The sequence below is a fragment of the Sebastes fasciatus genome, chromosome 10 (assembly GCF_043250625.1).
Source record: "Sebastes fasciatus isolate fSebFas1 chromosome 10, fSebFas1.pri, whole genome shotgun sequence".
Lineage (NCBI taxonomy): Eukaryota > Metazoa > Chordata > Actinopteri > Perciformes > Sebastidae > Sebastes > Sebastes fasciatus.
Genome location: NC_133804.1, coordinates 4,706,424 through 4,778,512, shown reverse-complemented (window position 1 = coordinate 4,778,512; position 72,089 = coordinate 4,706,424). Strand labels below are relative to the sequence as shown.

At 40.1% G+C, this 72,089-nt stretch overlaps 2 protein-coding genes and 1 non-coding gene across 3 annotated transcripts; all 3 read left to right on the top strand.

Moving 5' to 3' along the window:
• The first annotated feature begins 4,146 nt into the window (after positions 1–4,146).
• Positions 4,147–4,220, top strand: trnat-agu (transfer RNA threonine (anticodon AGU)). Its single transcript has one exon. It is a non-coding gene; the product is annotated as a tRNA-Thr (tRNA).
• A 34,305-nt stretch (positions 4,221–38,525) lies between these two features.
• On the top strand, positions 38,526–42,614 carry LOC141774794 (galactose-specific lectin nattectin-like). The gene is made up of 5 exons (XM_074647616.1): positions 38,526–38,895; positions 38,982–39,124; positions 39,782–39,916; positions 41,684–41,804; positions 42,419–42,614. Exons 1-5 carry the CDS (start codon positions 38,871–38,873, stop codon positions 42,484–42,486), a joined length of 492 nt encoding a protein of 163 aa, XP_074503717.1. The 5' UTR covers positions 38,526–38,870; the 3' UTR covers positions 42,487–42,614.
• Positions 42,615–48,389: 5,775 nt separating this feature from the next.
• Positions 48,390–57,776, top strand: LOC141774793 (C-type isolectin Sp-CL4-like). Its single transcript, XM_074647615.1, has 6 exons — positions 48,390–48,450; positions 52,252–52,369; positions 52,456–52,598; positions 54,201–54,332; positions 55,938–56,058; positions 57,616–57,776. The coding sequence occupies exons 2-6, from the start codon at positions 52,300–52,302 to the stop codon at positions 57,681–57,683; spliced, it is 534 nt and encodes a 177-aa protein (XP_074503716.1). The 5' UTR covers positions 48,390–48,450; positions 52,252–52,299; the 3' UTR covers positions 57,684–57,776.
• The last annotated feature ends 14,313 nt before the right edge of the window (positions 57,777–72,089 follow it).

Here is a 72,089-nt window from a genome sequence, read left to right as displayed (position 1 = left end):
GTTTGTGTTCAAAACGTGTTGCTTTTAAGTTTCACTTTCACTTTTACAACGTAGTAGGCCCTCCTGACCCACATCTATGGTGCTTATAGCGACTGATAACGCCTATTTAATGGCCTGATAACAGTCGAATTGGGTGGCTTGTCTGCCTCGCGGCATGGAAACTGCTTCTGTGCTCTTCTGTATCCTGTCGGTACAACTGAATTTTATTAAAATGTGTCTTCTTTATAGGCTGCATATCGTCAGACTATCAGACTAAGCAAGCAGAGTGCCTTTTTATCATACTGTTGGAGATGTGTGTTTTTGTTCTGGTGCTTAGCACAGAGCTGGCCCACCCGGCCGTCCGCTCTCATCTCCGGCTCTGAAGCTCTGTTGCCTGTGTCAGCAGCATGGAGGTCGCAGAAGGACCGCCAGACCTTTTATTCTGATTTTGAATTTACCCAAATTCATGAATATGTAGGATATTTCTTCTGACATTCATGGGGTTGTTTAGTCGAATATGTTAGTCTAGTCTGCCTGACTCATTGATCCTTTATCTTACTGAGGTTTGTGCAAGTGGAATCTATGGTCCCGACCACGGCTCTGAAATATCAGCAGCCTAATTGTGCTGTCTGAGCTGTGGGGGTTGCGGGTGAAGGACACCAACTGGGTCCATGCCCCCCTGTTAAAAAGGAACAAATAGTCTATTGTGTGTAACTAAGCAATTGTTTGATGTTAGCCATTATGGGCTTAGCAAGATGCTAATATATCAGGGCTTTAAATGTCTGTCAGGTTGTTTTCAAGTTGATTAACACAGTTTTAAAATAGCTAGTTACCTCCTTTACAACAGTTTCAGAGCTTACAATCATAAATTCACGACATGTGACCAAAAAGTATGAGCTCAGTGAATATCCTAAAGGTTGTGAAGAAACTTTAGCACGCCATTAGCATATTTTACAGAATGCATTGTTTGGGTTACCCTTACAGAAAAAGAAGTATACTTCAAGTTTATTTTGTGAAGTAAACTCAAATATAGTTCAAGTACAATCCCAAAAATACTTTATGTAATGAGTATACTTGTCAGTGTACTTACTTGGATACTCCTTCCCAACTTTTTATAAAAGTATACTTTTAAGTATACTTTAATTGTAAGAGTAGTAAACTCTTCACAAATAGTTTACATCCAAGTTGTATTTTGTACTGCAAATATAATATGAACTATACTACAAGTAAACTTATAGGTATACTGTTAGTTTACTAGTTATATGCTCGTAGCCCACTTTTTAGTTTATGAAAGTACACTTTAAAGTATACTCTCCGTAAACTGCTAGTTTAATAGTATTTACTGCAAGTATACATGTAAGTCTTCTTTAAGCAAAATATAGTACTTAGCCAAATATACTTTTCCGTAAACTTTTCAGTATAAGCCAAGCATACTTGGACTTTTCTGTATACTTATTGGTATAAGCCAAGTATACTTAAGTATAATTTTGTTAAGTCTATCTCTGATAAGTACATAAAAAGTAAACTGAAAGCATACTCTCTTATTGTAAGTTTAAATAAGTAAACTAATAGCACACTTGAAGAAACGTATTTGTTGTAAGGTTAGCTGTCCAGAAACTTGTATTGTTCCTTTGACATCTTGTTTAGATGAGTCATGCGTCTTCACTCTGATGAAAGAGGAAAACTTACAAGATGATAATTAAAACTTTCAGTACATAATGGGCCTAATCATAACACTTATAAATATGGCTGCTGATTGAATTATTGCTTTAAGTTGGTCAAACTTATCAAGCTGATTTAAACCGGGGAATTTTCCATCTAATGAACAAACTATTTGACTCACAAGCTTTAAAGGCAGCAGGGAAACTTCCAGTAAGAAACTTTTGAGTCGAGAAAGCTTAATGAGCGTCTCCTTTGATTTTTCAGCGTGATGTAATCGCCAGACGAAACCTGCCTTGCTTCATTGACAGTGATGGAGTCTGACTACATGGACTCATTAGTTGAAGGGTTTTTAATATCGTCTCTGTAATTGCATTATTTAAGGTGCTTCAAAATGTATAAAGCATCAGTGTCTCTTTTGAATCATCTGGCATGATATTTCTGCCTGTAATCTATAATCAGCCATTCGCTGCTGATAGACAGCAATGTGGAATTGAGTAAAGGAGTCTGAGGAGAAACGTTTTACCTAATATAGTCTGTACTTTACTCACTCTGAATTCACATTTAGGCTGGATTTTTTTGCCTCTTTTATTCAAGAGGCAACATTAACAGTCTGACTTATCACCGACATTAATATGCTGCTGAGATGACGTTATTGAGATGCCCTCAGCGCACACACACACACTTGTAATGGGAGCGCGAGAGCCACAATTAGAAAGTCGGGCAATTCCACGTTTTCAATTAAAACTTGAAAGGCAAAAACCATTTGACATTAATAACTGAGACACATGCGGCCTCAGCTATGTCAAATCGTCCTTAATTAATTGTAACTATATGAGTTTAAAGGGTCAAAAATGTCCTCCAGTTAGAAGGGTATAATTGTCGATACTTAATTCAAATGAAGAGATGCGTATCGTGTATTTGCATGTTAATTGAACCCTCTTTTCCTTGTGACATTAGTGTTTATGCCGAGTTCAAATGAGAATGCTTTATATGAAGCTCTCTCGGCTTAATGGCTTTCACGTGCTTTCGGTCGTGTGTTTACTACATTGACGAGGTTGAAGACACAGTATGTGAAACAGTGAAAAGTCAGCGGTGACTAAGTGTACACACAGGCTGGTAATCCATTAATAGGACTGGTTTAGCACTCCTCCAGATGGAACAGCTTGACTCAGACTCAAATAATCCAATCAGCCCCTCAGCTGTGTTGAAATTTCAGCATTAATGGGATCATTTTTTTTGTGTGAATGGATGATCTCATCCAACAACTGCAAAGCTGGATAAAAGAATGATGCCTGCCATATGGAAGAAGGGAAAAAAACACATCACTAGTCCAAATCTGCTTACAAAACAGTACAAAAGAATTGTGTGCTTAGGCTGTTTTGAGTCCTGCTCAAGACATGCTCATGACATTGTCACTACATATCATAGTTATGCATGCCATTGTTATTTTCAGGATGAGTCTACATAGAAAGGCTATCACTAGCCATATGAGTGCTAATATATACATTTAAGAACAGCTTTTACGAAAAAAAAAAAAACTTGGTGTTTTAAAGCCCCCTGTCGAGCCAGTTTTACTTCCTGTTTTTTGGTTAACGTTCTTTCTCAAACAGAGAATGGGGGTGTGGTTAATAGTCAGACGTAATTCATTACTGTGGCAACCAGATTGCATCGTTTTTCAACCCAGTTTAGATGAATTTAATGTTTATCAGACCACAAATGAGACAAGAATTAGCGCAACACACCGACACTCTCTCGCTCGCTCACTTCTTCACCGTCTCCTCCTGGCGAGGCGGCCGTCTGGCTGCTGCTGCTGCACCGAGGAGCCGCACGCCGCCCACAGCGCACCGCAGGACAGATAGACATGTTGCTGAGGTCCGTCGTTTTGAAATGCAGTTTTGGGACATTTTGAAGTTTTACTGTCTACCGCACCGAGCAGCACTGTGATTAGTTTATTTCTCTAACAGGACTTTTCTCTTGTTTTTTTTTTCGGGCTGAAAGTTGTGCGCTCCCTGTCGTTGGAACCTGTAAGAGGCCGGCAAATCTCAGGTTTCGGCTGCTTTCCGTTAATTTATCTCCAGGAGGAGACGGTAAAGAAGAGAGCGAGTGAGAGATAGACAATCAGAGTGTTGTATTAATTCTACCGGTGGGGTGCGTTCATTTTAAGTTTTCAGCACACTGCAAATGCATATGAATGGATACAGGAGAGTGTCAATGTTCCACGGATACAGCACCATGATTGTTGCGTTGATAGCGGATTGTGGGCTTTGGTACTGTCAAAAAATGTTTCATAGTGTAAAACCCAAAAAACTAATTTTCACAGATTTTCATTCCCATTTTTTTTTTTTTTGGCAACTGAGCAAAGTTTACTTAATCACTACTGATTGTGATATTATCAAACCAGAAACTGAATGAACCTTGTTCTGTTTCCAAGGTCAAATAGAACTACTGTCAAAATGCAAAAGTAAGAAATCACTCACTCATTAACTTCCTTCTTTGCTAATAGGAGGTGCTGTGGCTTAGTTGGTTAAAGCGCCTGTCTAGTGAACAGGAGATCCTGGGTTCAAATCCCAGCAGCGCCTCCTTATAAAGATCATCCCTCTCTTTAAACTAAATGCATTTCATTGGCATACAAACCACCCAGTTCAAGTTTATTTCACATCTTACCGCAGTCAGCATCACATTAACCTGAAACCGTATCTGACACTGATGTCACCATCATATCTTAAACAGCTCATAGTACCCTATCACCCCACTAGAACACTTCTACAGTCTTTGTGCTTTCTCGTCTCGCAGGTATCCACGGATTGGGGGTTACACCTGGATCGTGGTTGCGTCTGCTGCCTGCTTGACACCCACTACTACTAGCATTATTGTCAGCCTTTTTATTATAAGAAGTTGTTATATTTCTATTACTGATAATTCTATTATCACTTTATTCTCTCTCTCTCTCTCTCTCTCTCTCTCTCTCTCTCTCTCTCTCTCCCTTTCAAAACCCAACCGGTTAGGGTTCTTTTCATGTGAATTGTATTTTACTGTCTTTTTATGTGTTTAACAGATAAACAAATACCCTTTAAAGGGGATTTTTTTTCTTGTCACTGTCGCACCAAGTGCATGCTCATGGGGGATCTCTTGTTGAGTACGGTCTAGACCTGCTCTATATGAAAAGCTGTACAAAAATAAATTGAATAGAATTGATAATGCTGATATTGAGGCAAGATATAAAGTTAGATGTAGCACATTTTAAATTTGAACAATAGAAAAAATTGTTCATGAAAAAGTAAGTCACATTCCTGTGATTCCAGCAGTGTGTGTTCTGTTTTAACTGAGCTACGATTCAGAGAAAGAAGAGGAGAAAGAATCTGTGTGATTTTCAATTTTTTGGACCAAAAAAAAAGTCAATTGGGTGCCAAGATTTAACTTAACTATTGACGTGACAATTTGCTATGTGTGGCATGATTCTAAAATGTTACCATGTGGAGTGTAAAGTGTGTTTTTGGGTCGGCAGTTAGATTGAAAAAGTAAGAGGTTAGAAATACACCAGAGTGCGGTCCAATTAGATGATTATATGCTGTGGATGTACAAAGTCTTGTTGTAAAAGGGGGCTGCAACCCAGTTCCACTCAATCCTCCATTATATGTACTCTCAGTGTATCAGCTTTCAAGTTAGACAGAAAGAGATAGGAAAACATAGCAGAAGAATTGTACTTGACAGTTTTTGTAGCCAATTTTCCTCAATTTCAGCTCTTCATGTTTTCCTTTATTCCGTAGATGGACATCCACTGTCTCTCTGTGCCAGCCTTTCACTTGGTGCTGCTACCTTATATAACAGGTTAGCAGGTCTTCCCTTTTTGATCCACAGAGGAAACGAGGAGGCCATTTTTTTTATAAGTGTGGCTATCCCTGACTGCTCACCCCGGGCTACTGTCAAATTGTCACATTTTCTAAAGCTCCGTTTTCACAAATCAAACCATCTCCATAGTGAGATTACCAGCACAACTGTGGCATCCCACTGTTCATTTTTCTCAGTCTTTTTCTCATCTGTCTGTCTGAATATCTGTCTCTCCCTTTCACAAGATTCCCTCTTTTATAAGCATTGTTTTCCATGGCCTCTTCTCTCACCCATATTTTCTCTTGCCTTTTCTTCCACTTCTTCGCTGGCTTCTTCTCCACTCTTTCTCACCTCAAAAAGGCTATTTAGGGCCCGAGCACGAAAGTGCCAGAGGCCCAGCGGTGTCCCTGGCATGAAGTGTGAGAAAACCTATTGTTTTTGTAAAGAAAACTGGCACACATTTCAGAACTGGCGAAAATTGCATAGTTCTGCAGTGACTGTGTTGGGGCGTGGCCAGCGAGCTCCAATGCGCCCCCAAACGCAAGCCAGAGTTGCGAAAAGTTCCTTTGATTTTCATGAAATTTGGTGGAATCATTGTTCTCATCTATAAGAACATATCGACATTTTTCACCCAACAGGATGTCAGCCATTTTGGATTTTGTGCATTCATTTTCATTTTACGAACCAATGTTGGAGGACTTTAGCGTGCACAAAAACTCACAAAATTGTGCACCCTTGTTCAAACTAGTAATTATTTTTAGTTGATGTCGCAATTGGGCTTGAGTGTAGCATGTTGACTCTATAGCGCCCCCTAATTACTTTTAGCCTTTGAACATATTTTTTACGCCCTTGGTATACTCGGAACACTCACAAAACGGTTTGGGTTAGGTTTGTTTAGTGGGCTCCATAGCGCCCCCTAATTCGTGGAAGTCCTAAGTTGGAACATAGTTGCACCAATGTTCACGAAATTTGGTACCCACATTGGCTTTCATTAGCGACGCACAACTGGAAGTCGACCATTTTGAATATTGTGCGTTTTTCATGCAAATGTTTTCGAACTCCTCCTCGAGGGTTTATCGGATCTGTTTCAAATTTGTCGGTAATACCCTACGGCTAATTTGACGCTAAATTGTGAAGGGATAGTCGATACCTCGAATGAAGATGTCACAGATCAAGTGACAATACGCCATTTTAGGCACTTTACAGGTATGGAACCTTTTGAAAGTCCTCCTAGAGGATTCAACAGATCGATCTCAAATGTTGTCAGCTGACTCTCACGACCTTCATGATGGTAAATTGCGAAGCTTTTGAGTTTTCGTGGAACGGCGTTGCTGCGGTGAGGCGGGCAATTTGCATGTTTTACCATGACACAGGAATCTGTTGTAACTGGACTTTACATTGTCCAGTCTGCCCCATATCTCACATGCTGGATAAGAGTCCAATCCTGAAGACATCTACATGCCAATATTGAGTTTTAGTAAAAGCGCCACCTACTGACAACACAAAGTCAGCCTTATGTGACAAAGATCATCCAATTTACTGAGATTTACATGGTGTGATCAACACATGATATACAGCAACACGGTGTAAAATTATTGTGTGTGCTCTCTACCGCCACATTTTGGGCACAGGAAATTATACAAAATGTTCAATACATAATTTCCAGCGCCACGCAAGAAATACCATCTAACTTGTGAACGACGTGTCAGACGGTCACAGCAATGTACAGCCACATCAACTGGCTTCCCGCCAGTACCCCCCGCGTTGCGCAAGGGGTGAGTGCCCGTTCATTGCTGCTTTCAGATTAAATTTTGTCTTCCTCTGCTGACTCTCACCAGTTTCTGTCTTTCCCTCCATTTTATTGTCTTCATATGTTTCCCTGCTTCCCCCTCCTTTGCCTCCTGTAGAGCTTGTCCAGTTGCTCCGCACATGTCCAGAGGGCAAAAGTGTCGGCTGATGGTGAATGAAACATTAAACAGCGTCGAGCCCGACATTCTTGCTGCTCCTCTCGGCTGCCAGGAGAAGGCTGGGGAAAGCACTTGGTTGCATCGCAGTCGTCCTGGCCTTCGTAAAAAAAGCCTGCTCGACTTTCAACAGAATGTTTCTGTATGGCATTATGACAGACAGCAGCCACACATGGTCTGAAGTGAGAGAGCGTTAGGCCTCCGCGACATGTTGGGAACTCCTTTGTGTGAATAACACCACACATAAAGTATGGAAGATCATATATACTGTATGTGTGTCTTATGTTCCCTCTGTGTTCTACAGATCCCCACAACACTTGCAAACATGTCCTTATGTGGTTTTGTATTCAGTGAAAGACATCCAATGCCAATTCAGTGAGGTAATTCCACTTCTCTCTTGAAGCTAAACAAAATAAGATTACAGCAGTATGAATAAAAGACAGATCAGTTTACTTTAAGGTTATTTAAATTTAATTTGAAACTGACAGTAAGTGAAAATAGCTCTACAGATTTATTCATTAGTTCATTAGAAAATATGATTAAGACTTAGAGTGAGGCTATGTAAGACTTGAAATAAGAAATAACACAGTCTTCCTTTTACAGATAGATTTGCATATTTTATTATCTCGCTGGGCTGCACGCCTCACAGCTAGAGGGTCGCTGGTTTGAAGCCGACTTGGGGTGGGTTTTCTCCAAGTTCTCCGGTTTCCTCCCATAGTCAAAAGGCATGCAGGTTAGGGTAATTGTTGACTAAATTTTCCGTAGGTGTGAATGTGAGCGTGAATGGTTTTCTGTCTCTATGTGTCACCAAATGGATGGATGGATATCATCTTTTATCCCAACCTTCCAACTGTTAGAGACTAGCTGGTGAACATAGTGGAGCATTTAGCAGTTTAAGAGTCAGATATTTCCCTCAGGAGTTGGTGGAGACCAAAACAGCTAAAAGAGAGTGAATATTACATTAATCACGTGGACACGAACTCCACTGGGAATGAATGATCATGTTGCTATGTTACTGCTGTATGTGTAAATAATGAACTGTTTGCTAACAAGCTCACCACTTCAACTTGTGTTTATATGTTAATGTTAAAAATATGAATTACAATCTCTTATTTTACGGGTTTTTTGAGACATTTTTAGTTAAATACCTGCAGCAATCCTACGGTGCGTCTACCCATTAAGAGAGACACTGCACATTTACGCATGGAGGCACAACAGTGTACCTTTATTGATTATTTGAGTCTTGTTTTTTTTCTTGGCTTTTCAACAATGACATGTAGCATAGCTGTATTGATTTATCTTTCATGACACAACTGTCAATGTATCCCAAAATACGTGGACAACCCTTATAAATGCGCTTCAGTTACAACCAACTCTCTGAAGACGCTAATTACTCCACTTTAACTGTGTTTTACTATAAGCGCTGACCTTTATGAATTGGACTGTTTTTGCAATGAGGCTCATTTGCATAGAAAAGGGGACAATTTTCGCTAAATATATGCAAATAGCACAGGAGGACGGAGGCGCTATTTGCGCGGCAGCGCAGTTAGGGGTGCATTTTGGTTTAGCCAAGCAATCCTTTTGTAAATTTGCCCCTAAGTCTACAAAAATGATTTACTGCACTTAGAACCCATAGACTGTATAAAAAGATGGACGACATGACAGCTCCCCAAAAGTGAAGCCAAACATCTCGATCGCCCCCCTGGTGGATGGCTGCAGTATAGGTCATAAATCCCGCCCCCTCCATGTTAGTGGATGGGACCGTATGCCAAACTAAAAAGTCAAAGTACAAGCCAAATATTTTTTTTTCCCAAAGATGGTTTCTGTCATTTTAAGTAGTTTACATCACGCTGATGTATGTTTAAGTGTTCATTTTTCTGATAAGTTTGGTGTTAATTAGTTATTTGATGCTATAATAAGGGGGTATGATGTCATGACTGACAGCTGTGATTGACAACTGCTCTGAATGAAGTGGTCACGTAGCCGGAGGCTCGGGAGTCGTACGAGAGAGGAGCTGTAACTTTTACTTTCCATAACCGTCATGAGTCTGTGTAATAGAACATGTGTCAATTTGATCATAAATGTATTTATAGAGATATTATGGTTAGTTGTTGTGTCTTTCTAGCCAAAGAGCTACCGTGGTGCTAACGTGGCAGCTAGGTGGCTCTCACGCTAACAAGCTGAGGCTGTACTCAGCTCGTGATTGGCTCGGGCGGGTCCACACCCCCAATCACTACTGCGCAAATGCTCCAAATGACGTCAAATTCTCAAGATGGCAGCTCCCGTAACCGGGAAATTTTGGCTTCACTTTTGTACAGTGGGAGGAAGTGGACATTATATAATTGCAAATAAAAAAATGTAATTCCAGCTTTCTTGCGGGCTGTTTTGGGTATTCCCCCAATAACTGACTGCTGACAATGAGTATTGGGTAGCAAAGAAATAAATAGTGACGAAATATGGAGAACAATAAAATGTGTGTGTGTGTGTGTGTGTTCGCACTGTACATGCACATGTAAGAGAAAAATAAATCTTCACTCTAAAAACTAGGTTGAGAGGGCCACATGTGCGTCGAAGTTTTTTTTGATGGATGTGGTTCTCAGGTCGATTAATCTCCCAACTTGACCACCCTAATAGGGCCAAGGATAGCTGGAGAAGAGAGAGAGTAATAACTGACACAAAGAGAGATGAGGAAGACGACTGGGGAGGAGAAGGAGGCTCTGAAAGACATGACGGGGCGCAGAAGGGCAGAAATAGACACAAGGAACGAAAAAGGAGACGAGAAGTTACAGAAACAGCTGCCCAAGTGAGAGACAACATGGCACAGTCAGAGAGAGCAGCCTAATAGGCCACCGCTACCTTGAGAAGTGTAAAAGTAGGTCTGGACAGTGCAGGCTATTTGCAGACTGAGCGGTATTACACATTGTTAATAGGTTCAGCCGGGGCTTTGCTCATTAATCAGTGCGAGAACAGACACCAGGAGCAGAAGAAGAGACAAGAAGAGGAGGAGGAAGAGAGTGATGGATGGAGGCGAACATCAGAGAAGGAAAATGAGGTTTCTTCGAGCAGAGGTGAACGCCTTGTAGCGAGGGCTCTTCTCTTTCTCTCACCTCTTCCTCTCTCTGGTTCACTGTGCTCTCTGGTTCTCACCTCATCTTTACTACACTCATCTTCTGCTTTCTCTCTGTCTTGCTATCTTTGAAGCATCTTCTAATCCTTTAGTCATTTTGAGATATTAGCATTTAAAAATACGCTTATTTGCTTTCTTGCAGAGAGTAAGATGAGAAGTTTGACACCATGTCTATACTGTCTGATATATTGAGCTGCCACCAGCAGTCCGTTAGCTTAGTATAGCACAAAGACTGGGAACAGGTGAAGACAGGTAGCCTGGCTGCGGCTATCATTTTTCAAACCCACTTCCACATGACGATGCTTTGACGCAGCATATACGGCCATGTTCCCATGGAAACCGTGCTCACGCGGGTCCCTTGAAATATGACAGCAGCTTATATAGCGATATGAGCAGTGATTTTGATGAATTTACTGTCTATCAGACCACAAATGAGACAATAATTAGCCAGCACACCTTGCTGACCCTCCGCCTCACTAACCAGTGAGGCAGCGAGGGTACTTCGCCGGGAGGAGAGTGGGTGGAAGCTCCGGAAACGGACCTCTCTGGCTTCAGCCAGCGCCGCGGGGGTCTGATCTCGGACTGGCCGAACTTCCTGCCGGATAGGCAAACTTTGTGCTGCTGCCGTTACACAGGTTAACCCTCTGCTGCTGCCCCCCGATGCCATCTCGGGAGCTGCCGACCGCTCTCCTCCCGGCGAACTAGTCTCCTGGTGGTTGGGAGTGAGGCGGAGATGCGGGATGCGCTAACTAGCTTGTCTCATTTGCGGTCCGATCAACAGTAAATAAATCAAATTCAGTGCCCCATATCGCTATTTTCCGAGCTACTTTGTCAGCCCAGTGATAGTCTGGTGACCTGTCCAGGGTGTACCCTGCCTTCGCCCAATGTCAGCTGGGATCGGCTCCAGCACCCCTCCGCGACCCTGAATGGGATAAACGGTTACGGATAATGGATGGATAGGTGACAAATGGGTGGTAAACTCTAAGAAAAGTCCGTAAAAATACGGGCCAATGTACTGTGTTAATATGAAGGAATTTTCTGTATCGATTTTTCCCCATATTTTTAAATACGCATTGCATTGTGGAAAAAGAACCTCAGCTAGTGCGAAAGCTGGAAGAGGCAGAGACCATCACACGCGGCAAAGTTTAGTTCACATTTTTCAATTTGGAAAAACCTTTCTCTCACTTCTGTGGTAAAAAATTCAACAATTAATGTGAAACAAAATGATTTGAATGGAAATGACAACGTTAGCTCAGTATCGTTTTAGTTGGAAAGCTGTTTTGTTGTTTAGTTCAGCTGTTGTCGATCGTTAACGTTACCAGATACGCAGGAGCATTTTGCTGACTCATTTTGAAACTAACGCAAGTTTGGTATTGTAATTTACGTTTTACCAATGCTTATATATTAGACTTCAGTGGACGTCAGGTAGAGTTAGCCCCAGTTTTAGCCTCAGGCGGTCCGTAGAGACCGATAGGTAACGTACAAATGCTAGCGTGAGCGTCTGTTTTCCCTCCAGAATGTAAAGGTTGGGCCAGCTATTTGGCTAGGTACGGAGGACATCCTGTAAATCTACAGAATTTCCATTTTAGGGTTGAAGAAAATGTCCGTAAACTTAAGGGAAAATGTCCTAGTAATTTTCTGCTAGGACATTGTCTGTTTTTCTACAGATTATTTCTTAGATTGTAGGAAGTTTTGTCCTCAGCAATAACTGCAAGTCATTTCCATGATGGTTATCATTGTTTGGTATCATATTTAATATGAGAATGATATATGGATGTTTGAAGAATGCTGTATGCAACAAACTGTCAAAGTCTGTCCATAATCCCTCTCCGTTTGCTGCTGAGTGCACCTACTCACCATCCACCATTTCACTTGATAGTCTGAATTCAAAGTGGGACATCTTAAATCCCTATAATGCAATGCGCTGTTTTTAATAGAGGTGCAAATTACAATACTTGTCAGTGATGACACAAAATGATAATTCAGAAATGTCTGAAATCTCAGTCATACTGCTCACTAGAGAGTATGGAGTATTTACTGTGCAGTGAATAGTGAATGGGGGGGGGGGTTGTGAGGGAGTGATTTCAGACACAGCTGTGGATTGTTTACAGGCAGGTTCCAAATGGCCTTCAGATGTCCCCGGGGACCTCCTGCTGGCCTGTCCTGCTTGTTGACCTCAGTGGCCAGGTCAGTGCAAACAGCCCAAAATGAAATAAGCAATCTAGAGCAAAAGCAGCAAGGTGCAGCCACATTTAGTCTCCCCTTCTGCACCCCTAACCTACAAGTATTTCCTTCCTGATATGGTGAATGGCAAGTCGCCCTACTTTTTACTCAAGTGTTCTATTAGTATACTTCTTTAAACTTAAAATAAGAGAGTATACTGTCAGTTTACTTTTTATGTACTTATCAGAGATACACTAAACAAAATTATACTCATACTGACAAGTATACAGAAAAGTCTAAGTATACTGGGCTTATACTGATAAGTATACAAGTATATTTGGCTTATTGGCCTACTTGCACTTTATCTTTTGATCGAGATGTACTTAAGAGAAGTATAATTAAGTATTCTTGCCTTATCAGCGCAGAATACCGAAAGGTATACTTGGCTTGTAGTTGTGGTTACTTTTAGATAGAGTAGACTATTAAAGTGTGTGAGAGTTTGTAAAATGATGTTTTGATATAAATTTACTTAAATTCATCAATAATTCTTTGGGTTATCCATTCACGATAATAATATAATAATAATGACACTAATAATTAATAATAAGATGAGTCTCAATTCAAGTCTCAAGTCACTGCACGTGCGACTCGAGTCCCCATCTCTGCTAAAAAGTGGGCTACAATATGTCTAAGTATACTTGCAGTATAAAAACAATTAAACTAGCTGTTTACTGAGAGTATACTTTAAAGTGTACTTTCATAAAGTAAAAGGTGGGTTACAAGTATCAAACTAGTAAACTATCAGTTTACTTGTAGTATAGTTATAGTACAAAATAAAACTTGGGTGTAAACTAGTTGTGAACTCAAAGTTTACTATTCTTACACTAAAGTATAGTTGAAAGTATACTTTTATAAACAAAAAATTGGGCTACTTCAGTCCCAAGAAGTATAAGCAAGTACACTTACAAGTATACTACTAGAACACTGATATTAGTATACTTACTACATTAAGTATACTTGGGAAATATATACTTGCACTTTACTTAAAGGGACTGTTTGTAACTTCTTACACGTATAAATCATTGCTGGTCGGTGTCCCATGCGTGCTCGCGTGTGGCTATGCTGTTCAGACTCAGACTCCAACACAAACTATATGGAAGCACCAAAACCGCAAAGTTCTATCTAGTGAAGCCCGTCTGTTAAACAGTGTTGGCCGCGGTCAAAGGACACAGGAGAGACCGTAGCTTTGGTCTCCAGGGCAGGAGTCTCTGCTGTACTCTGCTCCTCTGCTCCTCTGCCTGCTTGCCTTCACTCACACACCGCACTCGTTCTCACTCGCTCTCTCGCTCGCTCCACCTCACGTGCATGTGCGCACACTTCACACTGCAGAAGAGTTAGTTTAGCTCTGAGAATATCTAGTGAATGTACAGTGGACGTTTGTGCAGAAATAACTGCTGCAGCTCCTCCAGACCAACAGACGTTTCCCGTGTCTTGTGAAGTGACGAGGCTCCGCAGAGAGAAACGTTATCGTCTCCAACCAAAACTCCGGTGTCTCCCCTGTTCCCTACGGCCGCGGTCGGGAGGCTGAGGCAGGAAAAGCCAACACTAGGATCAGCATTGATTCATGGAGAGACCTTCGTCTGGTCAGCTAACATTACTGCCAAGCAGCTGAAATATAGAGTGATATTGTGCTTTTAGCTGACGTGTGTCGCCTCACTGTTTTGAACGATGCTCGTTCATGTCTATGTAGAGCGAGCACAAGCGCGAGCAACAGGACGCTGACTTTCGTTGACTTAACGGCCACAGGTGTCGCTGTTAACAAGACATTTCTGATTCTTACATTGAGCCTCTTTAAGTATACTTCATAAAATACACTTTAAGTATCTAGCTACAATATTGCTGATAATCATGACAAAATTAAGAAAGCTAACACTTTTGCACTGGATTGCATTGAAAACATTTTATATACTACAATACAAGGAGAGACAGGTAAAAAGAAAAAGATAAAAGAAGGTTGTCCATGCATCCAGCCAGTCTCTGTACTCATTATGCTGTTCAGGTTGGCGGTGGGCTGGAGCCTATCCCAGCATATATTGGGCATTGGAGGGAGGTTATCTGGACAGTCCACCAGTCTATCACATAGCCCAAATCTGACTCAAATCTCTTCAAAATGAAATGGCATAATGGAACCGTCAACACTCGTTCATGCCAATGAGGAAAGTGTAGGAGTCGTCATCTGGCATGTTTACCATCTTACATCAATGAAATCTGGTGTGTCTTTCATAACGCTACAGATTTGGGCATATTTCTTTATGAAAAAAAATAAATAATAATAATTTGTTAACATTTTCTGTGGTTTGTTAAAAGCATAGCTCTTATTACTGAGCTTTAAAACCTAATGCCTCATTGAATGGAAGACTGCTTTGATGCTTGTTTCCTTTATCTGTGTGTCTTAACAAGAAAAAAATACATGCCAGTTTTAGATGAAAGCTAAGCTGAGTGTTGTACTAAAATGCTTTTGTCAGTTATACATATTTGTCATGATGTTGCACGTTGTTTGTCTTGCTGTGTGGTGCTTGTAAACACAGGACAAGTGTGTGGGATTTACTTTATTGTTGTCTTGAACAATGTTAATTTTGGCAGCTATTTTGGATTTAGTTTTAGTTTTAGAACGAAAATGCGTATTAGTTTTAGTTACATTTTAGTTTAATCTCATTTTTATCCGTCATAGTTACCTCCGCCAAGGCCGGAGGCCTAGTATAGGGAGGAGGTTATGTTTTCACCTGCGTTGGTTTGTTTGTTGGTTTGTTGTTGTTATGCTAAGCTAAGCTAATTGTCTCCTGGTTCTAGCTTCAAACATAAGAGTGGTATCAATCTTCACATCCAACTCTCGGCAGAAAAAGCAGACAATTGTACATCACAAAATGTCAAACTATTTCTTTACTGGCAACTTAGCCTGGGCTTAGCCTGTATGGAAACAGTTAATCATATGGCTTCTACATGGTCCCCGAAGGGCCCTAAAGGGAAGTGATGGATCCGTTTTAATTGAGCTGACAAGATCATTTCAGGGGTGTCTTAGTTAAGACATCATTATCCTTCACTCTTAATAAAGTCAACCCTTATATATGCTGATGCACACCAGCAAATGTACAAACATAATGTGAGTGGTGCCATCAAAAGAAGAGTAAAGCTAGCTAACAAAAAGAGGCTTCTCAGAACCCAACAGAATTTTGGAGGAAAGTTCCATGTCGCTTCATTCAAGTGGGTGCCATTTTCCTTCAGCTGGCCTGTGGAGGTTTTGGCCAGTTTTACTTCTACTTCCAGGAAAGGAAAGGCAATGTTTTCTAATGAGTCTCTTTGTGCCGTTCCCCAACCCAAAAGAGTGAACAAAGATTTGGAATATGCACAACATTTAGCATATTTTACAAAAAAGATCTTCACTACGCTGAGGCTGTTTGCCCTTGTAACTCAGTGCCAGGTGCTGCTGCGTGCACAGTATCGTGCCAACCCTCCCACACACTTGCATGCACACACATGCATGCTAGAACTCACACACACTATCTTCAAATGGCAATTTTTACCTCCCACGGAAAGTTTGTCTCCTTCACTCTCTTAGTTATAAAATGAAAAGTCACGCTTGATTTGGATGGTCCATTACAAGTTCAGTGCATTTCCATTGTCAGTAATTCATCCATCCATTCATCCATCCATCCATCCATTCATCCATCCATCCATTTTCATCCTCTTACCCGGGGCCTGGTCTCAGGGGCAGCAGGCTAAGCTAGGTATTCCAGAAGTCCCTCTCCCCAGCAACTTTTTCCAGCTCTTCCTGAGGAACCTGGAGGCGTTCCCAGCCCAGATATATAATCTGTCCAGCGTGGTTCTGGGTCTACCTCAGGGTCCTCTTACCAGTCGGACATGCCCAGAAAACCTTTCTAACACCAGGCGCCAAGGAGGCATCCTGATAAGATGCTTGAACCACCTCGACTGGCCCTTTTCTACGCAAAGGAACATCGGCTCTACTCTGAGCTCCCTCCGGATGTCTCCGGAGCCCCTCAACCGATCTCATGGGAAGGCGTATAAATAGCACAATATTACAAGGACATGCCGCATGTCGTGAGATTGCATTTTAGCCTTTTTGGTTGTCATTTTTATGCCACGCAACAAAACTAAGGTGACAGCCGCAGTTAGGTTTAGGCAACAAAACCACTCACTTAGGCAACAAAAGTTGGTTGGTTAATTAGGTTTAGGAAAAACATTTTACAGCGTGGGGAGAGGGATGTCTGGAATTCCCTGCTAAGCCTGCTGTCCTCGCGACCTGGCCGCCGGATAAGCTGGAGAATGGATGGATGGATTCCACAGCGTCAATGCCGACAGCTGGTGCTAAAGGGAACCTTTAGCACTGCATGAGATGCACTGGGCTTTACATTAACTACAATGTAAACACATACAGAATACATGGCATACAAATGACACTCTAAAAATGACATACCATTTAGTGCGACTGGGCTAGAGCTCCTCATCCTATCTAGCCTAGGCCGAGCCCAGCCACCCAATGGAGGAAACTCATAGCCACGTTCTCATTCTTTCGGCCAGTACCAAAAGCTCATGAACATAGGTGACAGTCTGAACATATGGACTGGGGAAATCGAGAGCTTGGCCTTCCGGCTCAGCTCCCTCCTCACCACTACAATACTTGCATCACTACTGATGCCACACCAGACCACCTGTCCATCTCATGCTCCATTTCACCCTCACTCATGAACAAGACCCTGAGATAGTTGGACTCCTTCGCTTGACTCACTCCCAACATGGAGGGTGCAATCCACCATTTTCCAGCAGAGAAACAGCCTCAGACTGGGAGGTACTGACTCTCATCCTGACCGCGTCACACTAGGCCACGGACTGCCCCACTGCGTGCTGGAGGTCACGGTCTGACTCAGGTCAATTGATAGAAAATGAAGCGTCAACAATTTTGCTAAACAATTTATTGACTAATTTATCCAGCAACAACACTAAGGGCAGAAACATGGTCCACGCAGTATGGTAGGTAAGAGAGTTTACGGAAATACCGTCATGATGCAAATCAGTGTATTTCTGCTGAGGTGAAAAGGGTAGTTATGTATAAATTGGACTCAGGTGGCTACGGGATTTTGTTTCCGTGCCAGTAGATGGAGATGAGATTCTCTCATTTACCTTAACTAAATTCAGCAGGGGGAAAAGACATAGTCACAAATGCAAGGAGACATGCAAAAACAAACTGTAACTCTGCCTCATCATAAATGAGGGATCGTTTGGATGTGCAGTAAATCAAAACCCTTCTGTTTCACTTGACTTGTTATTTCACTCTTTCTCTCTATTTCCTCTACGACTTACGGGAAGTAAGATGATCTAAACCAAAGATGATTTACGGAGTGTTTTTCGGAAGTTAACAAGTGGTTTACAGTGTGTGTGAGACATAGAACAATCCCATCATAACAACACAGAGAAATCCTTATAGTTTTTAAAATATATAGCGGTATCGTCTTCATCAGCACCAACATGATTGCTACATCTCATTTAAATAAATGAATAAGCAAAAGCCTCAAAATTAAAATAATTCTATTTTTTTTTTAAACAGTCGAGGTACTGACTGTTTTGTGACAAACATACATTTACAAGCATTTATAATTCACACCGTCTCATGAATCAGAGGTACCATTGACACGCGCCTGCAAATTTGCTTTGTGTTTATAAAAAACAATCATTGAGGTGTAAATGTTTTCACTGCCCTCTGCCTGATGACTAACAGCGACGTCTACAATAAACTACTGCAGCATATCAAATGGCACTTTTATGAACACAATGTGGGCTGAGCTCATGATAATGATCACCTGTGTGGCAAAGTGGCAGTCTGGCTGGAATGATAACATGCAAAACAAACACGACGAGATTGACACAAGGAAACAAACACTTGAAAAAATTTTTTTTTCAGTAGTGCTCAGCATGCAGTGGTATAATGTTTACCTGTCAATCAAAGTGAAGCTAGACCCCATGGTTTAGCAGAGTTGGTCACACTACACATCACAGCCCTGTATGTTATCTCCTGGAGGTCGGACGTTTCTGTCACTGAGCAGCTCATAGCATTTCTTAATGGAAGAATATTAAAAACTTAAACTTAACTCACTGGCAGTTAGGCAATCTCCTGAGCAACCCATAACAGATTAACAAAAAGAACAACGTGATCTCACAGAAATACGTGAAATGACTACGACCTCTTAACAGCACATTACGTTGTGGTGGCACAAAATGTGTTAAAATGACACGGTGCACCACGGAAACAATTTAACGTTAAAAAAACAACGTCTTTAGATTAAACAATTTAAAGTTATATTTGGGCTATAAAACTACATCGTTAGGTTAAACAATTTACCGTTAGATTTAGGCAACAAAACTATGTCTTTATATTAAACAACTTAAAGTTAGGTTTAAGTAACAACACTATGTTGTTAGGTTAAACAATTTAACATTAAATTTAGGCAACAAAATACATCGTTAGGTTAAACAATTTACCGTTAGATTTAGGCAACAAAACTAAGTCCTTAGGTTAAACAATTTAATGTCAGGTTTATGCAACAAAACTAGGTCATTAGGTTAAACAATTTAACATTAGATTTAGACAAAAAAACGATGTCGTTAGGTTAAACGATTTAACGTTAGATTTAGGCAACAAAACTACGTCGTTAGGTTAAACAACATAACGTTAGGTTTAGGCAACAAAACTACGTCGTTAGGTTAAACAATTTAACGCTTGATTTTTGTCAACAAAACTATGTCGTTAGGTTAAATAATTTAACGTTAGATTTAGGCAGCAAAACTACGTTGTTATGTTAAACAAAACAACAAATTTTAGAAGCTAATCAGTGTCTGGAAAAATTGTGGTAGCTGGCAATGCAGGACCATAATATCTCATACATATTAGAATACAAATTCAGAGGTGATGTAACTACATATACTGTGTAGGCAATGGAAATGGATCTCAACAGACTTGAGTGAAAACTTAATGCTCATCTCTATGCTGAGTTGCTCTAGGCGTGCTTCATAAATGACCAGAAACAAGAGAGAAAATGATAGAAACTGGAAGAAAACAAGAAAGAACTGGACTTCCCTGTGACTTTTGAATCTGACCTGTCACACAAACACACATGGTCATTGCTAGCTAACAGCTCTAGCAAACATCTGTACAGTCAGTACATTGGCTCATTGGGGGAATAAAGACAGACTGCACAAACACTGAAGCTTTTAAATTATTCCGTATTCAGCACCTTGAGAGGAAATATCCGCCGCAGAGATTTACTTTTCAGTAAGAATATAACAGAAGAGATACAGTAATTAACTGGTCACAGATTAAATCTCTGTGTTTTCCCAGCAGGCCACAGAGTGCAGACTCACTACTTTTAAGCTAATTCAAGTCAAGCCAAGTCAACTTTATTGTTAGAATACATCAAACACTCTCAAAGTGCTCTGATTTAAAATAAAAGGGACAACATAGCAACTAATACTATTAAAGAAAAATAATTTATTATTTAAGAAAACTAAAAGAGACCAAAAAAGCACATGCAATTGAAAAAAAAGTGTTTATTTGAACCATGAAAAACAAAAATTGCCTGGTCAGGTAAATGCTGTTCATATAGGAAATGGCAGATTAGAGAAGAGAAGAGGTGCATCACCCTGGGAAAGTAGGGCCTTCAGTCATGATGAGGCCAGTGTCGTCCGATGGGAGATGCTCCCTAACCTCATCATGAGCCGCTAAGGAAATCCTTCCAACTTATTTGCTTTAACTGAAATAGATCTACTGGGAGCTTGGAAGCATCTATTTATATCACGCCATAATTGGTTCAACTTTTTATACGGCTCTGACATCATATGAGTCCAGCCTTGTATTGGTCAAATGTGGTTTTAATTCTCATTCACATATTGAATAGTTTTTTTTCGGCCTTCATTTTGATCTCAACTACACACCTTTAAAGTTTTGTGACTGCATCTTGCACGGTTTTGATGCTATCACATTGACAACATTTTTCAACAGACAGACAGACATAACCACCTGGCAAAGTACCCGGACAATTGCCATGATAACACACACACACACAGACTCAGGTTGAAAACAATACCAGCGTCGCTGTCGCGGCTGGCACAATTGACAAAATTTAACTAAACAAGACGACAAAAGTCGGACAAATTTAACACAAATGTACGGCAGCCCTGAAAGGCAAGCAAGATTTTTTTTTCTTTTCCTGTCTGAAAACAAATTCCTCCTATGGAAAACAGGTGAAAAAATTGTTTTTAGGCTGGAAGATAAAAAACGTTTTTGTTTGTTGTTGTAATACTTATATCGACCACCAGAGTGCACCGATATTACATTCTAATTAGGACTAAGCATTCAGGTTTTCTTCCGGGTGAGATTTAATTTTTCCATGTTTCCCCTGAGAGGCAAAGAAAAAAAAAGAGGAACTAAGGAAAAACAGGTGAAACAATTTTTGTTTGGCTGATTTTTCCAAGAGGCAAAAAAAAGTAACTTGTTTTCAGACAGGAAAAAACAATAACTTAGAAAGATCAGCCTAATTCTTTATTTTTTATTTTACCTGTTTCACAGACAAAAAAAGGAACTTAAAGGTCACATATTATACTCCATTTAAACTAGTTATTATAGGTCTCAGACACCTCCAAACCATGTCTCTGAAGTTTTTTTTTCAAAAAAACAATCAGATCATGCATTCCAGCATGTCTCTATAACCTCTGTTTCAGCCCATTTCCAAAAGTGCTGATTTCTGTGTCTGTAGCTCTGTAGGTCTCATATTATGCTCATTTCCAGGTTCATAGATGTATTTTAATGTTGCACTAGAACATGTTTACATGCTGCAATGTTCAAAAAACCCTTTATTCTTCTCATACTGCAGCCTGAGTCTGCCTGCCTCAGAGCCTAATTCAGCCTCTGTCTGAAAACCCCTGATTCACAGCCTGTCTCCTCCCACTCTGCTCTGATTGGTCAGCGTTTTCTGTCAATCAAACGTCCTCAACAACAACAGCGTCACCCTCCCCCTCCCTCCCGGAGAAGCTCTCTCTCTCTCTCTCTAGAGAGAGAGAGACGAGTGGAGAGATAGCAGCTAGAATAAAGTTTATAAACCACTTTAAAGTTTATAAACCAGAAACTTCACCCAGCGCACGTTACCGGAGGAATCTGATCAGAAATCGGCGACACATGATGAACATCTGCGGTCCAGATTCCAGGTTTTCCTGACGGTTTCTCTCAGGTAAATAATGCTGTTTATAGCTCTGTTAGTTAGCTCAGTGTTTACCTTATGCATCAACTCTGTAAACCGTAAACACACTCTGTTTTACGTCTGTCTTTACAGATCCATCTGTGAGAAATGACCGACAGAATCATCCCAGAGGAGAGCAGACAGCTGAGAGCAGATGGCTCTGTTTACATGGAGATACAGAGCTAACCCGGTAGCATGTAGCTAACCCGTTAGCATGTAGCTACATGCTAACGGGTTAGCTACATGCTACCGCTATGACACGGTGTGTAAACACAGCGACCATCAGGGTGGAAAATAGAAGATGTGAAACAGTAGTCAGTTCATTATTTCTGCTAAAAGATAAATGTATGGAAGATCAGAGTAATGGTATATTATTTACAGTAGTAGCTGTCTCTGTGTTACCATGACTACAGACCACCGGAGCTTAGCTTACCATAGTTTACCAGAGCTGAAGACTTTCTCCTGTACCATGTTAACATAACTAACTAACAGGTGAGATGATTACAAATGCTGTGAATAATTAATATTGTCATCTGTCAACTCAAATAAAGTTTGACTGTGAAACAGAAATGTGTTGTGTTGCTTACAAGTCACTATTTACTACCTGTACTCTGCTACATGCATGACATCAAATATATATAATATATAAATATCATCTGTTTAAACAGTGTAATTACATAAAGCCTTTGTGAAAGAACATGTTATATTTAGATGATGGGGGTACATGAGGCCTGTTCTGCTGGTTCTTGCAGACTAACAGTAGGAGCTACTTTGCTCAAGTTCGGTTGAGGAGGAGAGACAGTGACGCGCTGTGGGGCGGGGTCAGCTACTGAAGGTTCTGCTCTGGTTCGACCAGGAAACCCTTATATGGCTAATTCTCAAATGACGTCAGAAGAAAAGAAAAGCTGCGCAGCGTTGTTTCGACACCCATTTCCGGACAAACGGCGCAGGAGAAAAAGAGAGAGGATGGTCTTTTATGATACTATGGTGACTTGTAGACACACTGGGGACAGATATTGATGTTTAAAAGACATGGAAAAGTGCATTTTGCATAATAGGTGACCTTTAAAAAGATTATCTTGGCAAAAAAACAATCCACCTTTTCTTCAGTCATAAACACAGGAGAGAAAATAACTTAGATCAGACTTAGAAAATGTATCACCAGAAAAAAATTAAATAAAATCTTGCTTGCCTTTCAGGGCTTCCGCAATAATGCCTCTTTTGCTGTATGTGAACACATACTTTGATGTAAATACAACTGTGGCTATAAAGAGCGTATTTCTGCCTTGAACACTTAAATATTATTGGATCTTATGGTACATATTAAGTACGTGTGAAGGTAATATTTGCCCACTGAAATGAGATGACGTGAGTTATTGTGTGTTCTGCTTCAGTTCTCCCTCCAATTAAAATGCAAACGCAGTCAAATAGCCATATCCAGTTAAATCTGCTCTGCGTGGATATTGGATAAATTGATTGTACACACTTAACAGTTTGCTCCTGTGCTGTACATTTGTTAACATCTAACCAAAAAAGGAAGGCAGATAAATCAGCTTTTATTCATACAGTTAAATATTCGCTCTCTAAAAACAAACATGAACCGACAGTGAAGGCATCATCATGCGCAGAGACAAACACTAACACCAAGTTGTAGGAGACGTTTTGATCATCTGAAGAGTAATACAATGTTACACACACACTGCGCATGTGTTATACCCAGAGGTCTTAATGTTCAGGCTGATCGTAATCCTTAAAAAAATTCCTGAATCCGGATCATGATCAAAATCTAATGGATTGTACATTGTGTGACACCCCACCCCTCCAAAACATTTCATTCAAATCCATCAAGGACTTTTGAAGTAATCCTGGTAACAGACAAACAAACAAACCAACGCCGGTGAAAACATAACCTCCTTCCTAGGCCTTCAGCCCTGGCGGAGATAAAAATACACATGGATGATGGCGCAAGCTGAACCGAGAGGGGGGGCAATTGTACTCGGGCACCTTCGGGGAGTTCTCCGAGTGCCATTCTAGTTTGTTGGTTTGTTTGTTTGTTTTGGATTACTCCAAAAGTCGGGATCCGGATTAAGGACTATTTTTAAGGATTCCGAGCAGCCAGATCATGACGCATGACCCCGCCTCTTTCCTTCAGAGAGAGAGCGAGAGCCAGTTTGAATGAAGTGTTTTACGCTGCTCCGCTACGTACAGCTGATCTCAACATAAACAAAAATACACGTGGATGATGGCACAAGCTGAACGGAGAGGGGGGGAGGGCAATCGTACTCGGGCATCTTGGCGGAGGTCTGCACTCTCCGAGTGCCATTCTAGTTCATATGAAATCAGTGCTGCCTGTTTTGACCGTTTGATCAGAGTTTGAGAAAGATTGACAGCTTCCCAGAGACAGCATCTGCAAACTGCATCTTTCTTGACTTGCAAAATAATGTTCTAAATTGACGAACATCATATGTATGATTCACAGCGCAATTCAAACAGGATCAAAGAAATATTTTTCTCTCTCCATTGACTACCATTCATATTTTTTCCAAAATAAGGTCCTATGGGCTCCACCGGAAGGGGCGGGACTTAGGCTCTCTATTAGGAGCACCGGAGGACACAGAGGCACATGATTTTTTTCAGATTACTTGTCTCAGGCACTACTGTCAAGATATAGTGACGTTTTATAAAAATAACTTCTTTTAATCATATTTGCTCCAATCTTGCCTATGTCAGCTTTAAACCTAACCACAAGTTCTAATATAACAATGCTACTGAACATAATCCAGGCAGCAATGTTTCCTCCAAAACCATTTAGTAGTACATAAAAGTTGGAAACATAGCTGGACTTTTAATCCCTTAAATGGTATTAAAAGAACACTGGATTCTACACTTTCTATTGTGCTGGTAAAGGTTGGATACTGTAACATATCAGAGACTAGTGACATTCGCACTTGTCGATGAGTTGAAAAAGTTTCAAAATCCTACTCTTAGTTTAGCCTTCTTTTTACCACTGATTTAAACCCATGCAGCAACAGAACAAAATGCAATTTCTATATCTTAAAATAACATGTGATTGCAAAATGACTTCAGAGGCTAAGGCACAAAAAAAGTCAAATCAAAACATATCTAAGAAATGCAAATAAACTTGAACAAATGAAGGAAAGCCTGGGAAAAAAAACCTACTTACTACCTTTGCATAATCAATTTATGTTAATTTCTTTAGCTCTCCCTGAAGTATTAAGCCCGATGTAATATTCTCCTACGCAGTAGAGATTTATGTTTGTATTTGTGTGCGGTGTATGTTGTTAAATTATTGTTTTGGTACCCAAAATACTAATTACTTCTGCTCAATTTTAATCTGTTTCGGAGGCTAGGGGAGGAGTTTTCATTATTTTATTTCTGGGGCATGCACGCGCAAATACATAAACAAAGACACACACGGAAACATGCAGTGCATACACACAGTCAGAACTGCCTCGCACACATAGAAGCACACTCGGTGTTTACCTGATGCAGTAGTTTTTAATTTCCCTCCCACCAGCCTGTCGTCACTGACAGCTGAAATAAATGAATGTATCACCCCCTCATTCAGATACAAGGACACAGTCATTCACTGAGCCATGCGCTAACACAAAATCAACTTATTCTGAGGTTACCTCTTGTCCTCTCCTCTCCCTCACTCAGACACTCACATAACTGAGACACATGTGTGCCTGCAGGCATGTGTTGAAGTGGCATTGTGTTTCAGAAAGCAAACACATGCATGTATTTACAATATATGTGTGTACTAGGGGTGGAACGGTTTGTGTATTTGACCCGAACCGTTTGGTTCGGTCCGCGACATCCTTTCAGTTCGCCGTTACCCAAACAGCTGTTTATGTCTACTACTCGCACGCATTAAACAGAAACTCTGGAGCGTGAGTTTTATCCGGAAAGTTTTGGCAGCACACCAGTAATGATATCAGCGCTATAGCTCATGATAGTCGAGCTAAACTGACAACGATTTGTGTCAAACTGTACGTCGACACTGTTCAACTGAAGTCGGGTTTATATGTGGACACTTGAAACATTTAATTGCCACGGCGTCACCCGAATGTGTCGATTAGCGGAACGAAATGAAAGCAGACTGGACGGAGAGTCCGTTCCCCCACAGCGTTCAGACAGCCTCCCAATGCAGATTCACACTGTGTCAAAGTAATATTTGATGCTATAAGAGTGTTTATCGCTGCTTATACGACCACACTCGATCATAAACAACTCAGAATTAAAGCATACGGTCAAAGTGTGTGAGCCTTCACGTGTGAATGTTAGTCTGTTGTGCCTGCCCTGTATAAACTAGAATAAGCAGCAGTTGAGGATTTACCAACAGCATTAAGATGGAACATTACATTTACCTTACAGACATTTGTGATTTTATTATTGTAATTTATTTATTCCTATTGGCAATATGTCAGTATTTGAGTGCCTTAACTGTTATAGTAAGAATTATGACTAGTGAGTGACTGTTGAATGAGTGAGAGATAAAAGCTCTATGTTTTTTAGCATAGTTCTGGTTGAGCTTATGCTTCAATGTATGTCCTTAGTTTATAATTACATCATATTTATATGAAAATAACAAAGCTGCATTTTTTGTTTGCACTAATTACTGTAGAAGACCTATTCATTAAATTAAGATTTGTCAATGAAGAAGTGTTTATGTTCTTTATGTAAGCCATAATTTTGTTACGGCAAACATTTGTTAACTTATTTTTGCCAAATAAATGAAAAGCATGCTGAAATCAGAACATGACCTCCTCGCTGTAACAGAAATGTACCGAACCAAACCCAAAACCGTGATACGAACCGAACCGTGAATTTTGTGAACCGTTCCACCCCTAGTGTGTACCTGTGTGTGTCAAATAATTAGCCAACCACACAAAGAGAAGGGAAGAAAACAGTTTGTCAGTGCTACTCTGATCACAGAGCAAGCATCATCCTAACATGTACGCTGCTATTTTAATCTATGTAGCAGAGATGGGGCAAAGTCACCAGCTGCTCTTACATTGAAAGAATTTATTGAAAGAAAAGGATAGCCCCTTGAGATGTATCATCTCATTTTCGAGGGGGTCCTATAACACAAATACAAAAAACACATACAGACAAAACAGCATCACATAGAAAACATACACTGCAAACACACAGATACAGACAACTTGCTCACCATCTCCCACCCTGACCCCCAGCCCTCTGCCATTATACAAGAAAAATTTACAAACAAATTAAAAACATGAACAGGTTGTTTTAAGATGAGAAAATAAAGATGTCCTGAAGCAACGGAAAGAGGTAATAGATCTCAGAAAAATAAGAAGATTATTCCAGTCTGATGGAGCTTTGTATTTGAATGACCTGCGTCCAACTTCTTTGAAAATTCTTGGGACAAAGAAAAAGGGATGTTGCATATGTCTGAGTGAATATGAAGATCTACATGCACTGTAAAAACTGGGATTGGGGTTAATTAATATTTAATTAATAAATAATAGTAACTTTTACATAATAAAAAAGACTTTGGGTAGTTTGGAATCACATTGAGCTGAATTGAACAAATTAGAATGATTTATTAATTGTATTTTACTTAATTTTGTTTGAGTAAAATCAGCTGTGAATCACTGAGTAGAACTTAATTATATTTTATCAGTTACATTAACGATGCAGAAAATTGATAAATTTTACTCATTGGGATGTCTTTAGTTTTAATCACTTTACTACACTTCCGCCCACGGCATTTTGGCGCCACATGGACCTCCAGCATTGTCTGCCACACATTGAGGGACCGACATTTTACCGTTTTCACAAATGTAAGACCTGTTTAACTGTTTTTAGTTATTAACGAACAATTTATAGCCAAGTTGCTGTAGCAGTTTAACATTGTTTTACGTTACTGCAAGTTATCAAAAATGCCAACTTTACTGCACTGTAAGTCAAAAATCAACTAGCTAATGTTAACTTTAGCTAGGCCTGTATTCACAGTCAGTCTGTGTTATCTTTGATTCAACTAAAGGCATGGACCTAAAAAGAGACTGACTCTGTGTCACAATTTCATGTGACTTTCCCAGGTATAACGTTATACCACATATAATGCCCTTTGAATATACCAGCTAATCTACTTTTACTAATGTTCATAGGAGCTTCCACCCATCCCCCACACTAACGAGCTAGCTAACGCCAGCAAGTAGCCCGACCCCACACCTGTTTAATTGTGCATTAACATGCACAATTAAACTTAAACAAACAAACTTTCCTGCTCTCAGAGGTGATTAATTATAAGAGATATTTGACATTACTACATTTCGTTTTCTCAAGTAAACTGTTGAAAGCAGTTACCAACTTTTCAGCTTTTGTAGCCTAAAAATCAGTAGTTTAATCAGGGTTTGTCATTACATTTTGAAAGTGCGTTATTTCCTCTTTCGCTCTCTCTCTAAAGTTCGTGATTGTGTTTAGTGAATGTTCTGGTTGCTGTTAATCACTAATTCACAGAGCCTCGCAGTTTAATGTCTCTCTTCACGGTGCTATGAGGCCACAGCGGGATTCAGATGGTAGAACCGACCCGCTTTACTTTGACTCTGTTGCAGTAGCGTTACTTTCAAACAGTGTTTGCAGCTCATGCGGACAGATTACACCAAGCCTCGTTAGTGAATGCGGATTTGAGGTCAGTAAACTAGTTACCGCTTGAGCAGCGCAGCGGCTGCAGAGCTGAGTCTCTTCTACAGATTACTGGTCTTGTCTATTGTTTTCCTTGTGCTGCCATTCACAGCAAAGATAGACAGTCAAAATGACCGTTTGACATTTTATTGACATCATACCAGCAACATTACTACAGTTTCAATGTCTAGACATCTGTAGAATATGCCACAGACGGTGAAAGTGATCTTTTTACTGTATATTGACATACCAGCTACATGAATTAAAGCTAATATGAATGTCTTTCCAGGTGCATCAAGAGTCTTTGACTGAAATCTATCAACAGGTATGTATCACACTTATATTCAATACACAATCTGATGTGATACAATATATGTTGTGTACACCGTTTGTTTTGCAATACAACATTTGGTTAATACTAGCTTTTTTTGTATCAACTTTTGCAGGTTAGAAAGCAGATTTGCTTCAGTTTTGATTATCAGTGATGTTCAAAAAACCCTGTAGTTCCAACCTGAATTTGAATTAAAGCAGCAGAAAATGTAAAATACTGATCACTCATTTCTCAGACATATAATTAAGCTATGATAACACATGGTTTGTGCATACTTTTCCACACCCTAGTTACAATTTATATTACTCAAATTAATCACATGTTCTTCTTGTAATATTGTAAATAATAGTAATAATAATTTATTCTGAATTTTTTTTAGATTTCAGACAAAAACCCTATAAACTAAATTTTAATGTAATATATACAGTATCAACACATACTAAACAACAAATACTAATATTACAATTATGTTATTGATTAAATACAGAATAAGGAAATATTTGTAATTGGCAAATTTAAATATACTTTAATTACATTAACAATCTAATTAATAAATTAATTAGTTCTATTTTTTTTTCTATTCTGGTGGCACACTCCAGCCTCTTAATTACGTTACTCACTGTATGTCTTGTCTCATCTTTAAACTTCTGCTTGTGATGCTATTGAACTTTTGTGATGATTGATGACCGAATTGAGAAGTTGGTACTTCCATCAGGAATCCCGCAGTGTACAGTCAGATAATTTAACCCAGAAGGTAAACAATCAGCAAACACGGATGTCATAAAATTGTATAATAGTAATATTTGAGGCTTTAAAGCTGGTTTTATTACTGGTCTTTCAGATCCAGGATGAGTTTCACAGAATCACAACTGTGCACCTTGAATCAAAGTGCATGTCCAAGCTGGATGAATACACTCCCAGGCTTCTGAACCTCTTCTACTCCAAGGGCGGAACCATGGGGTTGAGGCTGCAGGCTATTCTACTCAAGGTATCCTTCAATGAGTATTATGTTTGTTAATATTATTTTTTAGGAATTTTGTGATCAAACCGCTGGAAGATAATTTGGTAGATGATATCAGATTGATATCACTCACATGTCTGTACTATAAATATGAAGCTACAACCAGCAGCATAGCTTATCATAAAAAACTGGAAACAAGGGGAGACGGTCCAAAGTTAACAAAATTTGCCTACCAGCACATTGAGAGCTCACTGATTAAAATGTAATGTGTTGTTTGTTTAATCCATACAAAAAGAAAGGTGTAAATGTTGTAGTTTTATGGGAGTTTATGTGCTATGCACTCTTTCTTTGATGGGACCAATGACCTCCTGGAGTCCCCGCTGGTTCCCTGGAAACCTCAGTAATAACGGGAAGTGTTTCAGTAGACTGGTCACTTGGACAGCACATTAAGGATGCTTGATAGGAGTTTGTTAAACAGTAATATAAGCCACTTAGTGTTAAAAATTGCATCTTCTGGCCAGTTTGAGGTCAGTGGATGATTTTTACTTGAATAGAACTTGAACTATGTTTATTTTTGTCATTCCAGGCCCCAAGCCTTCCAAGCATCAACATGACCAGAGATGTTGTCATTCAGTGTTTGATGGTGTACCTTGGGGAATCGACGGATCAACTCTTAAAAGAGTATGATGTAAGTTGAATATTAAAATATAAAGAAACTGATCTCTCTCTCTCTCTCTCATTTCTCACCTTGTACAGTATGTCTTGGGAAGGTCAAATAACACAATACGATCTTAACTCTATTTCTTCAGTAATTTTTGACAAGGTTTTTATAGGTTTGTTGAGTCGTGTAAGTAATCATTGTCCTCTCTGTGTGTAAAGTCTTTGTTTTCCATTACAGAATTCGTACGTACTACTGTAGAAATAGGTGTTACTAAATGCTCACCATCTCATTCTGATTTTACCAACTGACATAATTCAAGTTATCAGTAGTTGACTTCTTCTCTTTAAAATGTGGCCCTAAAAGTTCCTAGCTAATAGTTTTTTCCTAAGAGCTATTCACAAAGCAGCTGAGAGACAGTTTTACGGAGAGACTGAGGCAACTTCTAAAATAAATTAAGGAGCAGAGTTGATCCAGTTGCTGTGGATTACTTCAAGTTTCAGGAGTGAGCGTACACTGCCATAGAGGACTGGTTGACAGGTGACCAGCCTGTGTTATTGAATGTAGAATAAGCTATTCATCAATACACAAGTGCAAGGAAGAAATTAATTTATGGAGCACTAGATTGATTTAATTTCAAAAATGTCATTTATAAATATTTACAACTGTGAGTCAGTTCAGACCATCATCTCTGGTGTCACTGAATTGTTTTGATTTGTTGGTGATCTGATTGGATCTTTTTTAACTTACCTGGCATAAAAATATGCTTTTGCAAGTACATTATTTCAGATTTTTCTAAAACACTGATGTGCAACAGCTTTGACAGCCCCAGATTTTCTTCTCCAAAGGGTTAGAAGCAATTTGGGAGATGTTCAATTAGGACCTTCTCTATCGGCTGCATACTCTGAAATACAATGTTTGTGCTATTTCAGGATGCTGATGAAGACAGTGTGTCACAGGACCTTGCTGTACAGAGGATGAAAATCTACAACATCAAGACTAATACTTCAGAGGTTCCCGGCGACATCGGTATTGTGATCGAGGGCATGAAAGTTCTGACTGCTCTGGGTAACTTTCCAAGGGCTTGCTCCTTGCTCGTTGGGTTGGCATATGCAGTGAACCTCGCCTATCCAAAGGAGCTCAGGTACACGCTTGAAGTCTTCCAGAAACTCTTCCTCAAGCTGGATTGTTTGAATTTGTCCCCAAAAGTGAACAGCCACAAGAATAAGCTACTAGCTTAAGAAAATGTACCCTTGCAGAATGAAGGGAATTGTTAAGTAATTGTGAAAACTGTCACATTGTTACTTCCAAGGGTTAGTTATTTTTGTAAAATGCACAAGTTTCAGTGTTGCAGGTGGTTATTTAGAAAGAAACAATCATACTCATTTGAGGGGAGTGGTATTATGTTTTTGACTTAATAATGCCACAGGTAGCTGTTCTTGTACCTTGTGATTCTACTGTGTACACCAGGGATGCAAATTTAATAGGTTTTAATTGGGGAATTTTAACAAATGAATAATGTGATTGTCCAGAGTCCTATTTTAGCCAGTAGTGAAGATGTAAGGCAAATGTAAGCACTTGACCTTATCCCAAACTGTAAGTCAATTAACATGTGATATTTTATCGCTTACTTTTAGCTGTTTGAAAAACATAATGGCCCTGAGGATTTCAATTAGTGCATGTCATAAAAAATATTTCATATTCAAATTTTTAAAAATAATAGCAGTCTGAAAACATACAACGTAATTTAAATGCAATAAACTATCAGGACTAAACCTTTAATCACATCCAAAAAAAGGAATCTGTGCCTGTAGTAAAGTGATGGGCAGAGGTTATAGGTCATTGTGCAGTTTTGGTAAATTTAGCCTTTTCATCACTCCAAGTCTGTCAAGTAGTCTCAAGTATACATTTGTCAGGTAAATATTAATTGTATCCATGTTGTACACATGCATGGTTTCTTTCTTTGTTTTATTATAGCCCCTCTCTACTTTATTGTTGTATGTTTGCACTTTGCACTTGAAAAACATTGGAGAAACTTAATAATTTGTAAATGGCTCAAATAAATGTTAACCTGCTGTACTTATGCATTGTGATCTGTTGGCCCAACCGAAGTAAACTGTGGCACCAAAAAGGCATGATATTTAGTAGATTAGACATAGAAAATTTGTGGCAACAAAGTGACAATCAATATTATTGAGTAGATTAGACATAGAAAATTTGTGGCAACAAAGTGACAATCAATATTATTGAATGGATTCAAGCAACAATGTGTTAAAATGTTAGTTGATATTATGTATTTTATATAGTGAATCCAAATAATTTTTACCCAAATAATTAGTAAATATAAATGAATTTCCCCCAAATAATTAGTAAATATAAATCAATTTTACCCTGATATTCAGTAAATATAAATCAATTTGACCCTGATATTCAGTAAATATAAATCAATTTTGCCCAGATAATTAATTAATATAAATCAATTTCACCCAGATATTCAGTAAATGTAAATCAATTTCACCAAGATAAGTAATTAATATAAATCAATTTTACCCAAATATTCAGTAAATCTAAATCAATTTCACCCAGATATTCTGTAAATATAAATCAGTTTTCCTTGTGAAATTAATTTGGATTTACTTAATTTATTCAATACTTTTTAATCAAATTTGTAGTAGTAAAATCTACTCAATTATATTACGTGTCACTTTGTTGCCTTAATTTTTTTAAGTTAACCATTGATCACATTTTTTAGGGTGTGGAACCATAAACTGTTTCAAATAGGAAGGAGAATTAAAATAAACACATTTGAAAATAAACTGAACCCAGTGAAATTGCCTTCTAGATTTCAGCTGCAACCAATTAAGTGATTCATACAAGGAACAATGGTGAGTTCTATATGGACACCTCAAGACAAATCTACAAAGAGAATTATATACAACATTAAGGGGCCTGAGATAAGTGGCAGAGGTGTTTTGATAGACAATATCAGCATAATCAATAATAGGTAGTATCAGCTGTGAAATTATTCTTTTTCTGACTTCAAAAGTAAAACAATTAATTGAGCGATAACGTGAACTCAGACAACCATATGTTCGTTTTATAATAAAATCAATATGGGGCTTGAAGGAGAGTTCATGGTCAATCCAAACTCCAAGATATTTGAATGAATCAACTTTCTCAAGGGGTGACCCATCAACAAAATGAATATGCAAATCCAAGTAATGTGAACAATTATATCGCGTACCAAACACCATGCTGCAGGACTTCTTTTTATTCAATGCAAGTTTGTTGTTATGAAACCAGTTTTGGACCAAATTAAAATCAAACTGTAAAGAATTCTGAATTTGTAATATATCAGAGTTAGAAATGTAAATAACAGTGTCATCAGCATAAAGATGAACAAGACAATTTGAGCATATTTGAGGTAGGTCATTGATAAAGATTGAAAAAAGAAGTGGTCCCAAGGTGGAACCTTGTGGAACACCCTTTTCGACAATTAAATAGTCCGACTGAGAACCTTGAATGACAACACACTGACGTCTATTATGAAGATAGGCATTAAACCAGAGGAAAGCATTTTGATTTAAACCAATAGAATAGAGCTTATCAAGTAGGAGGTAGTGATCAACCATAACGAAAGCCTTGGAAAGATCGATAAAAATTCCACCTGTCAATTGGCCTTTATCAAAGGATGAGAACACATCATTAGTAAATTTTAGAAGAGCCGTGGTGGTGGAATGATTAGGTCTAAAACCTGATTGAAATGGCGATAAATGGTCAAATAAATTGATGTATTATGATAATTGCTTGAAAATAAGTTTCTCAAAGATTTTAGCAATGGTACAAATAATAGAAATTGGTCGATAATTATTCATGTCAGATGGATCTCCACCTTTGAAAAGAGGGGTCACTCTGGCACATTTCCATATAGGGGGAATTGAACAAGTAGACAGAGACAAGTTAAATAAATCTGCAAGGGGATACATTAATACATGAGCAGCAAGTTTAACAAATTTGGCTTCCAAACCATCTGGACCAGCACTACTGCTTTCTTTTAACTCACATATAGCATAAAAAAACATCAACTGACAAGATTTTTCTAAAGGAAAATGAACCAGAGTAAGTAATAGAGTTTGAGGAACCAGCTGTACCATAGGAGTTAGTGTGTTGGGAAACACAGATAGAAGAGAAATGCTGATTAAAAGCACGGGAAATAAGTAAAGGATCAGAAATAATTTCATGATTAATTTGTATCTGGTTTAAGGAGCTTTTGTTGGTTTTATTGAGAATACGATTCAATTGATTCCAAAACTGTCTAGGGTTATGGAAATCCGGAGAAAAGCTATCTTTATAGTAGTTGAATTTTGCATTCCTTGTTTTGGTCTTATATAAATTCCTCAAGTATCTGTAGGTTTCCCAATCAGCAGAATCTTTAGAAGAGCGATATTTGGCCCAGGCTTTATCCCTTTGCTTGAAAAGGCTGATAAGATGTGAGCTGATCCAGGGTAAGTGTCTACCTTTGACTCTAATTGTTTTCATGGGAGCATGTTTATTAATTACGTTAGTAACTTCAGAATAAAAGAAGTTCCATGAGTCTTCAACAAAAGGTATTAACTGAAATCTATCCCAGTTAATAGAAATTAGGTCTTGAACAAAACAATCTACATTAATATTTTTGCATTGTCTCAGTCTAATATATTTAGGAGGAGAACTAGGAATTTGAATTTTCCAGACACAAAATATAACAGAGTGATCACTTAAACAATCTGACATAACACCAGATTTAATTATCCTTTCAGGATTAGTGACAAGTATCCAATCCAACAAAGATGAAAACCGATAATCCACTCTAGTAGGTTCGTTAATTAACTGAGTAAGGTTTAAACTACCAAATAAATTTCTATCATTAGAGGAGGAACGATCAAGCCAGTTACTATTGAAGTCACCCAAGATAATCATTTCATTATGCCTCTCAAGAGAATTAATTGTTGACAAAATACACTTAGTAGAGTCAGTCGGAGCAGAGGGAGGCCTATAAATGTTAACAAAAGTTAAATGTTTGTTATCATGAAGAATAATGTTGATAAAAAGACATTCAAAATTAACTGGCTCTACGTTAGGAATAACACACTCAGAGACAAGATTTACAGCCACATATGTGGCCACTCCACCTCCTCGAGAGGCCCTATCAGCTCTATAAAGAACAAAGTTGTCAATTTGAATTTCATTATCAGTGATTTTACTGTGTAACCATGTTTCAGAAATAGTAATAATATCAGGGTTGTAAAGAGCAACCCAGGCTCTGAGGAGATTGATTTTTGAAACAAGGCTCCTAATATTAAGATGAATAACCTTTAAACCTTTAACTGATTCAATTGTAAATATAGAAAAAATAAAAACAACAGGTCAGAAAACTGAGTTGGGAGAGAGAAGGTGATGGGGGTGAGGTGGAGCAGCAAGCATGACAGACAGACACAGACAGACAAACACACACACACACACACACACACACACACACACACACACACAGACACAAATGAAAAACATAAAAGGAAATGAGTGGCAAGTAAACTAAAATAGAGCAAATAGCCACAGGCTCAGACTGCTATATATACATATGTGCACAAAAGGAGGGCCCTGCTTAATCCAAGTCAAAATAAAATAAATAAATAGGCCTATATTATTCAAACAAAAAAAACAAACATGAGGATTATATTCATATGAAAATAAAAATATACATGGCCTCAGATGTTCACAATGAGAGAAAAAAAAGTGTAAGTAACAAAAGAAAGAGGGCCATTTAATTTCATCAAAGGCAGAAGTTAACAAACGTTCAATATTCCATGGTTTACAACAGTGGTTAGTTTGCGACATTGCGTCATTACGACAGTCTACTGGAACTGACGCCACTGGCGTCACAGTTTACGGCAAACATTGACTCACGCCCCATGGCGTTATCACGTAGTAGACTCGCCAAAATAAAGTTTGCAAGTAAAGTTATTGTTTGCAAATGACAGAACAAAGGAAGTAAGCTGAAGTTGCTGAGATAATAAAGTCAATGTTCCAGTCACGTGACGTGATCCAGGAGAAAAGAACTTAACATCAGTCAGGCAAACTAAATGAGGAGGTTGTCAACTGTCAGGATGATCTACTCACAGTACTTTCATGGGGAAGAGGAGAGATCTCGGAAAAAAGTCCCAGCTTCCTCGGGACAGCGGAACAGTTTTGGCTTTCCCTCCACCATCACTCTCAGTGTGCAAGGATATGGCAGAGAGTATTTGATATCAGCGGCACGGTTTCTTTTTGACAGCATCAAACTGCCGGCGTTTATTGATCAAAGCAGCACTGAAGTCGGGATAAATATGGACTCGAGCACCCATATAGGTGAGCTCCTTTCTCTCTCTGGCCAGACGTAAAATCCTCACTTTGTCCTGGAAATGTAAGAACTTGACCAGGATGGGTCTAGGAGCAGATCTAGTGCTGGAGCTGAATGCTGGAGAGCGGTGAGCCCTTTCAATGACCGGCCCAGTGGGAAAGTTCTCCTTGCCAAGAAGTAGTGGGATCAGCTAGTTCAAGAAGACGACTGTGTCTCTTCCTTCACTTTTTTCAGGGACATTAATAAAACGTAGGTTGGATGACCGACTTCTGTTCTCAGCGTCATCAACTTTATCCTTCAGGTAGGCATTTTCATTTTTGAGCGTTTTCACACGTTTTGTCAGGTCATCAATGTTGTCTTCATTAGAACTCACCCTGTGTTCCAGCTCTGAGACTTGCTCACCCAATGAGGATAAAGATCCTTGAATGATAGTAGGACCGGTTTGAATGGTCTCAATTTTAGAGTCAAAATGAGCCATCATTTCAACTTTGATCCCTTGAATGGCGTCCCAAATTGTTTGTAGGGAGACCTCGGCCTGATCCATAGCAAGGAGCTTTTTCTGTGATCTGAGTTTTTTCTACACGTTAAGATACTCGGCAGAAAAGACCAAGCAGCAGAAGAAAAAACAGACTATAATAATTTGAAATAGATGTAGATCAGACGGTGAAAGCAGTTATAATAGACCCAAATTAAGGAGGACTGAGACCTGCTGCAGACGCTCAAGCTATTGCGGCCATCTTGCCATACATGACTTTTTTAATGAGTATCATGTAAGTCCTACACCTTGAGTTTTGAGTCCTAAACAAATGCCCCTTGGAAAACTAAACTGCAAAGCTGAGACGAAGGAGAGGATCACTATGGCAAGCCATTTTAACATTTAATAGTTAAACTGGATATTCACTAGAGATATCTGCAATGTCATTTTACCTAGTCAAAAATCTAATTCAAGATATCCCTAATTCTATTCTGAGTAGTTCGTTAAATGTATAAGCCTCTTAATGTACGCATTCACACATCGGCAAATTTTTTTCTTTTGCCAGCTGTCCTTCCTGCATTTGACAACTGTGTTGCTTTTAGTCTATATTATGTAACTTCTTTGTATTTGTCTAATATTATAGTTTTCTCTTCCTTTGTAAAATGTGCTGCTCTGCTGACAGTAGACTTGTTCATGTTTGTGATCGGTCATATGCTGTAAACACCACTCCTTTCATGTGAACACGCCCATGGCCAGACTGAAAACCCTGGGTTCATTTAACGAGTTGATAACCACCGATCTGGCAATCGGACCGAAAGCCCAGTAGTCCGATAGCCTGTTATTCCGAATACAAACACCCATTGTTCCGAAGTTCCGTTGTTTCAAAAATACATACTCTCCCTGCACCGCCGTCTTAATGCATGGGCTTACCGGGGCTCAAGCCCCCGTGCCTGTCGATGTGAAATAACTCTGTGTGTTTTAGGAGAACAGAACGGCTCTTTAGAGGTTTTAAATTTCAGTTTAAAGGTCTCAACACGTTGAGCTGCTCTCAGATCCTTATCAGGCATAAAAACTAAAAACAATCAGCACTTAACAACTAATGTCATATGGGCCTCTCTCCATCAGAGGGTCAGTAAAATGGATGACTCTTCAAAAATGCGTGGTCACACGACCAATTTTGTCTACAGTTGCCCAGAAACAAGGGGTGGCTCACCTTCCCCGCAGGCTCAAATCACCCCACTCTCCCCTATGTATGGTCCCCTGTGTCACCAGGTGATATTCCAGTTGCAGAGTGCTGTGAGAGTCAGTGAGCCCTGAGCCATGCGGCCTGTGTCCTGTTGTGGTAACTGCCATCCTTCTGGTGGTACTGATGTTCATGTTGGACTCTGCAGCCTGTAAGAACCAAACGGTCACAAAATAATGTTCTACACAGACAACAGGAACACACAACTGACAGCACTTCTTTTTTTCTGTGATACAGGGACTCCTGAAGGAATGTGTAGGCACAAATATCGGTCCGTACCATGTAGAAACCAGATATGCGGTAGAGGCTGGTTCCAGATGGGCAACCGCTGTTTGAAGGCGTTCTACCATAACAAGCAATTGAACTTTCAGGATGCAGAGGTGATCAAAACAAACACAAACACATCAGACTACATACAGTAAAGGTGACCTTACTTTAATGATTTAATGAAAATTGTTTTTAGTGAAATAAAACATCCTTTGCTCTCAAGTACAATCTGAAATATATATTCTGATAGATTCCAGCTATGGAAGGTAATTTTACCAAAAAGGAAAATGGGAAATAAATTCTTATTATTTTGGCAATTTGAAAATGAAAAGTGAAATACATTTTTGGAATAACAGAAAAGCTCATTTGTAAATGCAAAAAGCTTCAATTGAAATGTTTAATGAATCATTAAGTTATGAAGTAATCTTTTTCTTTTTCCTCCCTTTCTCCATTTAACATTTAACATTTAACACTTCTGTCCTGTGTCTCCTCAGTCCCTGTCTTTCACGGTCTCTACCGTTGTATTTGTGTAACTCAGCCGGGCCAACCGTCATGTTTGTCATGTTTGTCATGTTTGTTATATAATAGTTCAGTAGAGTTGAAATCCATTTTGTAAACCAGCTTAACTTGGTTGAACATTTCATTTCCGCTTTAAGGGTGCTCCTGTGTATTCAATTTCCGGGTTGAGCGAGGAAAGATCAAATAAGTTAATTAGGATGCACCCAACTCGTCAATGAAGATCTAATTCTCCTTATTTCTGTTGATGACAGAACACCTGTAGGAGGTACGGTGCCAATCTGGTATCAATCCACAACATTGTGGAGCTGTGTCAAGTGGAATGTATCATGTGGAGGACCAGTAGAGACAAAGCTCATTACTGGATCAGACTCCATAAGACTAATAGAGTAAGTGGTGAATGTTTCTGTTCAGTTTGTGCCTTTAATGTATTTACCAGTCCCTCCAGGAATTTGCGATGTTGCGATCGCAACAATTCTCGCAAATTCAACCAATCCTCGCGATTTTTGTGTGACCTTGCAATTTTGTCCAATCAATGCAACTTTTACGCAAATTTGACGGATCAAAGCAGTCCCCTGCGCCAACTAACATTAAATTACTTCTTTCTTTCTTTCTGGTTGTGAAGATCAGTCATAATCTGTCATCACATTCACTTCTCCCATTGGACTCAATGGACTCTGCCAATAGTCTCCTAAAGGTGCAGGGCAGTGGCCAAACAGAGTGTCAGTGTCACATTTACACACGTGTGCTGCTGCCTCAAGATAATTAACGCCGGCACACAGCGGCACAGACAGTAACGTTACAGCAACATACACAACATGTTGTCGGTGTGGAAGTTCTTCAGCGTGTGTGAAAATGACATAAAGCTTGCAATATAAGCGAGAAAGAACAACCTTAAAACATTTGGAACAACTAACTTAATCACACACTTATTGTAATTCATTCCCATGCATGCTACTCAGAGTATTCACAGTGACCGGCTCGTCTACCGAAAGGACGGCGCTACACAGCTGTGTTAACGGTGGTTCCATTCAGTTACATTATGGTGTGTTCAAGCTCTGCTCGGTGAAAATTAGGTTTCTGTGAGCATTGGTCAAAGGTAAATTATAACACTATCATAATGCATTCAATTGTAATCTCGTAAAATGTAGTTTCTTTCGAGAAACTTTAATAAATCAGTTGTTCGAAGGAGATGTATCGTATAAATACAAAATAAACTCTATATACTTACAAAAATGCACCATCAGTTAAGAAAAGGCCATAATAAAAAAGTGAGTCTTAAAAGGAGATTTAAAGGAAGATACTGTAGATCACAATAACAAAGTAAAAGGATAACATTTTGAATTTCTGACGGTTTACACTGACTTTGGGATGGTTGAAATTATTTTTAAGGACAGTGCCTGGGCGGTGGTGTGAAGAGTTATTGCGGAGCCTTGCTGTTGGTTATAGTTGTTAGACAGAATCAGACAAGAAAATTGCAATCGGTGCATCTCCACTATGAGGTACATGTAAGCTATTGAACAGGCTCAATGTTTTAGGTTTGTAATTGTTATTGACAAATATGAATGTTCTGTGCAATTTAATATTGTATGCTGTTTTGACTGTGAGCTTTGTAGAATATCCCCAGGTGCACTTCTTCATTTACAAATAAAGCATATTTTGTTCAAATTTGTGTAATGCTGAGACTTTTGGTAAGGTTACTTTGAACATTTAAAACAATGTGGTTTTATTCTGACTGGAAAAAAGTTGCCTTTGATTTTGAATGAATTATATATATATATCACAACTATTTTTTTCAATTTTCACTTGCTCCTGCAACATTGCAATATGCATTGCAGTTTTTTAGTAAAGCTGCCACAAAATCAGGCCTTTTAGGCCGCAACTATCCCCCAAAAATGCCTACGAAATCCTGGAGGGACTGGGTAATTTAAGTGTTGGAAAATATGGTTATAGGCTACTGTGTTTTTCATAAGGTTTCAAAGATTTAGTGTCCAGGAGCCAACTCCAATGCAAAGACATGAGAGGCACAAACTGGGGCTATCATAAACCAGATGACTGAGTGAATCTGATGATAATTGGATGGTCGGATGAAAAACACACACCTTATGAATGATAGTAAAGTACCCTCAGGTAATACTTTGGTTTGTTTTTTTCAGTGGAATCCTTACCATTTTACCTGGACCGATGGAAGTGGAAACACCGATGGTTGGACCCATTGGGCTTGGGGCCAGCCCGACTTAAGGTTTTGGGAGGACTGCATTGAGATGAACTACTGGGGTAAGTCAACAAAAAGGCTCAGGAGGAGAGGTTATCATTTAATAGAAATTAATGTAAACTTTTTTACTTCAGACGAGATGAGACAGGATGAACACTTGTATGATGGATTTATGAGGATGATTATTAAAGCTGCAAAAAAAAATAGATGAGTACGAAGGATGAACAGGTGCAACATGTAAAGGTACTAGATGTAACAATTTACATGTATTAATCGCTTTGTATTGCCATTGTGTGAACAGATTGTAATGTAACTTAAAAACGGAGACCTTCCCAGATTTTGTCGGTTGCCTATAACATCCTGTAGACTTAATTTGATGTGAAGGACTCAAGACGGTTCTGCTTCGTACTGTTAGCTGATGAAGTAATTTGCAAATGGCCAGCTGGATAGTATTATGGAGATTGGACGGTACAGATAGTAACGGTGATATTTGATTGTAATTGTACGTCACTGTTTTGACCGATGCCTGGATGATCGCTTGCGCCTACGGAGTGCGATCAACAGGATGCTGACTGCAGTTCACTTAACTTGACAATTACATACACACACCTCATTACCATTAACCTAAAATCCTCACTGACACTGAATCACGTCTTTCCTGTTTTGTGTTTTCCAGGCTGGGGACTCTGGAACAATGAGGACTGTAGAAAGGGGAGGCCCTACGTGTGCTCTATGAAAGCCTAGTAGTTCACAGAGAACATGAAGAGCTGTAGTTGGACCAGTGCTTCAACTGTAACCGCTGCAAGCTTTTACATTTACAGCAATAAATATTCAGCATCACAAAACAAGTTGATGGTTCTTCTTTCTTTTTTTTCTCCCTTATCCATCTGTCCTAATGTCATGACGTCAATAGAAAACACAATGCTTCATAATTTCGCCGTCAAGACAGACTGAAGGCTGAGAAACCAGAGGTAACAAAACACACTGATGAACCAGGACAAAATAAAGCAGGAGTATTAATGAAAAATATACAGAGGATATAGTTTGTAATGAGATTGTGTGATGTATCAGTCCAGTTGCACACAGCAGTTCGGGAAATAGTCACGAAATTTAATGTATTGATTCGTGTACATCGACACAAATTTCACATTTCTTTTTCTGATGGTCAGCACAAAATCAATTCCTGTGTAATCCACATAATTGTGAACCGGGAAGTATAAAGAGCCGTGTAAGGAGGCGGAGGCGGTCAGGATGGATGGGTGGGTAAAAAAAAAGGACTTTTGTCCAGGAGAACGGTGTTTGTGTCCCTTGTGAAACGACAAGTCAAAGATGATTTATTTGTCACGTAACTTTCATACCACAATTTTCTTAAGCCTAACTAGTTTGTTGCCTAAGCCTAAGCAAGTCGATCTATTCCTAAACCTATTTATTTATTTATTTTTTTAAGGCTGGAGCGGAAATTGACACGTGTTTCATGTTGCTGGACATTCGTAGGAAAACGTACAAAAAACGTTGTTGAAAGTTGTACTGAGGGAAGGGAAATTTGTATCAATGTACACAATTCAAATAGATTACATTTCGTGACTATTTCACAAACTGCCGTGAGAATGTGTTGGATGTATACAGTAGCCCTGTTTCTATTTAGGAGTGATAACAACTAAACAAAGTTACAGACATTCTGACTTGATATAAGCCAGGTTTCCATCTAACGTAGTCGGGGGTATATAGCGCTCCACGTGTCCGTCCTTCCGTCCGTCCGTCCTAGTTTCCGGAGCAGAACTTGTAAACTATTTACTTAGGTACTTCAAATTTGGTATGATGGTTGACAATATGGTTTAGTTGTGCCTTTTGGGGGTTAGAAGTCCAGGGTGCCCAAAAATGTTGAAATGTTGGCCAAAAAAAAAAAATGTCGACTTCAATTTCGTTTCCGGAGTACAACTCGTAAACTATTTAACTTAGGAACTTCAAATGTGGTATGATGGTTAACAGTGTGGTCTAGTTGTGCCTTTTGGGGGTTAGAGGTCCAGGATGCCCAACATTTTTGATAATAACAAGCTAGATTGTGCTCAATAAACTAGTGCCATTAGTTCCAAAAAGGGAAAAACCTTTGGTCCTACTTTAGTAGGGGTCAAGCAGTGAGTGGGGTTATGTGAGCCATGCTCACTTTTGCCTTGTTACCAATGTGTGAACAGTTGTAACCTAAAAAATTAGACCTTCCGCGACCTTCTGGGTTTCCTCTATCAGCCTGTAAACTGCTTCTAATGTGAAAAATACAAGACGTTTTTTTCCGGGATAATCCAACGGATGTGATGTCATGTGCACTTGCAAGTGCCTCTTCAGCTCCACTCTAGGGTTTACAGTGATCAACGATAACTAACGTTCAGTTAGAAATGGAGTCCGCTTCCAAACAGAAGCACATTGCTACTTATTATGCAGAATGATGTCATCGGACCTTCCTGGTGCAACTACTGTTGGACCTTGGGTCTGATATTTAATCTAACAAACTTTCTTGGTTGGCATCATGTAGCGTTCCATGCAGCAGTGGTATTAGTGAGGGCTATACTCAATATTACTCAATAATATAACATCCTTAATATTACTTTAGGTCCTCTGGCTACGGACTTTTTGAAAGCCCTTCCCTTGGATCTCTTCACATCAGTCAGGCAGTCAGTCATTAAGACAGACAGATCTCAGTCAGATATACAGCTGATGGCATGTTGTGAGGGAGTAAAAATTACCGCCGCCAAATTTTATTTCGACTTTTCCCCCTAGAGCCTAGGGGGCTATTTTACATCGACGGGCACGGGAGCTTGAGCCCCGGTATACACATGCATTAAGACGGCGGTGCAGGGAGAGTGTGTATTTTTGGCACAACGGGACTTCGGTACAATGGGTGTTTGTATTCGGAATAACAGGCTGTTGGACTACTGGGCTTTCGGTCCAATGGCCAGTCTACTGGTGGTTATCAACTCGGTAAATCAACCCAGTGTTTATCAATCTGGCTATGAGGGTGTTCGCATGAAAGGAGTGGTGTTTACCACGTATGACCGATCACAAACATGGACAAGTCTACTGTCACCCATTGTTCCGAAGTCCCATTGTTTAAAAAATACACACTCTCTCTGCACCGCCGTCTTAATGCATGGGCTTACCGAGGCTCACGCCCCCGTGCCCGTCGATGTAAAATAGCCCACTAACACTTCTCCCTGTGAATTTTATTTTATTAAGCTCATGCATTAAGACGGCGGTGCAGGGAGAGTGTGTATGGTTTGAACAATGGCACTTCTGAACAATGGGTGATTGTATTCGGAATAACGGCCTGTTGGACTAATGGGCTTTTGATCCAATGGTGCATTTTTCGGACTGCTGGGCTGTCGGAACAATAATAATAAGGAAATAATGTTCTTATTCGGGTCATAAATAAATGTTGATTAGAGCAATTGCAAACTGCAAACATTCTGTGAGAGTAACGTTGGCAGCGTAAAGTTCGGGGTGGCTGTGGTTCAGAGGTAGAGTGGGTCGTCCACCAATCGGAAGGTTTGTGTTTCAATTCCCAGCTCCTCCAGTCCACATGTCGAAGTGTCCTTGGTCCCCAAATTGCTCCCGAAGGCTGTGCCATCGGTGTGATGGGCAGTTTGGCACCTTGCATGGCAGCTTCTGCCATCAGTGTATGAATGTGTGTATGAATGGGTGAATGCTGACATATAGTGTAAAGCATTATTAAGTGGTCGGAAGACAACAAAAGCGCTATATAAAAGTCCATTATCGTAAAATAAACACAAAAGAAAAATGATGTAACCAAACAGAAAACGCATGGTTGAATTTGTCCGTCATTGAATTTGGGCTTCAATATAAGTGAATGGCACCTAAAATAAAAATGATTTGCACTCTGGACTAGTTAATTCTGATCCAATTCAGGTATCGTTTTTGGAATTCAATTTAAAATATATCACTTTCTCTCAATCACAACCCGGCTCAAGTTTGGACTGAATTTGGTGATCACACGAGCTGTAGGTTTGTTTTAATCAACTACTAAAGAAATTAAACTAAAAACCAAAAAGGTGATGAGAAAGACAAAGATCAGGGAGTCCGTCCAGGTGAGCCGACAAGCTGACTCCACCCTCCAGCCACCTGCAAGGAGAGGACAAGGAGTTGTGTTACTGTTTCAAACTGTTGAACGGTCATTATTATTCACTTTGTCTTCTAATAGTGATTCAGAGCTGCTGAAGACAAAAACAAGTTCAAAATGCAAATCTCTTCTGTTTGCTGTGAAAGCACTTAAGGGTAGGGAGGATACCTGAAGAACATAAAGAAAACAGAAAGATCACCAAACTATTCTAATAAGTCGTGGGGATCAAAGTGCTGCTGTGTTTTATATGGAGGGTGTGACTGTGTGTTTTACTGCCCTACTGCCAATAATGTGAAACTGTTAGTGCCACACTCCCAGTTTCAGCACAGCAGTCCATGTAATGTCAAACTGACATCCACTGCCCATGACAGTCCAGACAATTTCAGACATTGTGACTTGACATAAGCCAGCAGGTTTCCATCTAAATGTCGATCAAATATTTTGTATTACCAATGTGTGAACAGTAACCTAAAAAATGAGACCTTCCGCGATGCCGTAACTTTTTCTCCCAGAGCCTAGTGGGTTATTTCACATCGACAGGCACGGGGGCTTGAGTCCCGGTAAACCCATGTGTAGCCGGAACGGTCTGCAGGTCCCGACCACACTGCTTTGTGTTCTGGTGCACATCAGACGCTGGACACTGGCATGTCTTGTTGAACTCAGGTTTATTCCTGTTTTGAGCCCAGAGAGAGCAAAATGCTGTCATATGGTTTTTATCCTCATAGAAACACACCTCTCGCAGTCAGGTTCAGTGCAGACTCATTATAAACTTGCAAATAACTCAAAACATGTAAATCAAACAAGACACAATCAAATATAAATGAGTGTGTCATTACTTTGTGTCTCCAATTACATGACATTCAATTATATTATTAATAACAATTGGCTTTAGGCTTAGCCTACATCGCCATGACATGTGAAATAAATCATATGAATGTGTGTTTGTCACTAAATGACACACACACAAAACAAAATACATATTCAATGAAAAAAAGATTTTACAGACTCCATGGCTGTCATGAAAATTACACTGTACCACAATCACCTCACACAATAAACTTTAAATGAATCCTATATTTACTGAACACGGTAATGGGAGTACAACACATACACACATACCTGTTTTGAGCCCAGAGAGAGCAAAATGCTGTCATATGTTTTTTATCCTCATAGAAACACCTCTAACATGAGAAAAGGACAAGCTTAAATGTGTATCCCACGGGAAGATAAAACGGCGACACCAACACACACACATGTTTAGCTAGTTAGCTTAGCCTCTCAAAACTCACTTTACAGGTAAAATGCACGACAGAAAATTACCCAGTTCGTCTGTCCTAATGATACTAAGAAAGAATAAACTGCTCTGTGCAATTAAATCAACATTAAAACATTAGAATTCACACTTTACATCGCGCCACTTTAGATACATACCTCTCGCTGTCAGATTCAGTGCAGACTGACGAGACGCAGTACGTCTGCTAACAACCACTAGAGGGCGCTGTAGCACAAACTAAAACAGTACTCCCAATACCAAGGATAAACTTAGGAACAACACTACAAGTGAGGGATTTTGGTGAAATTAATACATATTGCAATAGAACACATACCATAAGAAATAAAAATTACAAATATTATTTACGGTCACTTCTTCTATCTGTTACACATGCATTAAGACGGCGGTGCAGGGAGAATATGTATTTTTGAAACAACGGAACTTCGGAACAATGGGTGTTTGTATTCGGAATAACAGGCTATCGGACTAATGGGCTTTCGGTCCGATTGCCAGACCCCTGGTGGTTATCAACTCGTTAAATCAACCCAGGGTTTTTCAGTCTGGCCATGGGCGTGTTCACATGAAAGGAGTGGTGTTTACAGCATATGACCGATCACAAACATGAACAAGTCATGTTCAGCAGAGCAGCACATTTTACAAAGGAAAAGAAAACTATAATGTTAGACAAATACAAAGAAGTTACATAATCCAGACTAAAAGCAACACAGTTGTCAAATGCAGGAAGGACAGCTGGCAAAAGAAAAAAATTGCCGATGTGTGAATGCGAACATTAACAGACTTATAAATTCATCGAACTACTCAAAAGTCAGATATATTCATCTAGATGTGGCAGTGCTATATATACAGTATATAATTTACAGAACAGAATAAATGAACAGATTATACTTCATAGCTGTGTACCCGACTCTGACGGTGTGAATGAGACTTTGGAGCAAGTTAAAAAATTAAATAAAAAAACATAACTATGACTGTAACAGCATAAATTACCATGGTAATATACCCTGGTAAGAAGTGAACCACCATCGTAAGACTGAAAACCCAAGGTCAAACCTGAAGTTACCCCAAATCCTACTTTGTGGTACAGGCCGCAGGCCTCATGTGTCCCAATGTTACCTTGTGTTTGGCACTTCACTTTTCTCTCTCTGTTCTGTGTTTGATTATCATATTTATTTATGTAATGTAATGTAATATATTCAGGGCATCAGATCTGGATATTTAAAGTTGACAACGATCAGACTGACATTCAGACAGACGAGCAACGTGCAACAACACTGACACACCTGAGGTGAGTTCTCTTTAACTATGTGTGTTTTAGGAGAACAGAACGGCTCTTTAGAGGTTTTAGATTTCAGTTTAAAGGTCTCAACACTTTGAACTGCTCTCAGATCCTTATCAGGCATAAAAACTCAACAACTAAAAGATTCTAGAGGACCTAATGGGACTTCCTGGTTCAGACATTAAAAACATGTCAGACAAACAGGCTGCTGTAAGACAAGGAAGTAAAATCATTTTAAAATCAATAGAAAAACTGACAGATAATTAATGTAATGACTTTAAAATAGGTGTGTTCCCTCCATCTAGTCTGAGTCATCAATTGGGCAGCAGTGTTCTGAATCAACTTTAACTGTTTAATGACTTTGAGCGAAGAGCATTCCCATAGTCAAACCTTCATTTCGTAAGTTGGTAAATGATCGTGCAATGATGGTCCATAGACAAATTAGCGGATGAAACGTCTTAGAGAGGGTTTTGGATATATATTTGCCTATTCGTTAAACATATCTGCTTATTATGCTAGAAGGCTGCTGTGTCCAATAAAATACACATAGACTAATGCACAATTAGATATCTAATAGCCATGACTTTTTATTTTTTTTTAATCTATTTTATCATTATGCAAAAATAAAAATTTAAAAACTTTTATTGAGTGTGGAGTTTGCATGTTCTCCCCGTGTTTGCGTGGGTTTTCTCCGGGTTCTCAGGCTTCCTCCCACAGTCCAAAGACATGCAGGTTAGGTTCATTGTTGACTCTAAATTGCCCGTAGGTGTGAATGTAAGTGTGAATGGTTGTCTGTCTCTATTAGTGGTAGAACGGTTCGAACCGTTCGGTTCAGGAAAACTGTACGCCGGCACTGTTCAAGTGAAGTCGGGTTTATGTGTGGACACTTACGACGGCATCACCCGAATGTGTCAATTAGCGGAGCGAAACAAAAGCAGACTGGACGAAGAGTCTGTTACTGTCATGTTCACGACCTTTAGTCTAGAAGTTCCTTTTGTTTCCTATGTTTCCCTGTCCTCTTGTCTCTTGTGTGTTTTCCCCTGGTTTGTCTAGTTTGTCAGTGTGTCGGGAGGTGTGGTCTTCCTCCTCCTCCTCCTCTGGGCGGGCTCGGCTGGAGCAGCTGCTATCAATCATCAATCAAACCTGCAGTATATCTACCCCGGTCTTCCTGCCACTCATCGCCAGATCGTTCCGTCACCCACAGTGGTAGTTAACTTAATCAGGCTCCCTAGTGTTTTTGCTCTTGTTTTGCTGTTGCTCTCGTGTTTTGGATTTGTTTGGACTTACCTCGTTTTTTGCTCTGTGCTCAGGTCTGTCCATCTGCCAGCTGTGGCTGCTCCCTTCCTGCCTGCTCACTCCTGCTCTCTGCTCCTGGATCAACCTGGAACCCTTTTTGTTAAAATAAATATTCTTTTGTTCTACCTTTAAAGACGTCTCGTTGTGTGCTGCATTTTGAGTCCACGTTTTGTTACCCAGAACATAACAGTTACCCCACAGCATTCAGACAGCCTCCCACTGCAGATTCACACTGTGTCAAAGTTATATCTAATGCTATAAGAGTGATTATCACTGCATATACGACCACACTCGATCATAGATACAAAGCTATGTTTTTTAGCATAGTTCTGGTTGAGCTTATACTTCAATGTATGGCCTTAGTTTATAATTACATCATATTTATATGAAAATATTAAAGCTGCAGTTTTTGTTTGCACTAATTACTGTAGAATACCTATTCTTTTAATTAAGATTTGTCAATGAAGAAGTGTTTATGTTCTTAATGTAACCCATACTTTTGTTAAGGCAAACATTTGTTAACTTATTTTTGCCAAATAAATGAAAAGTATGTTGAAATCAGAAATTGACCTCCTTGCTGTAGCATAAATGTACCGAATAGAACCGAAAACCGTGACCCCAAAACCGTGATACGAACCAAACTGAATTTTGTGAACCGTTCCACCCCTAGTCTCTGTGTTAGCCCTGCGATAGTCTGGCAACCTGTCCAGCAGAGGTGGGAGTAAGTCACACGTGCAAGTCATGAGCAAGTCTCAAGTCTTAACCTTCAAATTTCAAGCAAGTCCCAAGTCACTGTGGCGAGAATCAAGCAAGTCAAGTCAAGTCACTGCTCAGGTGAAGCAAGTCACAAGTCAAGTCATACAAAATTCTGATGATCTACCCCAGTTTCCACATTTAAAATCAGTTAAAAGACAGTGGTCATGAAAGATAATTATAGGCATACTTTACAGGGCTCATGGTGAGTCAAATTAAAATGGTCACCATGGCAAATAAAAAAAAAAGTTGCAATCGAAGTGTCCCTTGAAAATATTGAGTTATGGATAAATAAATATTGTTAACATAATCTGTATTCTTTATTCCTTCTCTCTTCCTTTTATTTCGATCCGGAGGCTGCTTTAATAAAAATAATAATAATAATTATAATAACACTATAATAATAATAAAAATAGGAAATGTTATGGGAATATCACATATTCAAATGGAAAGTTTACAAACCTCCTCTGATTATTAATTGTTCATCGGTAGGCTATAAACTATCCCTTAGCTATAAAACAACAAAGGCATACAATTCACGGCTATCAGAAACTTTTAGAACATTTTTTAACAACGAACATGATCATCGGAAAATAATGCATCGTAATTATGAATGAAGCAATCTCTGCCGTGATATAAATCAACACCTGGGCTGTAATCCCATTTGTCTGGTGCCCTGCTGTGGCTAATCTACCTAACGGCTGGTTACCATATCAAAAACTATAGATTACTTTACATAACGTCAGCTAACGGGCTCAGAGTTAATTTAGTTAGGGTATCATCACAGTTTAGCTAATTTACTAACGTTAATCTGTTACTAACCTCAATCATATATGCATAATAAGCTCCAGTCCATTATAAATCTAGCATAACGTTAATGTGCCCATAGTTTAACTGGGTATATGGCCCCGAATCAGTCCCCCGATTGTCTTTTACGTTAACGATATGTCTTCTCAATAAAATGCATAATAAATTTGAATCCAAGTCTAACGTAGCTTAAACTTAACATTAGCTTTCTAGCTAACATTTAACCAGCCAATAACTTAGCTAAAAGGACACATTCACTTACCTTTCTTTGTGGGTTTTGAGGTGACGGATGAAGTTGGATGTTGTCAAAGAACTCCCCCACATCGTGTCTAAAACGGCTAAAGTGGCTCTTCCAAGAGAGGTTCCTTCAGAAGTGTGCCATGACAGATGGTGATAAAATGTGAACCAATCACGTCCTTAAACTATGTGATCATATTTTTATTTATCCTTTATTGAACCATTGCAGTTTACATTGATATTTACATAACAAGTTGAAGCTATAATCTAATTATATATTATTATAAATGGGTCAATTTACCCCAGGCCTTTTGGCTCAAATTACCCCAGCCCCGCCATTTTAACAAACTTGTATCATCCAGCAGTGTAGAGCTAACGTCATGCTAACGGTATAGCCTCATATCGTTACTTCCTAAATCACTAACGTGTGATATTTTTTTCAAACTTGTTTGTAATTGTTGAAACACAAGAATCATGAGTCCTTGAACATAAAAATATCACTTTGAAAAAAAAGATGCTTCTTGAACCTAAATGTACTTACCACTTGTCATATGGGCCTCTCTCCATCAGAGGGTCAGTAAAATGGATGACTCTTCAAAAATGTGTGGTCATTCGACCAATTTTGTCTACGGTTGCCCAGAAACAAGGGGTGGCTCACCTTCACTGCAGGCTCATATCACCCCACTCTCCCCTATGTATGGTCCCCTGTGTCACCAGGTGATATTCCAGTTGCAGAGTGCTGTGAGAGTCAGTGAGCCCTGAGCCATGCGTCCTGTTGTGGTGACTGCCATCCTTCTTCTGGTGGTGCTGATGTTCATCTCGGACTCTGCAGCCTGTAAGAACCAAACGGTCACAAAACAATGTTCTACACAGACAACAGGAACACACAACTGACAGCACTTCTTTTTTTCTGTGATACAGGGAATCCTGAACAAATGTGTCGGGAGAAATATCATTCCGTACCATGTAGAAACCAGATACGTGGTAAAGGATGGTTCCAGATGGGTGACCGCTGTTTGAAGGCGTTCTACCATAACAAGCATCCGAACTTTCAGGATGCAGAGGTGATCAAAACAAACACAAACACATCAGACTACATACAGTAAAGGTGACCTTACTTTAATGATGATGATAGGAATGTCATTTTACCAAAAAGGAAAATGGCAAATAAATTCTTATTATTTTTGGCAATTTGAAAATGAAAAGTGAAATTTATTTTTGGAATTACAGAAAAGCTCATTTGTAAATGCTTCAATGCAAAAGCTTCAATTGAAATGTGTAATGAATCATTAAATTATGAAGTAATCTTTTTCTTTTTCTTCCCTTTCTCCATTTGACATTTAACATTTTTTAAAGTGGAAATGAAACATTCAACCAAGTTAAGCTGGTTTACTAAATGGATTTCCACTCTACCGAACTATTTTATAAGAAACATGTTGTTTTCATCTTTCGTGGCAAGAGCGTCACCATGTTGCAGTACTCACATTTAGCATGTGACGTCACGAGGTTGGTGGCTTGGCTGAGTTACACAGATACAATGGAAGAGACCGTGAAAGACGGAGACTGAGGAAACACAGGACAGAAGAAAACAAAAGGGGGGGGGGGACTATTGTATTGCTCCTTGATGTAAAGATGAGATTTACAATGTTAAAACCAAGGACAAAACAGTAAATTTCATAAACTGCAGCTGAAACAGAGATCAGTAAGTTACTGCAGCGCTGGCTAGCTAGCTAGCAGCTCAACATTAGCAAACCAAAACTAACTTCACAAAGTCAAACTCATCTCCAAAGCAAATACTAGAGACATTATCAGCCTAATGTTACCTGTGCTTTCCTTTAACTAACTAAATAACTGACTCACTCACTCACTCTGTAATACTCCCAAGCCAATGGACACACGGACACCACGGTGCGACGGCTGGGCCTCCCTCGTCCACACCACTCGGTTGGTTAATTAGTTTGTTAGTTGAGGGAGAGCACATGTAACATTTGGTGTTTATTTTCTTAGCGACCCTGTCTCTGAACAGTCTGAATGAGACAGCAGAGGATGAGAAACAGATGATCAGAGAGGGGAGAGAACGGGAGATGGAGAGACAGTCAGCTGCAGAAGGACTCTGCCTGTCGGAGGGCTCTTTCAGTGCCACTAGCCAGCGCTGCAGTAACTTACTGATCTCTCGTTTCAGTGGCAGTTTATGACATGGACAGTTTTGTCCTTGGTTTTAACATCGTAAAACTCATCTTTACATCCAGGAGCAATACAGTAGTGCCCCCCACCCCTTTATGTTTTCTTCTGTCCTGTGTCTCCTCAGTCTCCGTCTTTCACGGCCTCTACCGTTGTATTTGTGTAACTCAGCCGGGCCAACCATTCTAATGATGTGACAGCAACATGTACTGCAACATGACAGCGCTCTTGCCACGAAAGATAAAACTGAGCTCCTTTTTTCTTTTAAATGCTTACATTTGTCATTTTTTTTATATAATAGTTCGGTAGAGTGGAAATCCATTTAGCAAACCAGCTTAACTTGGTTGAACATTTCATTTCCACTTTGAGGGGTGCTCCTGTGTATTCAATTTCCGGGGTTGAGCGAGGAAAGATCAAATAAGGGAATGAGGATGCACCCAACTCGTCAATGAAGATCTAATTCTCCTTATTTCTGTTGATGACAGAACATCTGTAGGAAGTACGGCGGCAATCTGGTATCAATCCACAACATTGTGGAGCTGTGTCAAGTGGAATGTATCATGTGGAGGACCAGTAGAGACAAAGCTCATTACTGGATCGGACTCCATAAGACTCCGGTAAGCAGTGAATGTTTCTGTTCTGTTTGTGCCTTTAATGTATTTACCTGTCCCTCCAGGAATTTGAATTATTATTATTATTATATATATATATATATATATATATATATATATATATAAGGAGGAGATAGAAGCCACACATATCAAGACAAGAAAGCTCCTTACCATGCATGGAGGTTTTCACCCCAAGTCCAGCAACCTAAGGCTATACACTAAGCGGAAAGAGGGAGGCCGAGGACTAGCGAGCGTCAGAGCCCCTGTCCAAGATGAAACATCGAAAATCCAGGAGTACGTCGAGAAGATGGCCCCAAATGATGAGCTACTAAGTGAATACCTCAGACAGCAGAAACCTGATGACAGTGAAGAGGAAGAGAAGAAAAAACAACATGGAAGGACAAGCCCCTACATGGCATGTACCACCGTCAGATAGAGGAAGTGTCTGATATCAAGAAGACCTACCAATGGCTGGAAAACGCAGGACTGACAGACAGCACGGAAGCACTAATCATGGCAGCACAAGGGCCATAGAGGCCAAGATCTACCATAGTAGATCAGACCCATGGTGCAGGCTGTGCAAAGATGCCCCTGAGACTGTCCAGCACATAGTAGCAGGCTGTAAGATGCAAGCTGGATCAGCGTACATGGAGAGACACAACCAAGTGGCTGGGATAGTGTACAGGAACATCTGTACCCAGTATGGACTAGAAGTACCCAAATCCCAATGGGACTTGGGGCTAACAGGGCTAAGGTCCTGTGGGTCTTCAGATTCAAGACTAACAAGCAGCTGCTGGCTAACTAACCGGACATAGTGGTGGTTGACAAACAGCAGAAGAGGGCAGTGGTGATAGATGTGGTGATACCAGCCGACAGCAACATCAGGAAGAAGGAACATGAAAAGGTTGAGAGGTATCAAGGGTTGAAAGAACAGCTGGAAGAAATGTGGAAGGTCAAAGCCGACGTGGTTCCTGTGGTAGTAGGAGCACTCGGGGCTGTGACCCCCAAACTGGGAGAGTGGCTCCAGCAGATTCCAGGAACAACATCTGAAGCCTCAGTCCAGAAGAGCGCAGACCTAGGAACAGCTAAGATACTGCACAGAACCCTCAAACTCCCAGGCCTCTGGTAGAGGACCCAAGCTTGAGGAAGACACAGATACCACCCCACGAGGATGAGAGGGAGATTTTATATGTATATATATAGATATACATATCTATATATATATATTTATATATATATAGATATATATATAAAAATAACAAGTATTTTTTTAAATTTTCATTTGCTCCTGCAATTGTATTGCAAAAAAAAACACCTAAAAACATTGCAATATGCATTGCAGTTCTTTAGAAAAGCAGCCGCAAAATCGGACATTTTAGGCCGCAACAATCCCCCAAAAATGCCTACGAAATCCTGGAGGGACTGAAAATTAAAAATTTTGTGTCCAGGAGCCAACTCTAATGCAGAGACATGAGAGGCACAAACTGGGGCTATCATAAACCAAATTCATAAAGTGAATCTGATGATAATTGGATGGTTGGATGAAAAACACAGACCTTATGAATGATAGTAAAGTACCCTCAGGTAATCCTTTTTTTTTTTTTTTTTAAGGAACGTCGTCTCCATTATACTTGGACCGATGGAAGTGGAAACACCGATGGTTGGACCCATTGGGCTTGGGGCCAGCCCGACATTATGGCTAGGGAGCATTGCATTGAGATGAACTACTGGGGTAAGTAAACAAAAAGGCTCAGGAGGAGAGGTTATAATTTAATAGAAATTAATGTTATCTTATCTACCTCAGACGAGATGAGAAAGGATGAACACTTTTATGATGGATTTATGAGGATGATAATTAAAGCAGCACAAAAAAATAGATGAGTACGAAGGATGAACAGGCGCAACATTTAAAGCAAATTACACAGTCAATGAATTTTACTGAATGGGGGCTTTGCATAATGTTTATCCTGTATGTCATACCGGCACCTACGGGTACTTCGCAAAAAGTCAAGGCCACCCCCTTTTGGGGGAACGAAAACTGAAGATCCCATAGACTTCAATGCAGTTTGACGTATGTTTGAATTGTAATTTTGACCCACACTAACAGACTCCATTCATGAACAACAAGAGTCCCGACTAAAAAAAACAGAAATCTCCCAAAATCTCTTGCGCTCAAACGTGCTTTTAGTATCAACAAACATGGCGGACGACGGGCAGGAAGAATTAGCTATGTTAGTTTTTGCACTACTTTGTACTGAAGATTCATGAAGAAAAAAGAAAAATAATGAATGAAGTCATGAGACATTAAATAAACACTCGCATTGTTGCCACAAATTAACAAGTTGGTGCTCCACTTCTGAGGTCGGGTTCACAGGAAGGATGAGGCATATCAGGCAGCACATCTAATGCCATGATCAGACTACACGATATTTTTGTCTTTGACGATGGTCACCATGTCACATCTAATGATCACAGCGCCATAAACTCTTGCAGTGTCTTGGTCGAGTGTCTGGCAAGACTACACGTATGACCACGACCAATAACAGCACGTCGTATTCCATGATCATACGCGAGTTCAGACATCATCTGGGAGGCGGTTGAAGCAGCTGTCAATCATGGCGACAGAAGCGTTGTGTGTGATGCTGGCGGTCAGTGCTTCCGCCATTTCTCGCCAACATTTGTCTTTTTTGACTCTGTCATGGTACTCCCTCGACGAAACGTCAAATAGGCAGGGGTACAGTTGGCACAACTCAAGGAATTTTTCGTCAGTTTCGTTGGCCCACCTGACAGCAGCAGCAAACTCGGCATCCCTCCACCTTTTCACCATGTTTGTTTATTACCAAGTGACCTGGAGAGAGCACCTGATTGGTCGATGCAAAGGAACACGTCGTCAGAGATGTCACACTAGGCCTGTCTAGACGAAAAATTTGGACAGGCTAGACTTTTCCTTGGGGTGTCGTGGGGCGTCCCAGACGTGGTGTCGGTTGTCGTGTACTATGACACACTACACGAGATAAGAGGATCGATTTTCGCACACGACACCGAATTATCGTTCCCGATCCCCTACGACAGCTGCGTCGGGCTATAATCAGGCTGATATCGTGTAGTCTGATCCCGGCATGAGAGTAGCGCACAGTATTATAGTACAAAACAGTGAGCATAGACAGATAATTCATAGCAAGTTAACACTGTGTAAAGAAAACATGACAATTACACACACACCTCAATACCATTAACCTAAAATCCTCACTGACACTGAATCACGTCTTTCCCGTTTTGTGTTTTTCAGACTGGGGACTCTGGAACAATGTGGACTGTATGAAGGGGAGGCCCTACGTTTGCGCTATGAAAGCCTAGTAGTTCACAGAGAACATGAAGAGCTGCAGTCGGACCAGTCTGCTTCAACTGTAACCGCTGCAAGCTTTTACATTTACAGCAATAAATATTCAGTATCACAAAACAAGTTGATGGTTCTTCTTTCTTCTTCTTCTTTTTTGTAATCCATCTGTCCTAATGTCTAGAAAACACAATGCTTCATAATTTCACCGTCAAGACAGACTGAAGGCTGAGAAACCAGAGGAAACAGAACACAAAATAAAGCAGGAGTATCCAAATCCTGCTTTGTAGTACAGGCCTATGGCGTATGTGCTGCAGCCCAGAGACCAGAGGTTATCTTCCACTTCGTCCCTGTCCCCCATCGGTGACCCGTGTACATTTGATCACATTAATCTTCCATTCAAGGAAATTGCCCGTCATTCTGACCCCCAGAAAAGGACATAATGTCACAGTTCCGATGCGGGTCATACATAAATATTGATTAGAGGGATCACAAACAGTCTGTGAGTGTAACGTTGTCAGTGTAACATTTGGGGCAGCTGTGGCTAAGAGGTAGAGGGGGTCGTCCACAAATCGGAAGGTCGGCGGTTCGATTCACAGCTACTCCAGTCCAAGTGTTCTTAATGAATCCTAATCAGCACAAAAACAAAAGGGTTTTGCGCCCCTTAGGGGCTTGAACCTCTAACAAGTAATATAATTGGCTGTGAATATGAAGACTAGCCTTCACCAAATACTGTACCAGTACCAGTATCCAAGTGAAGTAACGATAAGCAAAACACATTTTTGAGTGGACAGGGGATGGGCAATATTCTTAATGACTTAAGTGGTAAAAATCGATGCCAGGGCAGAGTCAGAGAGTGGATTACGTCCATTAAAGTCAATACAAACCATGTAAAATCACATGATTTCTTCCTCAACCACAACTGTGGTGCTTGTCAGCAATACCAGGTTACATGAAACAGGGATCTTGAAATCCTATTATCTGTTGAGTCACTATCGTGTAAATCAAAGTCTGATGTTTTTACAGGTTTACTGCAAATGAAGTGATGAAGCTGTACAGTGGTTATATGACCAAGCATGATATTTTGCATCGTGCTCATATTGCGTGTGTGTGTGAAAGAGAGAAAGAGCTTTAGCGCAGGTGTTGACCGGCAACTGAAGAAGACATAGTGCTATTGTAATTAAGAACTGGGCGCCTATTTAAATCACATACCTTTTCAGTACTATCATAAATCGTGGTGTGTATTACACTGGAGGCCCATTCACACTGTGGCAGATTGAAAAAATTTATTGTACATCTTAAGGATTGATCGCCAGATATCTCATCAACAATTCCTTATTAATGAGCAAGTATTGTACACAAGTTGAAGTGAGAGATGAATTGTTGTGTCGCACACACGCACGCACGCACACACACACACACACACACACAACTTGTGTGATGGGTACTCAAGTCAAGTGTCAACACTTAAGATTAAAGCCCCCCTCCAGCCAGTTTTACTTCCTGTTTTTTTGGTTAACGTTCTTTCTCAAACAGAGAATGGGGGTGTGGTTAATAGTCAGACATAATTGATTACCATGGCAACCAGATTGCATAATTTTTCAACCCAGTTTACATGTAACCAGTTTACATGAATTTACTGTTTATCAGACCACAAATGGGACAAGAATCAGCGCAAAACACAGACTCTCTCTTCTTTGGACGTCGGGCTGCTGCTGCTTCACCGAGGAGCCGCACCGGAGGACGGATAGACATGTTGCGGAGGTCCGCTGTTTGAAATGCAGTTTTGGCGGTGCACCGTCCACCAGCACCGGCCGCTCTCGCCTCAGCTCCAGCACCGCACCAAACTGTGATTTGTTTATTTCTATAACGGGACTTTTCTCTTGTTTTCTCTCGGACCAAAAGTTGTGCGCTCCCGTCGTTCGGACATGTCAGAGGCCCGCAAACCTCCAGTATCGGCCGCTTCCCATTAATTTATCTCCGGCAGGAGGAGACGGTAAAGGAGAGAGCAACCGAGACAGACAGTCAGTGTGTTGTTTTAATTCTGCCGGTGGGATTTTGTGTAATTCCCTGTTTTTATTGCACCCGCTCATCGCACACAGAAATGCCATTGTGAAAATAAACATACTTAAGTAAGGTGGAGGAAACCCTAAGGTGGAGGAATGAAAACCCTCAGTGAGCTAGTACTACGCCAAGTTGGGCTAGCCAACTACACCTTACTAGCTAACTAACTAGACAGACAAACAGATTCATCGGTCTGCCGCATCGGTGCGCATCCAAACTTGGAGGACGACGTGTGACTTACAGTTTCTACTATAGTCATATATCATATTTCCATTTCACCAACAACCTTCTTTCTTTTTTTTTGACGTTGAGCCCAAAATTAAGTCCCAAAAAAAAATTGGCAAACAACGTGGCTAACAAACTTAGTCAGGAAATGACTCGAATAAATATGGAATATTATAGAAATGCCAAAATAAATAGGTTAAATGCCTGTCCCTGCTCTGAGATTCCGCGGACTCAAACCATCAATGATTAACTCACACGGCTACTACTTCAGCCTTTGCTCTATCAAAACCTCACCTGAACTGCAGCCGATATTTTCTTTAGAGGATGTGAAGAAGCAAGCTCCAATTAAAGCATGCAATGAGGTATTTGTTTATATAGATCTGCCAAGGTCTGCAGCATATTGTGGGTGGGAAAAGAGACTTTAGCCTCGACAGTGCTGAAAAGTTCTCACTATACACTTCTCACTGTTTGTGGAGTAGAGACGCTCTTTGACATCGCTGGGTTTCTCGACTTTGAGGTGTTAACAGTTTTCTTCCACACCGTGCATGTTTACTCACAACTTTTATTGCACCTGTATGTGCAGTGAATCCTGAGACTACAAATATGAGCATGTTTATTGTTTCAACTGACCTATCACAACTGGACTCAGAACAGCTGTTTTGTGGATTGTAACAGTACAAAATATATTGTGTTTGCACATTTTTCTGGCAAGCTGCAATGTTTTTTCCTCACAACACCGGCCTGGTTTTGCTTTGCTTATTTGTTGGCAAGTTTTATAAGAACTTTCTTAAGACAGTCACCATTTAAAGGAGACTGCACAACAGATGACTAACGGCTAAAGGCCCCGACACACCAGGCCGACGGTTGGCCAAATATACGGGCTGTCGTCCTAGTTTTTGTGCATCGTTGGCTCTAGTCGGCCTGTGTCTGAGGCTTTTTGGCCAATTCAGCATGGTGAATCGGCGGCGGAGCCTGTTGGTGAGAGAAATCACTCTCATTGACTGTTCAGGTTAAACAAATCAGTGCGCGAGAAGAGAAACGGAAGTGAAGAAAGCAAGCAAATGAGTGTAGTCAAGAGGACACACACAGAAGGCTCTTTTCATTTTCATCTTCATCTCATCTGATTGTTTCAATACACGGATATTTTCACAACGACATGGCCATATGGAATGAAGCTAAGTGGTGAGTGAGAGTGGTGTGAAAATGGTCGGCAAATGCCGTCGTCGGTCTTCCGGGTTCACTTTTTGCACTACCTGCTGGTAGGGAGAGGTTTTTCATCTCACGCAGGCGCAGAACGTTTGTAGTAAGTCGGCTGTAGTCTTTGTTGTGTTTGAGTTCAACTTTGTGGCCAAGACAAAGGCGACGTGAGGCGACACAACAGTTGGCCTCTGTCGCCGCTTCCCATAAATGGAAGACTGGCCCAAGGGGGGGGGGGGGGCTGACATGGAAAGGTCTGAGCCGGTACTGGGGCTTTTGATCGCAACACTAGTTTTTCCGTGATGACGGACGTCACGTCACTGTGTTCCATTCCTCCAATCTCTCGTTTGGAGACCGCGGAAGGATGAGCACTGAATTGCCCGAGCCCAGGATAAGGTCCATGAATGTATCATCTCTGGCTCGGCCGTGCATGCAGCCGTAGACACAGCAGCATCGTGCTGTATCTCCTTATTCACCCTGTGTATGGTTAGATAGAGTATTCCTTCTGGAGGTAATACTGACAGACCTCTCTCAGACAACCTGGGGAACGATTTGTGCATGTCGATCCATGAGATCACTGCAACGGCCAAAACGAGGAGTAGCAAGTGAAACACACTGGACTGACTTGGAGGTCCTTAAACGCCTCATGTCAGACAGCTTTGTCAGTACGGTATTCAGAATTGCTACAGCCTTCTGTGTAATAGACGTGTTATTATGTGTCATTTTTTTTCTGATAGAACGCTACTAATGGATCAAAATCATACAGTGCAGCACTAAGACATTCATATAAAAAACAAATTGTACAGATGCACAAAATTACCTGGACAAATGTGAGGTGTATGATACAAGCAGACACATGAATTTGCTCTCTCTCTCTCACACACACACACATATACACACACCACTTCAGTAATCGCAGAGATGGCAGAGGGTTGAAGAGATTAAAGAAAGACTAACTGTGAAGTTTCAATTCTGTCTCCTCAGATAAAGATCATTCCTAGGAGCCATCAAAAGACAGAGAGAGAGAGAATGAGAGATTGTAGGAATTTACAGTTTTTGTGTCACAGGTGACATCTATTGTTCTAAAATAGACACTCAGACTAGAGAGGAATAGAAAGAAGCAGCAATAGAGAAAAGGTGAAAGAGAAAAAGGATAATGATCTAAGATGTATAAAGACGCAAAAAAAAGCCCCGTACAGATTATGAAAGAGAGAGATGATTATATATTGATGTTGCTTGTGGAATGACTAATTTTAGAGGTCCCCTCACTGTAACTGCTGTTCTTTAATTTCATTATTACCTACTGCTCTTGCAGCATATGGCATATAAGTATTTTATTTCACTGAGGCACATTTGAACCTTTAAAGCATTTAATTTTAAACAGCCCCTCAGAGGCAGTGACACAATTGCAGAATGAAGAATAAGCAGAGAAAAGAGGCAGAGATAAGAGAAAACGCTACATTATATCTTAAGCTTTGGGGTGATGATGCGATCCAGAGCAATGTACAGCGAAGGCAAACAGAAGAAAAACAGTATGTTCTCAAATACGAAACGTTAAAATAAATGGCCATGTCTCAAATAATAGCCGGGACAAAATAAATAATGGCTGGTCTCTGATAAAGGCTGGTAAGAAACACATTCATGTCGGCTGTGATCATGCTACACTAATGAAACATTCACCACTCTGTTTCTCTGAGTTTCTCTTTTTAACAGAAAATCTATTTTCACTTCCTAATGAATTTCAACTGCTTCCACTTAGTTGTTTCTTTGTTCGGCTGTTAAGCTGCTGTCAATGAAATGGAATACTTCCTGCAAATCTTTCACATTAAAAGCCTCAAAGCAGTGTATGTATGTACATCCCAATATTGTATCAGGAACAATATATTCCATTCTCGTAATGTATGTATTGGATCAACACATTCTTACTCCCAACTCATCAAATACAGAGGCTTGGTCAGTGGCCCTAAGCATCAAACTATATAACGCTCCAGGTACCCCTCTAGCCACTTTTTTTGACGTTCAGGGATGGTGTGTCAATACACGCTCGTCACAATCGTAGTGTCATTTCAAAATAAACTTCTGTCTGACCAGGGTCGGACCAGGGTTATCTGACCCATGTCCAACCCTTCTTTTGTCAATTCAAACCAAGCCAGTCAATCCGGGTTAACCTCTGGTCAGGACAAATCAGATACGACCTGGGTCACAACCCGGGAGCAATGCATACCAATGAGCTACCTGTGACTATTGTGTCATGACCGTGCGCCTTCATTTGCAACCAAATAGATTTGTCCCCGCCCCAGTTGTTAGTGAACCTGGCGCGTGCCATTCACATTGAAATCAACCCTGGTCTGACCCTGGTCCGACACACCTCTCGACCTGGGTCGCGAAGCCGAGTCCGTCAACCCTTTCAGACACACAATCAACCCTGGTTCAACCATTGCTGTGAACAGGAGTTACAGAGGTAACAGGATGTTAACTTTAGGCAACATAGCCACTTAGTTGTGGCCAAGCCCCCAGGAAGTGCGCCGGTCGTCGATACGGACTTTCGCAGTGGCCAAACGGCGGTACTGCAACTTCTGTGTCAGTCACGTGATGCCACTGGGCCCAAAACGATTTTTTCCCATAGACTTACTTTCGGAAAGAGACGTCTGTAACTCAGCGGATCATTGTTTTTAAGGTGAATCAACTTCCCAGTAAGAACACTCTAATAGCCCTTATTAAAAAAATCAAGTTTTTAAAGTTCTAATAGCTGAATCCAGAGATATTTCCCTTCCTCCGTTCATGTGAGTGAGACCCAGGCCGAGGCTGGACTGAAGCCGTGATGACGGCGTGACGTTGGAACCCCGTGACCGTGATCCTGATGGGCAGGTTGGCACCTTGCAAGGCAGCCTCTGCCATCAGTGTATGAATGGGTGAATGCTGACATGTAGTGTGAAGCACTTTGAGTGATCGAAAAGACTAGAAAGACGCTATATAAATGCAAGTCCATTTACCATTTTTGGGAGCACCCACTTCAGTGTGCAAGCACCTTTTTCTTCACATTTAAGAGCTTAGCAGAAAAGGGGAGCACAAGGGGAGCCCTTTGAGTTGAAAAGCTCTTAACCTCTTTTACCGGACGGACCCGGCACCGGGTTAGGCAGAGCTGTGTGTTAAAACACTGCCTTTAAAAACTTCATAAAATACTGTGGTGGTCTTTTTTCCATATGGTATCTAAAAGACGAGGCCTTAATGCTGCTAAAACAAAGTTTTTAGTTTCAAAATCAACACAAGAGAAATGGTATTTTTACTTTATGATATTTTTGTTGATAATTGTTTGCATATTGAATGTACATACTTGACTTTGGATTATTTTTGTCATTTTATTTACTTTTTATTGATCTTATTTGTTATTATCTAAGTTTTAATTGATCATATTTCATTATTACAATAAAACTCCCCCCTTTGGAGTCAAAATTATACAAGTTAGTTGTTTTTTATTGATTTTATACTGTGCAAAATGGTAGAATGTATTTTAGAGCCAGATTCCATTTCAAGAGGTAGAAAACCCATTTGGCACCCTTTGGGTATCCAAGTGGCCAAATGGAGAGTCTGCCTGGTCCTATCCTTACTAAAACCTTTGTAGAATCTATGTGCTTTCTGTTATTTATATCTGCTTTTGCACAGTTGTAGTCAAGGAGTTGCTGAATGAATTCAGTGGCATCTCTGTGCATGGCATCATTGCTATAATGGTGTTATCAACTGTATAATCTAGAAAAGGCTTTTTTTCAGATTTTAGGCAAGGATAAAAATGTAAATATTTGTAACTTTTTTTGTACATTTTTTGTTTATAATTTACTCAGGCATAGTAACAGTCACAATGTTGCTTAAACCGGGGATGACTTCTCTGAGGTCTTAACTATCCAAAGAGACCAAGATCATGCATATAGACCTGGTAGTTGTGGAGCTATTCTTGATTTATTTTGGGTGCGTTTCTCTCGGTGAACCACACCTTCCAGCACCCTAGGGCTTAAGAGGGGTGAAATAGGAAGTGGTGAGTTCCACTGATAACAGCTCGAAGCCGTTAGAATGAATGAGTTAGTTAGTACTATTTACTTACTGTAACCAATGTTTTCTTGTATTATACGACTGCCTCCTGCTCTTGTGGCACATGGCATACAAGTATTTCTCTGAGGCCTATTTAAATCTTACATTTAAACAGGCCTCAGAGGCAAACAGACAATGAAGAAGATTAAATGTCAAAAAATATTGTGGCTGTCTTATAGCGTATGATAAAATACAAGGCTTGTCTCTATAAGCCTGCTTCAAATAAAGGTTCTCTGCGGTTCAGGTTACTATTTAGAGAGAATTTGCAGTAAGCTTCAAATCCTGGATCGCCAAAATAACAAACAACAACAGAAAATGCTGCAAAAGGTCAGAGCAGCAGCTCCCTTCATGAAATGGAACAAACCAAGACTGAAAGAGAGATCAGGCTTGAGAGGGAACGAAATGTAAAGAAAGAGAGCGAGAGAGAGAGAAAGTGAAATAGAAATCCAGAGAAAGAAAGAGAGTTAGAAGGCTTGGCTTGATGATTCATTTACGTGCTTAAACCTATTTTACACCGCCGCCCATGTTCACCCCCCAACAACAATAGGTGGTAATTTCCCATGTGTTGATAAATTACATGGCTCTCGCGGCAAGGAGAACACACTGCTGTGCTATTATGAGAAAAGGCAAATGCTACTTAAAAAGATTGAGGGAGAGGGGGCAAGAGGTTGGGAAGTGGAGGGACGGAAAGAAAGTGTACAGATGGAAGGGGGAGCGTGTCGGGGTTAATTATTGTATCGGGAGTTCTGTAATGCAAAATGGAGTCAGACATAATGTGCAAGAGGCAAACGCTACCTGTAGATAAAGACGGAAAATAATAAGAGCAAGAAAGAAAGGAAGGCGGGTGATGCCTGTTAATCTGGAAAAAAGAAAAACGAAGGAGAGAATGAGAAAGAGGAGAAGATGTGCCAAATTGTGTGGGCGTGCTAATTACTAACTACTCACCACCAGAAACATCAAAGCATGAGAGACAATAGGAGACAACAGGGACTATTTTAAATCCAACTGTGTTTCTGAACCCCCCCACGCACTACCAATCCCCCAACACACACACACACACACACACACACACACACACACACACACGGGAGAGTATTACGATGGCTGAGAGCATAATTAAAATGCCCTGAGGCAGGAAGGTGTTTCTGTCGGGTCCTACGGGGCCCCACGGAGCTGTACTGTGCGTCCCCCGACTTTGTGGGATCGGGTCTGGAAGTTTACCTTTGCTGTGTGTCGTCCACCGCCGCCGCCTACCTCTCTCCCACGCTGTTCCTGACCCTCCCACGCACCAGCAAGTCAAAGAGAAAAGGATGACAACAACATGCAACATTCAAAGGGATAAAAAAAAAAAAGCTGCGAGTTGTCAGGAATGTAAAAAAAAAAATATATATATATTTATATATATATGTCAATATTTACTGGAAGCCTAAGAAATGTGAAGGCCAAACTGCACAAAAGCATAAAAGATACTAGTGTGAAAGAACGATGTCACTTGGTTTCAAGGTTTGTATATTGATTAAATATTTCTACAAGGACTTGGAAAATGGGGCTTAGGCTACGTTCACAATCAGGGTCTGAAATTAACTTTTTTCACTGCACTTGCTCTCAAGTGTTTTTTTTTTGTCTGCCACTTTTGAAATCTCTGCGCTAAATGAAGGAATAACATTTCAGATCTGGTGTCATTCAATGTCCGATATATTTTACACAAAAACATTATATATACACGGTAAATTACAGTGTTGGAATTACACCATGGAGGGAGGTTACTGTGCACAGTACTGTACTGTACTTTGTTATTGTCATCTATAGGGATTATTTACATAAAAATACACAATTCAAATGATTTTTTACTATTAAATATTTGCTTTGATTAAACAAATCTTGGCATGCTGCTTGGAGCTAGTGTTAGGAAGTTACACAGGTCATAATTCTCTCTCTAATATATATTTTATATTGATGTGAAAACATCTCCTTCAAACAACTGAATTTATTCAAGTTTCTCACCAAAAACTTAACTTTATGAGATTACATTTGAACACATCATGATAACGTTGTAATTTACCTTCGCCCAATAGTCATTTTTCCTGAGCAGACTTTGAATGCCTCATAATAATAACTCAATGGCACCTCTGTTAACGTTAGTAGCTCCACTATTTAACCAAGCAGGACTGTGCTGCCCACCGGCTGCTAACGCTTCTAACAGCTAATGTTACTAACTCTCCTCCTGCTGATCTAAACACAGGTTTGTTGTTCACAGTGTTGCATTATCGGGGAAAAACATGGTGCGTCCCCTCAGGTTTATAGCGCCATGTTGTTTAGAGCTTTTTTTTCTCTCCGCCGTGTCTCCGGTCCATAACAAACTGAAACATGACAGAACGTGCGTATGCGTCATTGTGCATGCGTAACTGTCGGAAAGCATCAATAAGAGGAATCGATAGTCACGGAGACATGAGATGCCAAGAAAGTGGACAACTACGGTTCTCTATTCCCATCCCCAGTGTTTTCCCTGCCTGCCAAAGTGGCAGGTGTCCTGATGATTTCACGGGTGCTAATTTCAGACCCTGTTCACAATACAGGGCTTAATGCTCAATTCAGATTTTTTTTCCCCAGATCCGATCTTTGTGATTTCTTTCTTTTCCGATTTGTTCACATTCATGCTTGAAGTGACCCATATCTAATATCATTATGAACGGATCTCTGCCCTGAAATGCCTCACATACAACCAATAATGTTACACACATGGTGGACTGCCCATTGTTCTGAAAAAAATACACACTGGAGTTGTTGGAGTCCAGTGACTGCCAGGTAACAGATAATGTACAGCGAGCCGGTCATTATTGTGAAATAAACCCCGACAGGGCAATGCCGCACCCTGACCCTGGAGCCCTGAAGGGGTTTACTTCGCAACAATGACCCGCTAGCTGTACATTATCCCGCTTATTACACACTTACTTATGGCACTAGGCAGTATATTTTTGGCATCATTGGGGAAAAATTCCATAATAACCTGCATATAATCAGCAAATTGTAATTCAAGTGTTCTGAGAGAAAACTAGACTTCTGCTCCTCATCATGGCTCTGTTTTCAGGCTTTAAAAAACCTTTGACCAATCACAGGTCATTTCAGAGAGAGAGAGCGTTCCTATTGGCTGTGCTCCGGTCATGTGACCGGTACTTGGCGTTCCTTCAAGCCATCTCAACCTGATCTCAACGTGGCTGCTGCGTCACAGACATTCTCATTTTACAGCTAAACCGTGCACTACAAGATGATTCTGAAAACATCTGAGGAGAGAAATAGGCATTAACGTAACATAATAATTGATTTATATTTGATCAGCGCTGCCTAGTTTGACTGTTTGGTCGGAGTACGCGAGTGATTGACAGCCGGCTTGTCATGGCTCTGGCCATGACTCCGGTGGTTTTCCTGTGTTCTGTTTTCCCCTGTGTCTCCCCCTCACCTGTCTGTCTGTGTGTGTGTGAGTGGGTGTGGTGTGGGCGCGGCTTCCTCATCAGGCATCTGGTCTCACTCTTCACTCTGCACTCTGCACCTGTCTACATCAACCCTAATCAACCCACAGTTCAAGATCCAGTCGTCGCCAGATTGTTCTGCCTACTATGTTGTATACTCGACCGCTCTATACCATTAGATACTAGAGTAATTCTTGTGCTTTTTCCTCGTGCTTCCTGTGCTAACATTGTGTTCTCCTGTGCTCTTGGATTCCAGTGCCAGCCTCTCATCGAGCCATCTTCACACGCCGCCTCAGCTCATTCCTCCAGCCATTCCACCCTGCTCATCAGCCTGCCTGTCCCCTGCCTTCTCCAGCGCCCCTCATCGCCTTTTATTACAATAAATCCACCTGACTTTCAACCAACACCCAGCTGTGTCTGTGTCTGCTTCTGGGTCCTAAACAACAGTCCTAACACGGCTCTCATAGACGGCAGATAGACAGCAGATCCCTGATCAGCTCTTACTGCTTGTTTTCCTCCGGTCTGTGAAATCTTGCAGATGCCGATAGGAGCACCGGAGGACACAGAGGAACATGATTTTTTTTCGGGTTACCTGTTTCATGTACTACTGTCACGATATAGCGGCCGTTTTATAAAATTAACTTTTTTTTAATCATATTTGCTCCAATCTCGCCTACTTCAGCTTTAAGAAATCCATAATTTGACACAAACTTGGTCCGCCAGAGTCCGACATCAGAACTGCGCCCATAGCAACGGTCTGTTATACAGTACATAGCAACGGTCTGCTATAAAGAAATAACAGACCGTAGAACACAGCGATTGACCAATCAGAATTTAGTATTCAACAAAGCCGTGTAATAAACTTTGTTAACATATTGCTCAATTGAACAGATCTGGGTTCCCCAGTTCACACAGATGTTACTCCTAAATCATAACGTATGACTTTGTATGACTCCTAAAGAAAGACTCCTCATTTCGCCTGATACTTAACTTTAACAGCTCTTCTGTGAACTAAGTTAAATAAACTAAAGTCAGATGTGTGATGTTACTGTTTCACATCCTGAAACGCCGCCAGTCAGCACGTCCACGCAACAAATATGACTAATTTATCAGAGGAACAGAGTGAATTGTGGCCGTATCTAGCACACTAAATATCTGGACCTGTTGGGGACTCCGGTCACGAGCTACAGCCAAAGAGAGTACAGGTTGACATGGGTTGAAGGGAAACCTGGGGAAGAGGAGGGGTCGCCTTTAACAATAGGAGCTTACTGTGCATTTGCAACACGGAGCAAAGTCATTGTTGCAACTAGAGCAGGGGTCGGCAACCTTTACTATCAAAAGAGACATTTTAGGCAAAGAAAAAAAAAAGAAATCTGTCTGGAGCCGCAAAACATTTGATCATTGTGATGAAGGTAACACAGTTTATAGTCTAAGTATATAGTATATAAGTCTAATGCAGTGAGGGCCCAAGTGCAAATGTATTACGGAGTATTAGGGCCACATTGAAGGAAAAAAATCTGAGATTTACGAGAATAAAGTCATAATATTACGAGAAAAAAAGGTAGTAAAATTACGAGAATAAAGTCGTAATATTACGAGAATGAAGTCATAAATTTACGAGAAAAAAAGTCGTAATATTACGAAAATAAAGTCATAAATTTACGAGAAAAAAAGTCGTAATATTATGAAAATAAAGTCATACATTTACGGGGGAAAAAATCTTAATAATACGAGAATAAAGTCATAACTTTACGAGAAAGAAAGTCTTAATATTACGAGAATAAAATCAAAACATTACGAAAAAAAAGTCATTACAAGAATAAAGTCATAACTTTATGAGAAAAAAAGTCGTAATATTACGAAAATAAAGTCATAAATTTACGAGAAAAAAAGTCGTAATATTATGAAAATAAAGTCATACATTTACGGGGGAAAAAATCTTAATACGAGAATAAAGTCATAACTTTACGAGAAAAAGGTCTTAATATTAGGAGAATAAAGTCATAACTTTACAAGAAAGAAAGTCTTAATATTACGAGAATAAAATCAAAACATTACGAAAAAAAAGTCATATTACAAGAATAAAGTCATAACTTTATGAGAAAAAAAGTCGGAATATTACGAGAATAAAGCTATAACTTTCTTATAACATAAAATTACTACTTTATAATATTAAGACTTTATTCTCGTAATCTCAGATTATTTTTTTTTCCTCAATGTGGCCCTAATATTCCGTCGTACTGTCGTACCATAGACCTTCAACAATGATAAATAAAAATGAAAATGTAAACAAAAAAACAGTTATTCATTTCCTTTTTTAAAAATCCACAGGGAGCCACTGGAGAGGGGCTAAAGAGCCACATGTGGCTCCGGGAGCCGCAGGTTGCTGACCCCTGACCTAGAGGAATACAAATAATATGGAAACTGGTGGGAACAGGCTACTTTGTTAACACATGCCAACGACAACATTAGCAATGTGTCTTGCGTATGGTATCACGTCATTTACCGTGTATATCTCGCGTGTGTTTTCCTGTCAAAACGTAGTTTGGGGGACCTCATCGAGGATTCCTCCCGGTGAAAGATCTTGTAGTATGTGACCTCCTGTCCAGTCAGTCATGTAGTGTGAAAACCACGCCGATTTCAAGACTCCCGATTACAAGACAGCAAGTTGTGTGTAATGTGAACGATACAGCAATCTTACGACTATGAAAGTCTTTTAGTGTGAACTACGCTTAAGTAGTATTCAATGAAAGCAACGGCAGGAGTTCATGTACAGTATTGGTGTTGTGAAGCAATGTTCACACCTCCACCTAATTAATCCACACTAATAGGCTCAAATTACTAAACTGAATTTGACACTGCGGTTTCAAAATTCATCACCTCGTTTCTTCTTCTGTTTTTTTTCACACCAGTGTTTAGCTCTCGGCTCGACGCGCAGCTCTGTGAAATTCTCATTCCTCACAGCTGACTCCAGCCTGTACGGAACACTGTCTGCTTTCCCCAGACAAAGATCTCACACCTCTTTGTGAGCCCCAAATTCCCATTACTTTTTCTGCTACTTTCTGCTGGATACACTCTGTGATTTTAATAGTACACCCAATATCACACCCATTGTACACCGTTGATCATTTTCAAACTCTGCTGACTGACTTTTTAAAGTACGAACATAAATAAATTAAAAAAAAAATGTAATCTCAGTGTCGTCGTAACACTTTCTGTTGCATTACCGAGAAGGTTATCTTCGACAAGTAAATACACCGTTCCTCGTAGCTGTATCTTCTGTTACAAGAAGTCAGCAGCTCATTGCAAATGAAAAATGAATGATGATACTGTAATATTAATTTGTGAGCTCAAATCCCTTTGCCAGAGTGAGCAACTTAAAGCCATCTA

Coding starts and splice junctions, on each gene's coding strand:
- LOC141774794 (XM_074647616.1), top strand. CDS start 38,871: ATGTTCATGTTGGACTCTGCAGCCT. Junction 39,917..41,683: donor GACTCCATAAGACTAATAGA/GTAAGTGGTGAA, acceptor TGTTTTTTTCAG/TGGAATCCTTACCATTTTAC. Junction 41,805..42,418: donor CATTGAGATGAACTACTGGG/GTAAGTCAACAA, acceptor TGTGTTTTCCAG/GCTGGGGACTCTGGAACAAT.
- LOC141774793 (XM_074647615.1), top strand. CDS start 52,300: ATGCGTCCTGTTGTGGTGACTGCCATCCTTCTTCTGGTGGTGCTGATG. Junction 52,370..52,455: donor CATCTCGGACTCTGCAGCCT/GTAAGAACCAAA, acceptor TCTGTGATACAG/GGAATCCTGAACAAATGTGT. Junction 56,059..57,615: donor CATTGAGATGAACTACTGGG/GTAAGTAAACAA, acceptor TGTGTTTTTCAG/ACTGGGGACTCTGGAACAAT.